Consider the following 72,089-nt stretch of genomic DNA (forward strand, 5'->3'; position numbering starts at 1 on the left):
TTGACATTTTAAGCTAATTATTTTTATTTTTTGAGAGTGATAAAATTTAGACTTTAACAAATATTTTTAAAAACAGTGTCACTTAATTCTAGGATAAAATAGCATTTAGATCATTTTATTTTATGATAAATTCAAAGGTGGAAAATTAGTTGCATTAGTTAGAAAGAAAGTAGAACATTTGGAATTTTAGGTGTATGAAAAGGAAAGCGGAATATGAAAGAATAATACCTTCTTCAAATTATTGAATTTTATCAAAGTTAACAAAAAATTCAATTTTAGTTTTATTAATTTAATCCAATATATTTTGATATCATTATATTAAATGGATTTATTGAATGGGTAGCTAATGCATTAAATAATTCGATTTTTGAAAACTAAATATTCCTTTTGTGAAAAAATATTCATAAATTAATATTTATAAATATAAAATGAAATTGGGTTGGGGTGAATAAAATCAAATTTTTATGCTAGTCTACTTTATAAACGAAATCGAGATTGAATACCTCTTAACGGGTGAATATCCTAATTTTTGCTATTCCTGTCAAAAACCCTTAAAATCTTTTTATTAATAATTATTTTGGCATTCGGATCTAAAATAATAAATAAATAGAAAAAGATTTTGGAATGTTGTGGAAAGGAAGGGAAAAGGACAGTGGCAGTCACGTCCTCTTGATAGTCAAAACAATAACATCTAACTATATGCCCTTTCACAACATCTCTACGTTTTTCTTTATTTCCCTTTCCATACAATTCTTTTCTTCTCCATTTAGACGTGCTTTCATGTTATTGTTCTTGGTTCCCTTTATTTCCTTTTTCAAATTTTAAATTGTTTATAACTATGCTAAATTATTTTTTATTTAGTATTTAAAATTAATTTAATTAATTTAAAATATATGAGACAAAATTTTATAATTAGTACAATATTAGTTTAAACGTTTTAATACAAAATCGGGCGGCTTACAGTACAAGTTGATATAATACTAAAAAACCTTTCTTGAAAGATTATGGACATATACATTTATACATACAATATAAATAAAAATAAAATAAGGTTTAATTTGGCCCCTGAGCTTATTGTGAAAGTCCAAATCACTCCTTTTGACCATTTTAGGCCAATTTAACACGCAACTTAGCAAGTAGCTCATTTTACCCCTTCGTTTGGCCAAGTGAAGATGAGCTTTAAATCCTAATTAATCAATAAAAATCATTAGAATAGTATAATTATATTATGTTATTTTTTTTTTCATCTCTTTCTCTCTCTTATAAATTTTTATCACTCAAAATTAAATTCAAATTAAAAAAATAAATTCAAATCAACAACAAACCATAACTTTGTCTCTATCTCACTCCGACCCAACTGTTGCCACTCTTATGCCATTCAAGCACAATGAGAGGATCGAAGAGGAGCAACATTGAACAAGCCCAATTACTTTTGCCTCAAATTGATTCGCAAAAAATCAACAACAAATATATATTAATCTAACCATGACATTGTTGTTAGCAAAAGAAACTAAAATTGCTCATTAAGTCATAAAATCTCTCAATGAGTATAGTTTGGTACTTGGTTTTCTATAAATCATTAATTCTTTTTGTCTAAAAGTACAAAGTATTTTTGTTCTATTTTTTCATTTTTGGTGGTGTTGATTTGAGTTTGTCATCTTGCGGCATTAATAAAATATAAGAAGTAACTAGACCTTGTAAATGGCTATTTGTTTGAAAGTTTAATAATATAAGTAAGGTGTTTGACAAAAGGCCCAAGTAAAATTTATTTATTTATTTTTTTTTATAGTGGTAGTGTTGTTGGGTTTTGTTATTACTTTTGCTAGATTTTGTTATTATTTTTGTTATTGATGATATTGTTGTGGTTGATGTTGTTATTGTTTATTGGGTTATATCAATGTTAATGAGAAGATCTTATTCAATATAGAGATGTTAACGGCCAAAATGGGTGACAATAATGATAGTGCTAATAAGGTGGGATGTTGGATGTGGTGTAATAATATTAAAGACTTGGTATTTATTATTTATTAATTTATTATAGAAATAATTATAAATTTATTAAACTTAATCTAAAGATTAATTAATACTTGGTGTTTTTTATTTTTGACAAAAAAGGGATTAAATGATCCAAACTATTAAATTGTGTGTTAAATTGATATAAAAAAGTCAAAAGGGTGATATGAACTTCAGCAATAGGTTTGAGGGCCAAAATAGAACTCATTCCAATAAAAATTAACATATCACATTGCTTTATTGAATTAACAATTTTTTTTTTATTTTGTGAAAGAAATTATAATTAATAAAATAAAAGTTATAATAAAATTATAAAAAATCTAAATTAACATGTCATATTAGAATAAATAATGAGTTTCAATTTCTATATTAATATACGACAATAACATTTTCTATGTAATAAAATAAAACATGTTTTCTATATAATGTTAGGTTAAATTAGATTTTCGTTGTAGTTTTTTTATATCGTAAAACTATAACCAACCAAAAATTTAAGTTTTATTAAATTTGAAAAGCAAAACCAATTCAAAAAAATTTAAAACCATAAACATAGAAGAAAATGATTATATTAAGAAAGTTGGAATAAAGACACTTTCAAAGTAAAACTATATAATTAATTAACATGGACAACTACCTTATGACAACCTTACCATATTGGTCACAGGCAATCAATAAAAAAGAAAATATGCAAAACCTTGGAGAAAGGAAAGAAAACAACAAAAAGAGTGAGTGAAATAGTAAAAAAAAGTGAAAAGCACATCAACCCCAAGGCTTAAAAAAATTATTCAGTCTTTATAAAAACAAAGAGTGGAGAGATGGGTATGGACATAAAGGATCTCTCATACGGCACAATCTCTTTCCTTCATGTGACTCCCTGCTGCCGCCAGCACCACCACCGTCACCACCATCACCGTCACCAACCAATCAAATGTCTTATTCTTCCTCTTCTCCTCCTCCCTTTTTCTTCTTCATTCTTCTTTTGCTTCCTTTCCTTCTTCAGATCTCTTGTGCAACCCACGAAGATGAGTTGCTAGACATTCAAGTAGATCCAAGTTTCAAGTTTGAAAACCCAAGACTTGGCCAAGCCTACATTGCTTTACAAGCATTGAAACAATCCATTTTCTCTGACCCTTTTAACTTCACAACCAATTGGAAAGGCCCAAATGTTTGTTCTTACATGGGTGTTTTTTGTGCACCTTCTCCTAGTAATCCCAAGATAAGAGTTGTTGCTGGCATTGACCTTAATCATGCTGATATTGCTGGCTATCTCCCACCTGAGCTTGGTCTGTTGACAGATCTAGCACTTTTCCATCTCAACTCCAACAGATTTTGTGGTGTGGTTCCTGCCACTTTCCGGAAACTCAAGCTCCTTCATGAGCTTGACCTCAGCAACAATCGTTTTGTCGGTAAATTTCCCAAGGTCCTTCTTTCCTTGCCTTCTCTCAAGTACCTGGATCTACGTTTCAATGAGTTTGAAGGGTCCGTTCCTTCTAATCTCTTTGATCGTCCTCTGGATGCTATTTTCCTGAACGACAATAGATTCCAGTTTGGCATTCCTGAAAATCTTGGCAACTCTCCAGTTTCTGTTCTTGTTCTTGCAAACAACAATCTTGGTGGGTGCATTCCAGGGAGCATTGGCAACATGGGTAAGACTCTTAATGAGATCATTCTGATGAATGATAATCTCACTGGTTGCTTGCCTCCTGAAATTGGGTTGCTCAAAGAGCTGACAGTTTTTGATGTTAGCTTTAACAATCTCCAGGGCTCATTGCCTTCTTCTATTGGTAACATGAAGAAGGTGGAACAGCTTGATATTGCACACAACAGCTTTACAGGTGTTGTACCTGCAAGCATATGCCAGTTGCCAAGTTTGCAAAACTTTACCTATTCTTTCAATTATTTCACTGGCGAAGCCCCAAGCTGCGCTGCTATTGGAGGCAGCAGGGTCCTTACAAAAGGTACCAAGAACTGCATTCCTGGAAAGATGGATCAAAGATCTGCTAAAGAGTGTTCTTCAGAAAAAGCTCGTCCTGTCAACTGCAGTAAGTTCAAATGTGGTGGAAGTTCTGGCGGCGGGGGCGGCGGTGGAGGTAGTGGTAGTGGCTCATCTCCTTCGCCAAGGAGAAAACCTCGACCAGTTGGGAATCCACCATCACCCAAACTAGCACCTCCTAGAAGGCCATTTGTTAAGCCTTCACCTCCACCACCACCCACTTCAAAATCTTCGCCTTCTACAAGATCACATCCCCCCCCACCACCACCACAGACACCAGCAAAGTCTTACCATCCACCACCTTCTCCACCGCCACCGCCGACTAAAAGGGTATCGCCCAAAACACATCTTCCTCCACCCCCACCACCACCTCCAGTAGTCGAGCAGTCACCACCTCCACCCGCTCATTACCATTCTTATGCTCCACCTCCACCTACTAAAAAAGTTTCACCAAGTACGCATCATGCTCCACCTCCACCACCACCTGTTGACTACACTCCTACACCTAAACATTCACCTCCACCACCGGTTGAGTACACTCCCTCTCCTCCTAAACATTCATCTCCACCGCCTGTTGAGTACTATCCACCTCCGTATCAACACCAAACATCACCACCACCACCACCACCAGTTCAGTACCAATCACCTCCTTATCATCATAAACCACCACCACCACCACCACCTATTGAGTACCAGTCACCTCCTTATCAACACAAAACATCACCACCACCACCACCTGGTTATGACACTTACTCCTCGCCACCACCTCCACCAAAGAATGAATACGCACACTCTCCTCCTCCAACTCATGGGCATTACCCACCAAAAAGAGAAAGTCCACCTCCACCGAAGAATGAATACACACACTCTCCTCCTCCAACTCATGGGCATTACCCACCAAAAAGAGAAAGTCCACCTCCACCTCCACCTCCACCTCCACAAGAGCCATTCCATCCCCTCCCATCTCCGCCACCAACTGGGTGCATAACAACTCCACCATCTCCACCATCATCCACACCAAGCTATCACCACTCGCCGTCACCTCCACCTCCACCTCCACAACAACATTGGCATTATCCAACACCACCCTCTTATTCTCATCACCAAAGTCCCCCACCCCCACCCCCACTATCCCCATTTCCGTCACCACCACCACCAGCCGATAACACTCCACTTCCACCAATTGTAGGAGTATCATACGCGTCTCCTCCTCCTCCAACAATTCCATACTACTAGAACCAAGCCATTACTATTATGTAATGATGTCATTCATCGGCTTCTTATTTAAGAAATTGAGAATTCTTTTGCCGCTGCAACAATGAGGACTGATTCCAATATTGTGTGTTTTCTTTTTTCTTTTTTTCAAAGCATTATTTATTTTTCCATTTTCTGATGAGAAGTTTAATCTATAGCAATAATTTAATTATATAGTTCCATTTCTGTTTATTACATCAAAATTTGTATTCTTATATATCATCTCATATGTATGTATGAATGTATCACTTCTGTGGTGCTCTTGACTTGAGGCCTAAAACTTAGCTTTTTTAATACAAGAATTGTGTATAATTTGATTTCTTTCATCTAGTCTTTGCAATTAATTGATTAAATCTCTTGATAGTTTTCATATTTACTTAGTGATCCTCACAAAATCTTTACCAATTCCGGGCGTATCATTTCCAATTCGTAATTACTTGGAAACATTCATTACATGATTACCAATGAACTTCAAATATGTACTTACCATCAACAATTTTGATTAAGTTGAGACTATCTGCAATCTTAATTAAATTGAAATATACATTTATTATCAGAAATTAGATATTCTTGACGAATAATAGCCAATTTTGACTGGCTATTACAGGAAGGAGTTTTGACTAGTTATTACAGGAAGGTGAGGTATGCACAAAATCTTTTGAGGCAAACATACATTAATATCTTTGATAAGAAGATGGCCTAGTGGAAGAACAGATTTGTCATAAACGCTTCCAGTAAATTATTTCTCAGGACTTTGGGACCCTCCTGAAGTTTCTAGTTATTAATGCCTTACTTGGAATCCAATCTAAATATCCTGCCCATCTCTTTAATGCATGCATACAATGATAGCAGTTATGGACCCTTGTTCATTCCAATATACTAGAGTAAGGAGACTGTCTGTACCAATAATTTAGTCTACAGTATCTATAAAGGCCTGTCCTTTATCAGAAATTATATGCATATATAAAAATATTAGCTGGAAATTATAAGAATAAATTAATCTAACACCCTCTAAAAAGATGGTAGTAACTTTTTCATTATTTAATTAAATTGGAGAAGAGAAAATCGAAAATTAACCGCTTGGTTTCGAAAACAAAAAAAAAATGAAAGAAATATAAAAAAATAAAAATAGTATATCATTACGATACTTTTACCATTATAAAAGAATCAATTCATATTATTTTAACTAATTTATTAATCCAGCAAGTTCTACTTATTTAAATTATCGGTAAATTTATATTAATTTTTAATTATTTATATAAATTAAAATTATATAGATGAATCTTATAGTTATTAAGTACTACTGATTAAATTTAAAAAATAGTTAAATTTTTAATAAAAAATAATATATTTAATTTATCAATAACTAAGTATTATATATAAATGGCTAATTTAGAGCATCCGTAATGATACTCTTTATTTCAAAAAAACATCTTTTGTTTAATAAAGAATATCTTTATTTATAAATAATTTTTTTGAATCCAATATTTCTTCATTTTTATTTTTATTTTGATTTATCTAACAAATATTAATGTTTTAATTTTTTTTTTTTTATAGAGAAAGAAGAAAAATTATTTTTAAGGAAAAGGCCAAAACATAGTAATGTATTAATAACAATAAAGACAGAGTGAACTTGGCTCTCCAAATGTAGAGAGCCAAATCCATTCTCTAATTTATATTTTAACAAATAAAAAATGTTAGAGTTTTATTTTGTTGAATAATTATTTATAATAAAAAATTTAGCTTATATAAAGAGTCATTTAGAAATGCTCGTAGTATTTAATTATATTAATAAATTATTATAATTAAAATTATATTAATTCTTATAGATATATATAGTGCTTACACCTATGGCACAACATAATGATTCAATAAATAAAAGAAAAAAATAAGAATAAACATAAAAGAAATAAATTAATACTTAAGTAAAAGTGAAGGGCAAATGTGAAAATTTAAATTTAAAGAACATCAACTTTCTTTCTTTTATTTTTCATCCTTATTTAACTCTCCTTATTTTTAGTTTTCCTTTCCACCACTTAGCCAAACATAGGGTAAAATGTTTGACTTGGCTTATATACACTATTCAGAATGTGCTAATCATGAGGGTATCATTGTAAGGTGAAAAAGGGGAACTCCTTTTTGTGCTTATACTAATCTAAGAAACTGTTTGGCCAGCTAAAGTTTAAAGACTGTCAAAAAGCAAAGTAATTATGTGACAGTAGTATATTATAATAATAGGTAAAAAAAAAAAAAACAAGAAGACTGCATTAACAAAGTAGCAGTCACTGTGTGATATATAAATCTATAACCACAACCACCACTGCACTATATTACACCAGAAAAGTAGCACAATTAGCTTATTTATGTTCACAACCTATACACAGAATTAGAATCTAAACTCACTTTTTGTTTAACTCCTACCATCTGTCCAATGAAAGAATTAGCCCCCATTAATTGCACCCCAATCCCCAGCAAATAAATAGATCATTGGCATCATCAACCATGAAGGGTATCTCTTTCCTTGATCAAATAAAAAATGCTTCACCACTTCCTCTAACACTCAGCTTTCTAAACAATAAGAAAAATTACAACTACATAAACAAAGCCTTCACACCCAGATAAGCCCCCTGTTTCCAGCTTCAAATATATACTCAACTAGCTCATAATGTGAAGGGCCAACATATATCAATGCTCGGTGACTTTGGTAATGGCAGTGTGCTACCAACCACAATCATCCAAAACGGATCACAATGCATGATATATCATCCTTGCTCTTTCTTGCTAATGCCTCAGTTGTCAAGCGCTTGGCAGCCGCTTGCGGATCCTTAATGGGTTTCACCAAATCAACTGCCTCTTGATTTTGCATTACCTGCCAAGTATTAGATAACTGATTAGCATACTCTGTTGGGATTATAGTACAAAGCAAGTGTGTTTGAACTCGTACACCTTGGATTAAAGTTTGAGTTGGATGTGGTGTCGAGCTCATACATACACACATATATATATATATATATATAATGTTTCATTCACGAGGTCCTTGGACAAAATTCAAGAATATAAACCACAGAATCCGCTCACCTATCAGATATCATAACAAATGCAGGACTATAAATCCCATAGACCCCTAATCGCTTAGATATGAAAAAGAAATGGTTGGATGGTTGTACATGTAAATATATGCATTACAAACAAGAACAGCCTTTTGAAACTCCTACCAGAAAATAGAAACCAAAACCTGAAAAAAGTAGACTAATGCCTTGTATAAGCAAGAAAATACTTTCTAATATATATTTACATCTCTAGTCTAGATTACTGTGGTCTATAATTCTTAAATGCACAAGTGAATTAACGCGCTAAGAGATCCTAGAGCCTAGACACAAGGCACAAGGCATAGGCATGCACTTGAGATAAGTGAGGCACAAATAAGAGATTTTTTTAAAAAATTTAAAAGCAAATAAATTTAAAAACATATACATAGATAATTCATACTTCAATATTAATAGAATGATATTTTGAAAAAACCAAGTCCATAAAACTTAATCCTAAGAGACGTGACATGGCATAATTAACAAATGACTTGGCACAAAGATTGTGCTATTAGTGACGAAGCTGCCATCAAAGCAGGTGAGGTAATTGCCCCCCCAATTGTTTCTCGGAAATTTTGTATATTAACACTAAATTTGACGGAAATACTATGATTGCACCCCTTAAAAATATCACTGCCCCTCTTATTTCTTGCTCTGTTCGTTTAAGAAAAAAAAATCGCTCCTCCAAGGTACAATAATAAATTAATATTACAAGAGAAATATTTTCGTGGTTGTCAGTGTAAGAAGTGAGAGGCACCTAGAAAAGGAAAGCAAAAAAAGGGGAAAGGAAAGAATAGTACAAGAGCCAGAGAGGGTGGAGGACTGACACAAAGAGTTAGAATGAATCAACAAATGGAGTGACATATAGAAGAAACCTAGTTGTGTACAACAATATTTTCTTTCCCTCATATAGACTGTGTCTGATCTAAAGCCACAAGGCTTCTTTCTTGCATATAGTTGTTTTAACTTGATTCAGCATGTATGGGTTCATACCAAGTTTACTTCCATAGTCAAATCAATCTTGGATATTTATGGATGAAAATTAAAGAAAAAAGGGAAAAGAAAGGCCGCAAATTAAAATATTACAAAGGAGCGGATCTATGTGTGCATTGACAATTCACTCACCTTTTAGAGTTTAAGGCACTTTAAATAGTGCCTGTGCCATTAATAACTATGCTAAATTTATTTGGTGTAAATATGCAAATACCAGAAACATTTCCATATATAAGTGAAAATCATGTTCTTTATAGTAACATAAATGAATATAGCATAAATGAAAGATTTTATTTAGTAGTGGAAGAACTAGGTTATTACTAATGTGCAACTTATAAGGACATTTGCAGAATTTTAGTCATTGTGATCTTATCTCACTGGATCACGATATGTACTGAATGCAGAAACACTATAATGAAGGATATAACAATCTCAATAAAAAGACTTTTCCATTTATAAGGACTTAAACACACCATTCGTGTGTCCTGAATATTGTCCTCATGAGATTAATAATTTAGCTCTTATGACTTGTATCATACTCGTATAATTACCGATAATAAGTGCATCAGGAGGAACAACTATGAAAACTCATGCAGTTGTCCAATGCACAATAAAATGTCACTCATTTTTGTAGCACAGATCATTTTCCTAATAACCTAGTTAATCTCGCCGTCAATGGAATATAAGAAGTAGACTTCCCCAGCAAAACATCCACTAACGGATGGGCAGTCCAAGTGTGTGGGACCAAAAAAAGTGGCAACAACATCCCACAAACAGTGACCTCCATAAGCTGATTACGGAGAATGACAAGGACTTATGTCGTCCAGCTTGTAAAAGTGGAATACAGGATTAGAGTTACATCCTCCAGCTTGTAATAATGGTGTAACAAAATCCTATATCTGTACATCTAACTGTTCATTTGTAATACTTACTAGTTGATTAATGTTTACAAATAACTGCCAATGACAAGTTTTCTAAACGGAACACTTTAGAACACTCATGCAAAGTTTGCACAATACACAGGAAAACATAGTTCAACCTTGTTACAATTGTCATTATCCTAAGAGTCGTGAATTTTCCAGGAAACACACATTTGTGCTCGAGTTACATGCATGAGTGTGGTCCAAGAATGCAAGAGAAAATATTAGAAGAGCTTAAACTGACTATAGAGAGCATGATTGCATCATTTTTCTACCTCTGAATTATAATGCCGAGCCACTTTAAATAATATAATTCTAGGAGATCAACCAAAATCCTAAAAGTTTTAGGAATTTTGTACACTTCACTTGTTTGATTTATCCTTATTAAATTATTTGTCCCTTTGGCTGACGATACTTGAAAACTCTTGCTACCCATTCCCAAAATTTGATATGTTATGCCAATAAAATGTTTGCTTATAAAAGTTGAGACTTTTCAAACTTTCAGCAAGTAAAATTCTTTGGCACTAATGGCATACTGGTGCATATTTGCTAGAAAAAAATGTTAGTAATACAATTAGCAATTTTCTTGTTTGAATGTATGAAAGAAGAATACAAGGATCCTTTTGTTTGAGGCACAAAGCTAAACTCCCGCAATAACATTAATAATTCTTCTATTGAGAACAAGAAAAAGGGTAAGGTTTAATAAAACCCATTGATTTAATCAACAAATGAATAAAAATAGATGCAACAATGTGAAATCATTAAATCATGTTTACTATCCAAAACACCTGTAGATGCCCTAAAAGTTAACATGCCATAAGAATTAGGAATATAGCACCATATAGCTGCAACATGAAGTACTGTAAAACATAAGCAATGTTCTCAAACAGACACCAACTAACTGCAAGCAGAGTAAATTCTCCAAAGCTTGCAAGCACTCCTACTACTCATCAGAGCAAGCATTGTCAAATAATAACTCCTTAAGATTAGTCTCTTAATATAATTATCTATAATTTTGGGTTAGAGTACCAACTAAATAAAAGCCTAATATTAGAAACAATCTTAGCTTCCCAAATGAAATTGGCAAAAGGAAAGAGTATGTCACACTCATACATATAGTTGTTAGTGCTTATATACATGTACGCCAAGCAAATAGTATGAGAAAGGAGATTGATCTGCATTAATAGAAATAACTCTAACCTTTAAATCCTAAGTGTATAAATAAGTTCACAAAAGCTAAAATATAAGAGGGTGGAACAAACAAGTTATAAGAATATATCATAAAAATGAGAGAAAAAAATACCATTTATAAGGTACTGTGAGAACTAACCTTCCACAACCCATCACTTGCTAATATAACAAACTCCATGGTTGAGTCTATAGGCACATGTCTTACATCAGGTTCTGAACTTAAATGTGCTTTAAGACTTTGATCTCCAAAAGCACGTGCAACAGCAAGTTGACCATTAACTCTAGGAACATCTCCTGAGATAATTTATGAGCTTATGAGTAAAAAGAAAAAGAGAAACAGAAAGAAGCTGAACTGAATTCAACCCAAACTTAATTTTAGTATGTACATATATCATTACCAGGAAGGGTAGTGACAAAGCCACCTTGCTTCTCAATCCTCTTACGCTCAGTGTGCGGCTCATGGTCAACAGTAAGCTGATTGGCAGAGCCTCTCTCACAAACAACAGCTCTAGAATCACCGATATTGGCAACCCATAAGTCCTTGCCATCGATAACAATAGCAGTAACGGCGGTGGAGCCCCCAGGTCCCAATTGCATAGAATTCTCTAATATAAACTTATCAGTGTTTTTGTAAGCATTTTTAATGGCAGTTTTAGGGTCATCCCAGAACTGGGGCTGTAAAAGAAAACCAGGACTCATACATATAGCAACATATATAGAACAGTAATGAACCAAAAAAAAAAAAGAGAGAAAGAAATAAGCAAAGTAAAATAGAAAAAGAACCTCTTGAAGTATATTAAGGAAAAGATTGTCTTTCAAATAACTAGGAACACGATCCCCAAGATGACCATCAAAGATAGCAAATAAGCCAAGCTCATGATTCTTGATTTTTCGATATTCAGCAACATGGTAGTCTTCCATATCATGTCCTGATTTGCCTTCTACAAGCTGAAATCCATGTGACATCTTTTTACTTGATGATTTACTTCTTCCTTTTCCTGTGTCTGGGGATGATGAGTTCAGGCATGAACTCTGCTCAATCAAGAATAACAAAAAAACCCAATCACGATCAGCATATTCAAGAATTTTTTAAAAAAAATGGGTTCAAGAGTTAAAGACAGAAAGCAATCAACAAAGTAAAAAAAATTCAAAAAATAATTAAGGAAAACCTTGATCTTTTGGAAGAAGGTCGGGGGTTTAGAGGTGCGAGAAGCACCTGCAACTGAGTGCTTACTCATTATTAGTATTATTATTTATTCTTCTTCTTCTTATTATTATTATCAAATCATATAAATTAAGAAAAAAAATCAATTAGAATCAATGGTTTCTCTGCTTTCTCTCTGTATTGTTAGTATTCAAGGACATAGCATTAGACAAGAAGAAGAGGGGAGAAAGAAGGAAGAAGAAGAAGAAGAAGAGGAAGAGAGCGTTTACCAAATTTTTATTTTATTTTATTTATTATTCTTATTATGCTGCGGGCAGTCAAAGCTCAGATTTTTCTTTTATTTCATTTTCTTCTTTTTTTCGTTTTCCAATAAAATGTTTATATTATTAATTTTATTTAAGTTTTGAATTCGTCTCCTCCAATATGATTTCGTAGCCAACCAAAAATCAAATCAATGGCTAACACGCGGATTCCCATTTAGGCATTCTTGGGGCTGAGCATGGTGTGCTAAAACAAAATACCATTGTTTTTAAAAAATTTAATTGCCAAAAATTTGTACACTTTGTATTTATTATCAAATATGTACTGTTTAAATTTTAACACTGATTCAATTTTAATCTTTGATGAAACTACCAATAAAATTTATTGACGTGGTATAAATTTCAACAATAATAATAAAAAAGAAAAATTGAGTCAGCACCCTCATTATTAAATATCATCGTTTAAGCATATAAGATTAATAAAATTTCAAAAGTAAGAAAAGAACTAATTTATGAACTTAAATGATAATATTTTAGTAATTGAACGAATCAATAACTCTAATATTAACTCGGTTCCTTTTATTGTTGCCGGATTTCATGCCAAGTGTCAGCATCCATTTTTCGGATTCAAATATCGAGGAAATTATAAAAAATCCTATGATGAAAGTTACTGTATTTCTCAAGTCACGAGAGATTGAGGATGAGTGAATCCAAGTCAGGATTGAGGATAATCGAATCGAAATTACTTCTCTAAAATCAATTTTCACTCAATTATCAAGAAAAATAAAATTTGAGGGTCAAAATGATGAATTTCGTAAAATTAGGAACTAAAATGCAAACATTTCATAAACTTCCCATATTTAGGTGCAGAGCCGATTGGCTGATTTTCAAAATTCAACACCGTTTTACACGTATTTTTGACTTAAAATGCTCAAATTAGTAAAAATAAGTTTTTAGAAGATATTTATAATAATTGTTAGAATTCTCAATATTTATTTAGTGATAATTATTTAAATCATAAGGATTTTAATTTGATTTATTAGATATTAATCTTAAAATGATTGAGTATCTGATAAAAGAAGAAGATAATTGTTTCTTTTTAATTAGATAATTAAGTAGTTATTTAAGATTTTCTAACCCTACTGTTATAAATAGAACATGATGCTTTAGATCTAGGAAGAGCTACATCGATTATAGGCTACTATTACTAAAAAATACTAAAAACCTACGTTCGATTAAGCAGAGAGCCTTTTTAGTAACTGGAGAGCAAAGTCACTAAGAAAAAACCCTAGATTAGGAAACCTTTTTGTGGAATGACAAAAGATTTTCCAAACTTAAGCAGCATTGGATTCTCAACCGATCCTTGATTTAACAACCTCATCATCTTCAGAGATTTGCGGATCAGCAAACTGCGGTGACAACTTGAGAGTTCCCCCACATCCAACATCATCAACATCAATTCTCCCTTTAACTGGTTTTTGTGTTTTTATGATTCTAGGAACATGATTAGGATAACTTTCACTGTTTCCTATATTTTACATGATTAGATTAGGGTTTCTTATGAATTAATATGTTGTTGATTTTATTAGATTTTGAATATAATAATAATAAGAATATATAGGATTTTGAATCTTATAATATGTTTGCTTTTATATTTTGAATCTGATTAGTCAAATTATTAGGATTACATGTTGGATTTATTTGTTCTTTATAGTTTTGCAATTGAATTAGATTTCTAAGGTTGTATGATTGAAATTTAGGATCTGTCATGTGAAGTTTTATTTGCCTTCTATTAGTTTTTTTTTCGTTTTCTAAGGTGTTTATTGTATTTATGATATCTGGCTTAATTTGATTTGTTTTGTTATGATTCTTACTTCATTTTCTGAGTTTTAATCATGTTTTTATCTTTAGTGCATGTTAAATCGGCTTTTGGGCGAGGGAGGATCGAGAAAAGATGCAAAACGGGCTGTTACCAAGCCCTAGAGGCAATCAGTTTTGCACCAGTTTTAGCCTTATTTTTGGATCTTTTATGCAATTATTGGTAATTTTTATATATTATAACTTAGTTTATACATTTTTCTTTTAATTTTTAGTTTTAAGAAGATTGTAATAGCTAGATTTAATTTTTCTGCACTTTATTTTTGCTTTATTTTGGATATATATCTGCTATTTGATTGTCTAATTAAAACTGGACATATAGATATTAGACATTAGAATTGGACTTGGCATGAAAATTGTAGTCCATTAGGATAAGCAGATGCTATATTAGGCCTAAATTTAAAATCCATATAGACTTAATGGGTTTTGCTATGTTTTAATTGAATTGATTGGACCATATTAGATTTAAGATCACTGAATTGAGCCTATTCATATAAGGTAGTCCATTAAACTTAAAGGTTGAAAATTAAAGCATAACTTATAATTAGAGTAGACTAAGTGGGCTTTGCACAAAATTAATTAGTAAGTTAATAACTTGGAATATGGGTTGTGCTTTAATAAAATGGGCTAGATTCAGGGGACCTTACATATTTTCGTGCTTGATGTGTAATATATAAATGTTGCATTTACAGGAAATAGCCCGTTAAATAATAAAATTAAAGACGACTATACACAAATGAGGAAGTTCACTTCCGGATCCATCTCTGGATTTATGATGTAAGCTTCCTTATGGAATCGAGAAACATCACTCATTAGTAAAAGTGTCCAGGTGAATTACCCGAATGGCGACTCCCATCTTCGCGCTAGTCTCAGTGACTAGTTAGCGTGTTTCCGATTAGGTTGAAAAGCCTTGCAGTGCCGTAGTCACTAAAGATACCTGGGTGCGTGTCCAAAACTGCCTCCCACAGTGGCGACTCCGCTAGGGATAAGAGAAGTTGATTCTAATGTATGTCTGTCTTTAATTTTATTATTTAATGGGTGGTGTTTGCATCATTAAACTTTCACAAATTGTGCACATTGGTCCCTATAGCCCCGATAATATCGGTTAGTGGTTCTTTGATTCCACTCGAACCCTATAACTGCGACACTAGTTAACCATCACTCACAAGTAATGAGTGAATTTCCTTCATCGCATGGACCCTTGAGTGGAGAGACGAGCCAATGAAGAACACTTTTTACTTGTGGGAGCCTTTTATCCTTACTCAAGACTCAGGTCACGGTAATAACAGTAGCAATCTCCCTTAGGATCCCTTGTTGCTTACTATATGAAATGTTTATCCTTATAAGTAATTAAGCCCAAGTATTGGAAAGCCTTGGCCTAAGAACATATGGAATCAGGCCCCGGGCCCAAAATATGCATGCTTTATACTTATACTGAAAAACATTGGCCTTGTTTGTTTTAAATCTGCTTTAAGAGATTATGGCATGCGCGTTGGGCTTACTATCCCTTGTTGGTAGGAAACCTAGGCCCAAAATCCTAAAGAAGAAGCACTCATCATGAATCGTGTGTGGGAGAAATAAGGTCGGAAGGATGCTTTGTATAATGACTTTGTGTATGCTAAACCTTTCTCTTTTTCCTTTTGCATAGCACGTGCATCATGCATCCCCTGCAATGCATACATCATACTAACACCTTGTCTTTTAGCCATATAGATTTATCACCTTTGATTTGAAAGAGACAAGAGGGTGTCAAGCTAGAATGGATATCAAAAGGGTCATTCTTACCAACAATTAAGACAAGAGCCCAAGAAGTCCATTACTTTTACAGATGGTCCTCGAGCAAGATATTGATATTATCAAGACTACAATCATAGCTGAACTAAGGATTATGATTCGAGAGGAACTCCAACAAGTTTTGGTTGAGATTTTTGGGAAATAGGCTATCCAAAAGACTACTACTACTACAACAACAACTACTACTCATGATGTGGAAGCACATGGTGAGCACCTCTGGAATCTAGATGACTACATGCTAGAACAAGCTAAGAAAGAGTCAGCTCTTACTGCAAAATCCATTATGGAATCCAAGATTTTGCAAAGTCTGACTAAAAGGATTGACAAGATGCAAGATATACTGAAAGATCAAGGGTTAATTCAACCTTTGATTTCGATGAATTGATGCTGATTGGAGAAGACAAGGTTCCTTCTAAATTTCAAATGAATGAAATGCAGAAGTTCAATAGAATTGGAGATCCAAAGGCGCACCTGAAGCAATATTCTACTCTCGTGAGTACTACTTATTTTGCTATTGTAACTTAAAAAAAATCATAAATATAAATAAATAAATAAAGATTAAAAAAATTTCCTCCCCTTTTTCTTCTCTCTTCCTTTCCCCCTTCCTTCTTTTTCCTTCCTTCTTTCTCCCCTTTCCCCCCGTCACCGACATCCTTCCCTTCTTCCCGCCTACGCTGATCAAGCTACCGACTAGTCACCTAGCTTCTCCTCCTTCCCCTCCTCGCCACTGCGCCACCTTCCTCTTCCTCCCTCCCTCGCTGCTGACCTCCGCATGGGGAAAAGGAGCTACCGCCGTTGATTTGACTGTCTGCCGCCATCCGTTCACTCTTTCGACGCTAGAACCGAGCTCCCCCCTACTAGGAACCTCCGAGCCAAGCTTCCCAGCCGTGATTTCCCCACCAACAGCTGTGTGAGAGCTTGTCGGAGCCGAGACTTTCCGACCTCGATCCAGTGTCTTCTGGCGATTTTTCAGCCAAAACTTTTGTGTTTTCAGACTCCTCGCAACTCAAGCTTCACGTAGGAGCTTCCAGATTCGAATTCCGACATCATTGGCAGTACCGGCTTGTGGACCCTGGTGTTTTTCGGACATGCAAAATTTTGAATTTTCGGCTCAATATAATTTTATTTAGACCCTATTTATTATTTTATAATGGTAGAAAATATTGTTGCTTAATTATCAATTTTGGATAAATTAACTTAATTAAATTTAATTAATTATGACTTAATATAAATGCTACAATTAATGGGTATGATTAATTATTATGTTGATTTGTGGTAGATGTGACTGTGTTGAATTAGTTTAAATACCAGAAAACTAGTTTAAATACCAGAAAATTATGTGTTGGTTGGTTGTCGAAATAAATATTATGTTGGACCTTCTGTAAAATAATTGTGATATGTGGTGTGTTGCAGAGTCTAGAAAAATAATGTAGATTTGGTGGTCCCACTCCCGTTAATTAATTGCATAATATTTGAAGTGTTTCTAGTAGGTTCTGGACCCGTTATATGGGGAGTAAACGTCCATATTTTAGAGGAGATTCTGCTGAATTTTCGGTAAAATTTCCGAGTCTGAATTTTTCTAGGCAGTCTGATCTAGGAGTCTAGACCTAGAAAAAATTAAGATTATCTTATTAATAAGTATTTTCGTGAATAGATAATCCGTCCATCCGGCCAGCTCCACCCGAGTTGTAGGAGCAGACTTCAGAGCGAGGCTGAACTGTGAGTTAAAGTCATATAATCAATTGTGCCTTTGTCATGTCTAAATTAAATATGATGCTAATCAATTAGTAATTAGAATAATTATTATTATCCTTATTATGAGTAATCCCATTTGATTTATAATTACCACAAATATTATTAGCATTATAATTAGTAGATTTATTTTCATAAACATTAATATCATATTTAATGTTATCTTAATATTATTATTATTACTTCACATAATCTGCATGTTTGCTTCACTCGAGACTACTAAATTTTAATTTCCAATATGTTATTAAATAAGTTGTGTTTGCCTATATTTATACTGTTTATATTTACTATATATGTTATGATTGTGACATTAGGATGAGGCGATAGTAGAACATGCCACCTGATGGGTTGCATCAGGACCGCGTGCACACCGGTGATAGTTAGAGACAAGTAGTAACGATTATTTTTGGGTTTTGTCCTGGTCGAGTATAACTCTCTAGGCTGTGGAAGTTTGACTGCCAGAGGAAGGTCCCTATTCGAGCGTTGCTCTCTAGGCGCCGAATTATTTGGGAATCAAGTGTTCAAGCCGGATTAAGGACTCTGGTTGAGCTTCGCTCTTTGGGCGCCAGACCTATTGGAATAAGGGAGCCGACAGGCTACTAGTATTGTGGGTTAAGGTTCTGTAGAGGCACTCGTCCCATAAGTATTTCAATAGTAATTTCTTTCTGAATTATGGCATGGCACGTATTTTAGTATAATATAACATGACATCCTGATCAAATAAATGTTATATTGAGAAAACTGTAATTATTTTAAGATTATATGATTTTAAATCATTCTCGGGGCTGATAGTCTCAAATTTAATTTTCAGGTGACAGTTAGGGTTCTCCGTCAGCTTGCGTTTGATAGCCCAACTTTCTTCTCCATCGAGCCTATTGTATACTTTCATATTTTTAATTAATTTAAATTTTAGACTCTCCACAGTAATATACTTGATATGTTATGTTTGATATGGTCTCTAACAAATTGTGAAGTGTTATTAATGTCTAGTTAGAGACTTGTGTATGGCATGTCAGACTGGTATAATATTATGTTTATATGCATCTTTGAAATGTCAATTAGTAAGGCTTACTACGAGTCTTATTGGCCTTAAGCCTACACATTCCCTAGTGCCGGTCACAGGCCCATAGATCGGGTCGTGACAAAGTTGGTATCAGAGCCTAGGTTTAGATTTCCTTCGACCTAGGTTAGCTTCTTTAACTACTACGGAGTTACAAATCGAGTAATTAATTATAGAATATTTGAAGTGTTTCTAGCAGGTTCTGGACCCATTATATGGGGGGTAAATGTTCATATTTTAGAGGAGGTTCTGCCAAATGTTTGGTAGAATTTCCGAGTCTGAATTTTCTTAAGCAGTCTGATCTAGGAGTCTAGGCCTAGGAAAAATTAAGATTATCTTATTAACTGAGTATTTTCATAAATAGATAATCCGTCCATCCAGCCAGCTCCACCCGAGGCGTAGGAGCAAACTTCAGAGCGCAACTGAACTGTGAGTTAAAGTCATATAATCAACTGTGCCTTTGTCATGTCTAAATTAAATACGATGCTAGTCTATTAGTAATTAGTATAATTATTATTATCGTTATTATGAGTAATTCCATTTGATTGATAATTACTACGAATATTATTAGCATTATAATTAGTAAATTTATTTTCATTATCATTAATATCATATTTAATGTTATCTTAATATTTATTATTATTATTTCACATAATCTACATGTTTGCCTCACTGGAGACTACTAAATTTTAATTTCCAATATATTATTAAATAAGTTGTGTTTGCCTATATTTATACTATTTATAATTACATATATGACATGGCATCCTGATTTAATAAATGTTATATTGAGGAAATTGTAATTGTTTTAAGATTATATGATTTTAACTCACTCTCGAGGCTAACAGTCTCAAATTTAATTTTTCAAGTGACAGTTAGGACTCTCCGCCTTCTTACGTTTGACAGTCCCAATTTCTTCTCCATCGGGTCTATTGTAAATAATTTATACTTTCATATTTTTAATTAATTTAAATTCTCGACTCTTCGCAGTAGTATACTTGATATGTTATGTTTGATCTGGTCTGTAACAAATTATGGAGTCTTATTAGTGTCCAGTTATAGACTTGTGTATGGCATGTCGGACTGGTATAATATTATGTTTATATGCATATTTGAAATGCTGATTAGTAAGGCTTACTATAGGTCTTGGTGGCCTTAAGCCTACCCTTCCCTAGTGATGGTCACGGGCCCACAAATCGGGTCGTGACAGCTAAGACCCAAATCATCAAGCTTTTTGTACTCTCATTACAAGGGCTACCTATGAATTGGTACCATGGGTTGGAAAGGCCATCAAGTCTGATTGAAAAAGGCTTTGTGATGCTTTTGTGTAGTAATACGACTATAATGCTCACCTAGAAGTCTTTATAAGATATTTAGAATTGAAAAAGTAAAATTTCAAAGCAGTTCTAATGAAGAACAATCCTTCTGAAAAGGATCAAGTTCGGATGATAGTCCGAAATATTCCCCCATCTTAGGTGGAAAAGCTGTGGATGGTGAATCCCAAGACCTTTGCAGACTTGTACAATGAGGGCTTACAAGTAGAAGAAATTGAAAATGTTAAAGCTGGTTGGAGCATGGAAAACTTTGAAGCTATAGAGATTGAAAAGCTACCATCTGAAGATGATCAAGCTTCAAAACATTCAACTCTCGATTTGTTTTAAGATAAAAATATGATTACGCTTTTAGGATCAATGATATAACTTTAATTTTTGCTTGTTTTGTGATATTTATCTTAATGATATTTTACATGACAGTGATTACTACATGAGTATGTTTGACATTAATTCCATTCGAATTGATTTATTTAATTTGGGCATAATGATAATCCTATGTATATTTCTACTACATATAATTTAATTATTGAAGAGAGGAAAAAGTGAGAGAAAAAAGAAAAAAGAAAAAAAGATGGTATTTGACACAATATGATTGAATTCAAGGTAGCAAAATTATTCAAAATACTGGAAGCAAAGCAAGAAGGCCAAGTTCATCCTCCATTACATTAGTTACAATCTTGAGAATAATAAGGGCCTCCAAAGATAGAAGTGATTAAAGATTGGTGCTCTCAACATGCAAGACCGTTTTCATCTAACTCCAAAAAGAAATTTAGATCGAGCTAGAAATTTCCATATCAAATAAGAAAAATTAAGCTCGAAGATGCTGAAAGGAGTTCAAATCTCGGGGGCAATAAGTTCACAAATCAATCTATACCAGATACTATCTTTGAGAGAAATAAAAAAAATAGGAAGACATAAATCCTACTGACTAGAATAATTGTACAGGCAAAAGTTAAGAAAATAAAATGAGGAGAAAATATTCGACTAGAAAATCCGAATGGACTAGTTGATAACAAGAATAATATTATATGAAATAGAAAATGTACACGTTTGTGCAATTATTAAATAAAAAAAATTTGATTAGAGTTCTTGTCAAACTCGCACATTGATTTCATTGCTTGCGCACTACCAAAAAGAGAGAACAAAATAAGAAGTAGAATCTATGAAATCTGAATAAAAGCAAGATCATTTTTTCTTCAACTTTTGTTCTTGTACTTCTTGCGGGAAAATTCAAGAATTTATAGCACTCAAGTCCTTATCAATCTTGATATCATGCACAATGAATTGGCAAAACTAGAGCCTTTTAGTTTTAATTCAAGAAATCTTGTCTAAGGAAAAGTCCTAAAAATTAGTGGAATTAACTACAACTTGACAAAAGAGACTGCGAGTACTCAAGCAACCAAATCTACAAAAAGAGAAAGAAAAAGAAAAGAGAGAAAATAAAAAAAGTATAAAGAATATAAAATGCTAAGTCGAAAACCCGAAATGGTTGTTTGGGCTAAAATAGAACTAAGGTGAAACCTGAAAGGGTAGCTTAGGCAAAAGTTAAGACATTAGCAAAAATAGAGTTTGCTAAGTTGAAAATCTGAAACGGTGGCTTAGACAGAAATAGAGTTTGTTAAGTTTAAAATCTGAAAGGTAGTTTAGGCAAAAGTTAGGGCGTAAAATTAAGGAAAGAAAATAGATTTCGTTGCTATCTACATTAGATTGTCATGAAGCAAATTATCATTGCACAAGTATCAGTACAGCCCCAAGCCAAAATAATTCAGTTCTTGTATGCTTGAGTTATCTCTAGATCTCCTTTGTCTCTATTTATTTAAAGTTCATTTGCATAAATCTCGACAAAAAGGAGGTAGCTGTCAGCACCTATTTTCGGATCTAGATATCGAGAGAATTACAGAAAATCCTATAATGAAAGTTACTACCTTTCTCGAGTCTCGGGAGATTGAGGATGGGCGAAACCAAATCAGGGTTGAGGATAATTGAATTAAAATTACTTTTCCAAGAATCAATTTGGACTCAATTGTCAAGGAAAATGAAGTTTGAGGTTCAAAACGATGAATTTCGTAAAATCGGGGACTAAATTGTAAACTTTTTATAAACTTCCCATATTTAGAGCCAATCGGCTCTGTGCAGACCGATCGGCTCTACACAATGTCGATTGGTTGATTTTTAAAATTCAATACCGTTTTACACGTATTTTTGACTTAAAATTATTAAAAATAAGTTTCTAGAAGGTATTTATGATAATTTATTGATCTCTTGTTATGAATGAAGGTTTTGCCTTTTGAATAAGGTTATGATGATTTGGATTATGCATCATAGTTGTCTCTTTTGAGGATGAATTAAGCTATTTATTGTGAAACATGTACGAATGGTAGATGCTTGAGTCATTTGATTAACAATGATTGAGTTTACATTTTTAAAGAAAAAATTTAATTCAAGTTGTTCTTGGATTGCCATAATCTTTGCATTAATGAGATTCTTTAAAGTAATATCTTGAAGATGAATATGAATGTTCTTCATTATTTTTTACAAAGGTTAATTCTTAAGTTGCTATATACTTGAGGATAAGTAAAGGTTTATATGTGGGGGTATTTGATAGATTCATATTATGTGTATATATATTTAGGATATTTTAGTACTTTAATAGTATATTTTATATACATAATATGTGGAAATATATGCTTATTACCTCACTTTAGCTTTATTGTCCAATTTTAGGTATCATTAGCCAAAAAGAGAAAATATGGAGCAAGATAGTAACAAATGGGCTTAAATAGGATTACTGCTGCCAAGACCTAGAATTAAGACGTGTGGAATGCTATTTTCACATGCCTGACCGAATAATGCAATGCCAAAAGGAGGGATTAATTAGTCTTGTAATTATGGACCATTATTAGTTATTTATTATATTTAGGATAATTAAGAGTTGTTAGAAGATAACTCTTAAAAGTCTTGTATTTAGAGGACGACTCTACAAAAGGAATCTCCACAAGTATTGGAGACCAGATATACAATTATACAGTTTGCACCTGTCCATTATTCCTCTCTACAAAATTCCCTACGGCTTATCTTCTCTAAATATTTAGTTTTAGTTTTCATTATTTTTTCAAGATTAAGGTGATTTTAAGAAGTGGAGAGTGAGAACTAATCATCTTAATACCTTGAAGAATTCTGGATCTAGAAGGATTCTGGTCATTAGATATTAGGCTAGTTTTCTTAAGTGTTTAGTTTAGTCTTTTACTTATGTATGAACCTTATTATCTTTTTATTTAATGAGTGATTTTTTTACCTTCATATCTTTATCAGTTTCAGTTATTATTCTTAGTTGACCATTATATTAATTCAACAATAATAATTGCTATAAGATTCTTTAGATTGAATGTATTAGCAACATCATCTTTATTGCAATCTATGTTGGTATAAGAAACTTTAGTTGCATTATTAGCTTGAGTAATTAAAGGAAAAGGAAAATTACCATCTCATTCATTAGATGTAGGCTTAAGGTTAAAACAAGGGGATTACTAAATAATTGGCTAGGATAAATACTGTTTTTATCATATAGTTTTAATTAATCATATCATTTGCATATTTACTTTATAACTTATTTTATTTCTTTTGTGAATATTATACTTTTTCCAAATATTGGCTTAAAGTGTTTAGATTTATTTTTAGTGTTTTTGTATGATAAGTAGTTTGTATAATAGTGACCCTACAGTTTCTTGAGAAATTACTATAAAAACGATTCGTGTGCTTGCGATTACTAATTTACAAACATCATCCTCATTTTTATAAAAAAGCTTAATCTCAAAGTTGAATTAAGGAGTGGAGAGTCCATCTTAGGCCATGAATTTGAAATGGGTATGAACAAAATGAAGGACTAAAAGAAATAGGAGTATGGTCGATGTGGAGACGCGAAGTAGAGAGCATACTGAGGGGATTTTTGATTGCTAATAGGCATAAGGTGAAGAGGTAGTTTTCATGCTTGCTAAGCACATGTCTCAAATGCAATTGGCATTGTTTATGTATCATGGGTAGTAAAAACTGACTTTATCTTCCATAAACGCGAGTTTTTTGTTTTTGAGTTTATTAAAAGATGATGTTGTCGTTGCTTGATATCCATTCTTTGTTGATATTTTTGTTTGTTTGAACAAACAATGTTTAGATGAAGAACAAGTGAGCTAGAAGAATCCTAATGGAACCCTGACATTTGACTATTTGGGGAGCGGATTAAAATCCTTCCATATTCAAGCTAAACATGATAAGTCAGGTTTTATATAATCCTGACCATTGATTCAAAAATAATGGTTGAGATTTTTCATGCAATAAAAACTATCTATTTTATAAATTTTTAATTCAAAATTTTAAAAAAAATCTCAACCTTTTGATTTTAAATTAAAAGTGTAAAATGTAAACATGACCTATCATGTTCAACTTGAATATAAAAGAATATGTGTTTTGGGGTTTAGAATGATTTTCACTTAATTATCTAAAAAAATGCATTAACATCTAACTATCATATTTTTAGAATCGTGGTAGCCCTAATATAATTTTTTTAAAAATTAAAAGAATGGGGATTGATGTGAAAAATCTAATAGAATAGAATAAATTTATTAAAATGTGTATAGTTTGAAGATTTTAGGTAATTGGCCAATTCTTTATTATAAGAAGTAACCTCATAAAATTTCTATTTTAATTATAAAATAGATGAGTGCCCGTATTCTAGACAAATTTAAAATATTATTAAATAATTTTAATAATATATTATTATAGATACTAATAAAATATAATAAAATATTAGATAATTATATATCATAAATTATTAGCTACTAGGCTTCACTATAATTAGTGCTCTATGGATTATTAAGAATCTCAATATCTGATAATCTTTGTTTCAATACTATTTATTTCTAAATAAAATATCTAAAAGAGATCCAGACAAATTTAAAAATTTAAAATTTGGATGATTAAAAAGTGAATGAAAGAATTAATTTGGAAAAATCAATAAAGGTTTTAATTAAATCATTAAGACAAAAAAGGAGAGAAGAATAATGTCACAACCAAATTTATTTATTTCTTTTTATTAATAATTAATATTCATTAGCATGTCATTAAATATGTCATTTGCATCATGATTATATATGATCTATTTTATTATATTATGTGGTAGATAAATAAATTATTTAGTTACATATTGATTTAATTGAAAAGTAATGATTTTGGACTAAATTGAAAAGTTAGAAAGAAAGAGGATTAAATTGTAATTTGCCTATTTCCACACCAATATACCACCTCTTTCATTTGTTCTTATCTACGTATGCTTTCCAATTTCCTTTTCTTCTTTGTCTCTCTCATTTTTCTCCTTTCCTTCTTCAACTTTGATTTTCCAAATCAAACTCTACAAAACTTTTAGTAAGTGAAAATCAAATTCTTCTTTTAAGCTTGAAAGATTTGGGCTTTCTTAATCAAGGAAAACAAAGGTGAGTAATTTTAATTGCTTGATTTTGCTGTAAATTAGGGTTAATGATATGAAATTGTTGATGATTATGTGTTTTGGAATTGTTTAATCAAGAGTAAACATGCTTTTACTTGTGATCTTGAAGCTGAAATTTCTGGGCAGATTTTTCACTTATGATTTCGTGACCTTAGAGGCTTTATCTCGAAAATTTTCAAACATGAAAGTTGTAGGTATATGTCTCAAGAATATCTCTGTAAAATGGTTTTGCAGATTGTTGAGTGAGTAGGAACTTATGAGGTTCGATTTTGCTGCTGCTCTGTTTTTGGTTCAGCAGGTGACCTGGTTTTTGTGCTGACATTTTGAGGCATTTAGAGGCTGAACCAAGCAGAGAGTTAAACATGAAAGTTGTTCATTTATATATGTAGTATATGTCTGAAAGCTTTCATAATTTTTTGGTTGAGTATAACGTGAGATATGTTGAACTTAATATGGCCTGCCCGAAACTGTTTTAAGCAGAAATCGGGCTTAGGATTCAGAAATTTGTTGCTAATTGTATGTTTCACAACTTGAGCTAGAAAAGTCCAAATTGAGTAAAATTAGTGTCTATAGAAACTTTAGAATGTTAACTTTATATCTGGAGAGTTTCATCAGAAAATTCATTCGTTTGATTGGTCATTTAATAGGAAACGTTTTTTCTGTTCTGTTTAGATGGAAATTTGAGCAGCTGTATAGAAAATGCCATAACTATTTCTATACCAACGATTTTGAGGTGATTCTTTCTGCTATGGTTTCTATAAAAATGGAAGTGTAATTCTGGAAAATATGAGATTTTTATTAATTGTACATAAGTTTTGGTGTAATTTCTAAGTCAGTACCTAGAAGCTGCCTTCATCAACAAATATATTGATTTGTTGTCATTCATCTCATGCATCATATTAATATCTAGAATATATGTTATTTTGTTGAAATATGATATTTTATTGATAGTAAATATATATATATATATATTTATGCCTTGTGATTGAATTGTATTTGTATTGAATATGTGAATAGGTTCATCCAAAGGCAAGGAAGTGGTAAGAGAAAAAGAATAGGATTACTTTGTTATCCTATAACTTTTGGTAAGTATTTAATAGACTAAACTTTGTGTATATTGAGTAGGGACTGCTGTTTGATTACTTGATAATTTCTTGGTTGACTGAGTTGATATTAGTTATGTTTTTGGCTTGTTATAAAGTGAATTGATTGTGATGTGTTGTGAAGTGAATTGATTGTGATGTGTTGTGAAGTGAAATGATTGTGATTAAGGATTGATGACTTTTGTATGGATATTGTGTGATCGGAAAGCTGAGCCGGATAGCTACCCGAGTATGTGAGATGGCAAGACCGAGCCAAGGATAGTCTTGTCAAGTGGTTACCGAAATTTAAAAATGTGAGGAAATGTAAGGATGAGTCATCCGATCCTAATTTGATAGAAATAATGTGAAATTGAATTATTTGACTTGGTTGAGTTTGAGATTATTTGCATTACGTGAGATGAAATTATATGTTTATGAGAATAAACCGAAATGGTTGATTTTGTGATTGTTAGTTAAGTGTTGGTATAATTTTCTGTATTGATAAAGATTTGATAATTCTAGCCTAATATACTATAGTTTAGTAAATTAAATGCTTATTGAGTCGCTAGCTCATTCCTTAGCAAATTTTTTTTTTCAGGTTAGTGCAGTTGTAGATAGCCTTAGCTGTGCATTGCTCTTTTTGCATCAGTCAATATTATCAGGTGGGCCATAGGAGTTATCTAAAGCATTGGGGCATTTTGGGAACTTGTGTGAATTAAACTACTGTATAAATATTTCTTATATATATTAAGTATGTCATGCCACTTAAATTGTATGAATGTATATTGTAACTAAGTAGTAAATTATGTTTATAAAGTTATATATATATATATATTGCTATTCAATGGGAAGTTTGAGTTGGGGTGTTACAGTTTTTGGTATCAGAGCGGGGATTAGACCATTGGGACATAAGTTTGAGTACTTATATTTGTGTTTATGTTATGTTATATGAAGGTGTGTATGTGTTGTGATATGTTAAAGTGAGTTGGAATTTTTAATATGTTCCAATATGTTAAATGCTTGTGTGATTGAATTGATGGGAATAGAGGGGATTAAGAGCATAACATGCAAGCATATAGTAATTATGCACAACCATTTATTGTTGTGAAGTTTGTTAATGATATAGGCATGGATGAGCACTCCACTGGCCCAGTAGGTTCACATTCGTCAGTTCATGCACATCATATTGAAGCGAACAGATGCATGAAAATGAGCGATTACAAGGAAAAGTCAAGGGTATGCTCAGAATAGTCAAGAGTTAAGAAGATTAGCTCAACAATGACCACCACCTCCACTAAACGTACTGCATTGGATGCAAACTTTGGAAAGTTAAGAAAGCATGGCGGGAAAGAGTTTGAGGGGACAACTGATCCAATTGTAGCAGAGGAATGGCTAAAGTCCCATTAAAGGTGTGTTTACACAATTTAATACCCAACCGACAACCCAAATGAAAGTGAGGTATGCAACCTCATTATTTCTTAAGGATGCTAGAACGGTGGGAGAGCAGTCCGGTAGCCAAACACAACCATTGACAATGACATGGGAAGAATTCTTAAAGGAGTTCAAGATGAAGTATATGCCACCAATATATCAAGAGAGGAAGAAACTTGAATTCCTTGAATTGAAACAAAATGAGATGTCATTCTTTGACTATGAATTACAATTTACAAGGTTATCTAGGTATGCACCGGAGGAAGTAGCAACTGATGAACTCAAGAGAAATAGATTTGAGAGGGTTTGAGATTGGAGATTCGTGAAAAGTTGGCAGTGCAACCACCTACCTTTATTGCTTTATTGGAAGTCGCAACAAGAGCGGGAAGAATTATTCTTAGAAAGAAATATATTAGAAGCAAAGAAAAAGAAGATAATTGGGACGTTTACTCCATCTTTCTCTAGAGGTACCTCATTTACACCTAGGGGAGGATCGGGGAGGTCGTGAGGAGGTTTTAGAGGAAGGGGTAGTTATCGGTTTAGAGGGCCAAGTAGTATAACTTTGGGTAGAAGTGGTGGATCGATTGAACATGCGAGGTAATTCGGGTTTCTTGGTAGAGGATATAGACCCGTTTGTGGCACTTGTGGAAGGACCCATTCAGGAGAGTGTTGGGGACCGAGAGTGCAGTTTGTTATAGATGTGGGAAACTGGGCATTATGCCAATGAGTGTGTGGTAGGTAGAGGAGCATCGAGTACCTACCATTCGGGGAGGACAAAGTAGTGTTGGGGATAATGTAGTACCTACAACGACCGGTCGTGGTAGAGGTAGAGGAGGTAGAAGTGCAGCTACAAGATATGTCCATATTGAAGATGCGAACCAATCCTTACCGCAGGCAAGAGTGTATGCTGTTACGAGGCAGGAAGCAACTACTTCTCCAGAGATAATAACTGGTATAATTCCTATTTGTAGGCATGATGCATATGTGTTAGTTGACCCCGGATCTACATGTTCATTCATTTCATGTGATTTTGCATTGAAAATGCATTGTGCCATTGAATCTTTAGGACATGATATTTGTGTTTCGATGCCTGCTGGAGGAGTAATAATGGTGAATACCGTAGTTCGGGCTTGTTCTGTGATGATTTGTGGTACAAATATGTCAGTAGACCTAATTGTGATCAATTTGCGAGATTTTGATGTGATATTGGGAATGGATTGGTTATCTAGAAATCATGTCATAGTTGACTGTTTAACGAAGGAAGTAAAAATGGTTATAGATGGGGAAATAAAAATAGTGTTCACGGGTGATAGGAAAATTGTACCTACATGTTTGATTTCTGCTGCTACTGCTTTTCATTTAATGAAATTTGGGTGTGATGCTTATCTTGTGAATGTGGTAGACACTGGAATTGTTAGTCCAGGGGTTTCAGAGGTACCAATAGTCAAAGAATTCCCAGATTTATTTCTAGAAGAATTACCTGGATTGCCACCTCAACGAGAAGTGGATTTTGAAATTGAAACTATTCCAGGAGTTGCTCCTATTTCTATAGCACCTTATAGAATGGCACCGGCAGAATTACAGGAATTGAAAAAGCAACTTGAGGATTTATTGGAGAAAGGTTATATTCGACCTAGTATATCACCGTGGGGAGCTCCAGTGTTGTTTGTGAAGAAAAAGGATGGAAGTATGAGATTTTGCATTGATTATAGGAAGTTGAACCAAGTTACTATCAAGAACAAATATCCTTTACCTCGCATTGATGATTTGCTTGATCAACTCGGAGGGCAAATCATATTCTCCAAAATTGATTTGAGATCTGGGTATTGGCAATTAAAGGTTAGAGAGACTTCTATACCTAAAACGGCATTTCGGACACGATATGGTCATTATGAGTTTGTTGTTATGCCATTTGGTTTGACCAATGCACCTGCAGCATTCATGTCTTTGATGAATAATATTTTTCAACCGTATCTTGATCAATTTGTGATAGTCTTCATTGATGATATTCTGATATACTCCAGAAATTCTGAAGACCATGAACATCATTTAAGAACAGTATTACAAACTTTGAGAGAAAAACAGTTATATGGTAAGTTCAGTAAATGTGAGTTCTGGATGAATAACATTGCATTTTTGGGGCATATTATATCTGCACAAGGTGTTCAACCGGACCCATCTAAGGTGAAGGCTATTCAGGAGTGGGAATCACCAAGAAATATTTCAGAAGTTCGTAGTTTTCTGGGATTGGCTGGGTACTATAGAAGATTCGTGAAGAACTTCTCCATTTTAGCAAAGCCATTGACTAATCTGTTAAAGAAACAAGTGACTTTTCAGTGGAATGATAAATGTCAAGCTAGTTTTGAGGAGTTGAAAAATAGATTGATTACAGCACCTATACTTACATTACCTATACAAGGAGGGGAATATGTAGTCTATACAGATGCTTCACTTAATGGTTTGGGTTGTGTATTGATGCAGAATGGAAGGGTTATTGCTTATGCTTCTAGACAACTTAAACCTCATGAACAAAATTATCCTACACATGATTTAGAATTGGCTGCAATTATACATGCTTTGAAAACTTGGAGACATTATCTTTATGGAGAGACATTTCGGATATTCACTGACCACAAAAGCTTAAAGTACATACCTACACAGAAAGAGTTGAACCTCAGGCAACGAAGATGGATGGAATTATTGAAGGATTATGATTGTACCATTGATTATCACCCAGGAAAAGCAAATGTTGTGGCAGATGCACTTAGTAGGAAGACTTTGGAAAGGGTTGCAGGTATGATTTCATATCAGATGAGTTCCTTAATTTCGGCTAAGAGCTATGGATATGCATTTTTCTATAAAGAATGGGGTATTATTGACTACAATGAAGACTAGTCCCCAGATACTAGATGAGATCAAACATGCACAAGGTAGTGATGCATACTTAAAGAAGTTACAGAAAAAGGTGCAAGATGGTAAGACAAGTGAACTAATCGAGCGAGATGATGGAATGTGGGTTATGAAAACCAGAGTATATGTACCTAATGTAGCCGCATTGAAACAAAAGATTCTTTGGGAGGCTCACAATTCTCCTTATTCAATGCACCCAGGGAGTACAAAAATGTATAACAATTTGAAGCCACATTATTGGTGGTCAGGCATGAAGAAGGAAGTTGCAGAATATGTAGCTAAATGCCTAACTTGTCAACAAGTGAAAGCAGAACATCAATCACCTGCAGGTAAATTACAATCTTTAATTATACCTGAGTGGAAATGGGAAAGAATTACTATGGACTTTGTTGTTGGTTTGCCTCGCACTTTTAGGAGAAATGATGCTATTTGGGTAATAGTTGATAGGTTAACAAAATCAGCGCACTTTTTACCTATTCAACAGAATGATTCATTGGATAAGCTAGCCAACTTGTATGTGAAAGAAATTGTTAGGTTGCATGGTGTACCTATCTCCATTGTTTCAGACAGGGATCCTCGGTTTACATCTCATTTCTGGAATAGCTTACAAGTGGCAATGGGAACTAAATTGCATTTCAGTACTGCTTTTCATCCTCAAACAGATGGGCAATCTGAGAGAACTATTCAAACTTTTGAAGACATGTTACGGGCTTGTGCATTAGAGTATAGCGGAAATTGGGATGAACAGGTACCACTTATGGAATTTGCTTATAATAATAGTTTTCATTCTAGTATTGGTATGCCACCATATGAGGCATTATATGGGAGAAAATGTAGAAGCCCTATATGTTGGGATGTAGAAGGGTTGAGACAATTGGAAGGTCCCGAAATTATTCAAGAAACAGAGACAAGATACAAGTTGTGAAGCGGTGTATCAAGGCCGCACAAGATGAAGGAAAAGCTATGCAGGATAAACACAGGAAGGGAAATTGAGTATGAAGTTGGGGATAAGGTTTTCTTGAGAGTATCACCATGGAGGGGTATCCTTCGATTTGGTAAACAAGGTAAACTAAGTCCCTCGATATATCGTATGAGATTTTAGAGCGGGTTGGTCCTTTAGCCTATAGACTTGCATTACCCCCGAGTTAGCTCAAGTACATAATGTTTTCCATGTTTCTATGCTTCCGACGATATCGATCCGATCCTAGCCATGTCATCAAGATACCAGAAATTGAAGTTTCTGAGAAACTCACATATGTTGAAGAACCGATTCAGATATTAGACCGACAGGTTAGAAAATTAAGAAACAAGAAAATTCCTATGGTAAAGGTGAAATGGAGTCAACATTCATCTAAGGAAGCAACTTGGGAAGTAGAGAAGCATATGATGGATAAATACCTGAGCTTATTTGGCATGTCTGTTGGCGATTAGTTAATTTCGAGGACGAAATTTTTTAAGTGGGTAGGAATTGTCACAACCAAATTTATTTATTTCTTTTTATTAATAATTAATATTCATTAGCATGTCATTAAATATGTCATTTGCATCATGATTATATATGATCTATTTTATTATATTATGTGGTAGATAAATAAATTATTTAGTTACATATTGATTTAATTAAAAAGTAATGATTTTGGACTAAATTGAAAAGTTAGAAAGAAAGAGGATTAAATTGTAATTTGCCTATTTCCACACCAATATACCACCTCTTTCATTTGTTCTTATCTACGTATGCTTTCCAATTTCCTTTTCTTCTTTGTCTCTCTCATTTTTCTCCTTTCCTTCTTCAACTTTGATTTTCCAAATCAAACTCTACAAAACTTTTAGTAAGTGAAAATCAAATTCTTCTTTTAAGCTTGAAAGATTTGGGCTTTCTTAATCAAGGAAAACAAAGGTGAGTAATTTTAATTGCTTGATTTTGCTGTAAATTAGGGTTAATGATATGAAATTGTTGATGATTATGTGTTTTGGAATTGTTTAATCAAGAGTAAACATGCTTTTACTTGTGATCTTGAAGCTGAAATTTCTGGGCAGATTTTTCACTTATGATTTCCGTGACCTTAGAGGCTTTATCTCGAAAATTTTCAAACATGAAAGTTGTAGGTATATGTCTCAAGAATATCTCTGTAAAATGGTTTTGCAGATTGTTGAGTGAGTAGGAACTTATGAGGTTCGATTTTGCTGCTGCTCTGTTTTTGGTTCAGCAGGTGACCTGGTTTTGTGCTGACATTTTGAGGCATTTAGAGGCTGAACCAAGCAGAGAGTTAAACATGAAAGTTGTTCATTTATATATGTAGTATATGTCTGAAAGCTTTCATAATTTTTTGGTTGAGTATAACGTGAGATATGTTGAACTTAATATGGCCTGCCCGAAACTGTTTTAAGCAGAAATCGGGCTTAGGATTCAGAAATTTGTTGCTAATTGTATGTTTCACAACTTGAGCTAGAAAAGTCCAAATTGAGTAAAATTAGTGTCTATAGAAACTTTAGAATGTTAACTTTATATCTGGAGAGTTTCATCAGAAAATTCATTCGTTTGATTGGTCATTTAATAGGAAACTTTTTTCTGTTCTGTTTAGATGGAATTTGAGCAGCTGTATAGAAAATGCCATAACTATTTCTATACCAACGATTTTGAGGTGATTCTTTCTGCTATGGTTTCTATAAAAATGGAAGTGTAATTCTGGAAAATATGAGATTTTTATTAATTGTACATAAGTTTTGGTGTAATTTCTAAGTCAGTACCTAGAAGCTGCCTTCATCAACAAATATATTGATTTGTTGTCATTCATCCTCATGCATCATATTAATATCTAGAATATATGTTATTTTGTTGAAATGTGATATTTTATTGATAGTAAATATATATATATATATATATATATATATATATATATATATATATTTATGCCTTGTGATTGAATTGTATTTGTATTGAATATGTGAATAGGTTCATCCAAAGGCAAGGAAGTGGTAAGAGAAAAGAATAGGATTACTTTGTTATCCTATAACTTTTGGTAAGTATTTAATAGACTAAACTTTGTGTATATTGAGTAGGGACTGCTGTTTGATTACTTGATAATTTCTTGGTTGACTGAGTTGATATTAGTTATGTTTTGGCTTGTTATAAAGTGAATTGATTGTGATGTGTTGTGAAGTGAATTGATTGTGATGTGTTGTGAAGTGAAATGATTGTGATTAAGGATTGATGACTTTTGTATGGATATTGTGTGATCGGGAAAGCTGAGGCGGGATAGCTACCCGAGTATGTGAGATGGCAAGACCGAGCCGGATAGTCTTGTCAAGTGGTTACCGAAATTTAAAAATGTGAGGAAATGTAAGGATGAGTCATCCGATCCTAATTTGATAGAAATAATGTGAAATTGAATTATTTGACTTGGTTGAGTTTGAGATTATTTGCATTACGTGAGATGAAATTATATGTTTATGAGAATAAACTGAAATGGTTGATTTTGTGATTGTTAGTTAAGTGTTGGTATAATTTTCCGTATTGATAAAGATTTGATAATTCTAGCCTAATATACTATAGTTTAGTAAATTAAATGCTTATTGAGTCGCTAGCTCATTCCTTAGCAAATTTTTTTTTTCAGGTTAGTGCAGTTGTAGATAGCCTTAGCTGTGCATTGCTCTTTTTGCATCAGTCAATATTATCAGGTGGGCCATAGGAGTTATCTAAAGCATTGGGGCATTTTGGGAACTTGTGTGAATTAAACTACTGTATAAATATTTCTTATATATATTAAGTATGTCATGCCACTTAAATTGTATGAATGTATATTGTAACTAAGTAGTAAATTATGTTTATAAAGTTATATATATATATATATATTGTTATTCAATGAGAAGTTTGAGTTGGGGTGTTACAAATAATATATCAAAAGAACACATCAAATCAACAGAAATATCCTCAAAAAATAGAAAGAGTGCTATGTAAGAAAAAGAAACTTTGCTAGAATATGTGATGATAAACTTATAAAAAAATATAAAAAATGCATAAAAATGGCTTTAGAAAATGCAGAGATGCATCTAGAAAAAAGAAAATATCTCCCAAAACACTCCTTTTACACAGAGATAGACTACTGGTTTGAATTAAACTAACATGGCATAGAAGAAGCAAAAGAAGATAAAGAATGATTATGGAAAGAAAATATATGAAAAATATAAAAATAATGAAGAAATTGAGTTGAAGAAGATGATAGTTGCTTGTGAATAAAATAAAATAAATAATAAAAAAAGAAAATTAAATAACAGACATATAGGAATTAAGAGTCTTTCTTTTTCTTTAGAAACATGAGAATAAAAGTTAAAAAAAGAAGTTATATATGAAAGGAAAAAAATAATAAAAGAAATGAAGTTAGAAAGCTTAAATTGAAGATCAATAAAAAAAAGAAAGATGAAAAGTTTAGCTCAAATAATACAATCTTTTAAATACTTAATTTTAAAAGATAAAGAGCAAACCTAAGAGAAAAGATTAAATTATTAAAAGAGAAAAGAGAAAAAAAATATATATTAAAAAAATATATCAAATCAAAAGAAATATTTTCAAAGAATAGAAAGAGTGTCTTGTAAGAAAAAAAACTATGCTAGAATATCTAATAATAAACTTTAAAAAAAAATATCAAAATGCATACAAGTGGCTTTGCACGACGTGCTATTATCTTAGTGGTAAAGCGCGCCCCTGATAATTGTGTCGTTGTGCCTGAGCTGTGAGGGCTCTTTTTGAATCCCTCTCTTCTTTTCTCGATGAATAGATTTATGTCTTTATTGATTTTGATCGGCCGAGTATCATAAAAGTAAATGGTTCAGCTCTTGGGATAACCGAGCCAAAAAAGAAATAGATTAGATCTACACGAGTTGAAAAGAAAGAGAAAATGAAAATTTTTTAAGATCGATTTAACTATTGGATCTCTTGAAAATGAAAAAATGCATCTAGGAAAGAGAAAATATCTCCTAAAATAATATTTTTATATATAGAGAGACCACTAGTTTGAATTTAACTAACCTAGCATAGAACAAATAAAAGAAGTTAAAAATAAATTTACCGGTTCATGGAAAGAAAATCCATGACAAATATAAGAATAATGAAGAAGTTACATTAAAGAAAATAGTTGTCGCTTGTGAATAAAATAAATAGATGACAAGAAGAGAAAAGTAAATAACTAAATATAGGAACTAAGAGTTTTTTTTATAGAAATAGAAGCATAGAAGTTTAAAAAATAGTTATATATAAAAGGAAAAGAAGAATGAAAGAAAGAAAGTTATAAAGTTTAGATGGAAGAGTAATGAAAAAAAGTAAGATGAAATAAATAAATCTCTTTAATACCTCTTTTTAAGAGAAAAAGAAGAAATATAAAAGAAAAAGACTAAATCATTAAGAAAAAAAAGAGAAAAAAAAGAATGTATTAAAAGAACACACCAAATCAAAAGAAATGTCCTCAAAGAATAGAAAGAGTGTCTCTATTCTTTAGGTTCCTAATTTGTATTGAAATAGGAGTTTTGCAAATAAGAGTCTATATAAATCATTGTATGTAAGTTAGTCAATAAGAAAAAATAGATTGAATCAAGTTTTTTCATGGTATCAGAGCAAGTTGTGTAAAGTTTTCATTTAAAAAAGTTATCTTCCTCTCCATCCGAAACCCCCACTAAATCAACTACTATATCACCATCAGAAATTATTCATATTTCTTTTGAAAATTCTGGCTTTAAAGCTAGAAGAACACTTACCGAAACCAATTATGAGACTTGGTCTTAAATCATGGAGATGTATATTGTTGGATGTAAAAATCAGATTATATTATGGGAGATTTTTCTCAACCTGAATCAACTGATCCTTCTTACTCCAAGTGGTATGTTGAAAATCAAAAAGTTAAAAGTTGGTTACTCACGTCAATGACACCAAAAATCATGAAAAGATATCTTTGTATCTGTACCGCCGTGAAATCTGCAGTGCTGTTTCCAAAACATTCTATGATGTATCAGACGAAACTCAGATTTTTGCTTTTAATCAATTTACATTCCTAAGTCGGCAGTTTAGTAGATTCCTTCCGATTTACTATGGCAAGCTAATTGAGATATTCCAGTAACTTGATCATCGGGATAAAGTAAGAATGAAAAAATTTGAGAACTTTACTATGTATAAAGCAATTGTGGTGAAGTTGAGCAGTCACATCTTCTTAAACGGACTTGATGCCGAGTTTGAACAAGTGAGAGGAGAAATCCTTTGAATGGATCCGAGTTTAGACCTTAAACGAATATATACATATGTTCACCGAGAAGCAAATTGGAAAAAAAAATATTGATTGGCGAACAGGCTTCCTCGAAGTCAACTACATTGCTTGCCAAAAGAACTAACTCGTCAACTTGACAAAATAGAACTTAGAGCTTTGATATTGGTAATAAACATACCAATTCAACAAAGCAAAGTGTACATTATGGTGCAACAGGACATACTCAAACCAGATGTTATGACCTGATTAGAGGTCCTGAATGGTGAGATCCTTCTAAAGCCCTGAAATGAAAGTCAAAAATTGAAAAAATTGCATCAATATCAGCAGCTGTAGCTTAGCAGCCTTCCTTGCCAGATGTTGCTGCGTTACACATATCTTCAGAACCACCAGGTAACTCTTTTTCTAATTTTGCTACTGCTAGATTGTATATATAGATTATTGATTATGAATCAACTAATCATATGTCTTTTAACACACCTACTGAGCTAAAACCAATCGAACAATCCATTATGTCTACAACCAATGGTATAGAAACTAGTGTTACTAGTAAAGGATCATTCTCAATTAAAAACCTAAATTTAGAATCTGTTTTAATTATTTCATTTCTAAATTTCAATTTAATTCAACTAACTACCTCTTTGAACTATGTAGTAATTTTTTGGCCTAATTATTGTGTTTTAAGGACATCAAGACAAAAAGGACGATTGGTTGTGATACTAGAAAAGAAAACCTCTATTATCTTGACCTTGCACCATCTAGCTTAAGTGCCTTAACTAAGTCAAGATTAGGAAATATAGCTCGGTATCACCAAGTATAGAGAATATGATCTGGTTATAGCATAAACGCCTTGGACATGCATCTTTTGGATATTTAAACTATTTGTTTCCTAAATTATTTTCAAAAACATCTACTATAAACTTCAAATGTGAAACTTATGAACTGGTAAAAAGCCATCGAGTCCCTTTTCCTACTAGTTTAAATAAAAATCCAGTATCATTTATGATTATACATTTTGAGTTTTTAGGACCTACAAAGGTACTGATCTTGAATGTAGCTTGGTGGTTTGTTTCTTTTATTCATGATTATAGTCGTATTACATAGATATGCTTAATGAAAAGTAAGCATGAGGTTCTCTCATTATTTAAGAAATTCTTTTTTATGGTACAAACTCAATATAAAACTTCAGTTCAAGTACTTCAGACAGATAATGAAGGTAAAATCATTAATCATGAACTCACGTAGTTCCTTCAATGACATGGTGTAATCTATCAAACCACATGTCCTTATTCTCCTCAACAGATTGGAGTTGCAGAAAGAAAAAACTGACATCTCCTGGAAATGGTACGAGCTATACTATTTGAAGCCAATATGCTTCTCCAATATTGGAAAGAAACTTTATCCTCAGCCTCTTATTTCATAAATCGAATTTCATCTCATACTCTAGACTTTCATTCCCCACTTGATACATTAAATAAAAGCCTTACTTCACCAACATTATCGAACTTACCTCCTAAAGTCCTTGGTTGCATAATCTTTGTTCACCTTCCTCACCATACATTCCACAAGCTCCAACCTCGTATTGTTCGTTGTATCTATGGTCTTCATCAGAAAGAATATAAGTGTTATCACCCTCCAACTCAATGAATGCATGTCAGTATGGATGTCTAATTTCATGAAGATCAAATGTAATTTCCTACTGTAAGTTAGAGGAAGAGAAATATTAACTTGTAGCCCGACCTTCAAACTCAACTCGACATTAAACATTTTTCCAACCTTCAAACACAACTTGACCTTAAACATTTTCCTAATCCTGACCTTCCACAAACTCAACCCGACCTTCCAACAGAAATTATCGACCTTCTACCAACTAAAACTCTCAACCCATTAGAACAACCTGAGCATTATTCTCTTCGACCTTGGATCAAGCTCAGTTCTATTACCTTGACTCCAAATATCAAGCTCGAAATGCTCGATTGATCCAAGATCAAGAGAATAATACTCAGGTTGTTCTAATAGGTCGAGAGTTTCAGTTGGTAGAAGGTCAGTAGTTTCTATTGGAAGGTCAGGTTGAGTTTGTGGAAGGTCGAGATTAGGAAAATATTTAAGGTTAGTTTGTGTTTGAAGGTTGGGAAAATGTTTAATGTCGAGTTGAGTTTGAAGGTCAGGCTGTAAGTCAATGTTTCTCTTTCTCTAACTTGCAGTAGGAAATTACATATGATGTTTATGAAATTAGACATCCATATTGACATACATTCGTTGAGTTGGAGGGTGATAACATTTATATCCTTTCTGATGAAGACATAGATACATTGAATAACACGAGGTTGGAGCTTGTGGCGTGTTTGGTAAGGAAGGTGAACAAAGGTTGTGCGTTTTAATAGATTACACCATGTTATTGGAGGAACTGTGTGAGTTCATGATTAATGATTTCACTTTCATTATCCGTCTGAAGTACTTGAACTGAAGTTTCTTACTATAGGCTGTCAAAGACATGTGAATCATTTGTAAATTAATTATCTTCTGTATATGTATCTAACAGTGTGCAGGAAGCCATAAAAGACCCGAGGTGGAAAGAAGCAATGGACGAAGAAATGAAGTCTCTTCGAAAGAATGAAACCTGGTAAGTTGTAGATTTACCAAATGGAAAATAATCTGTTAGATGTAGGTGGGTCTATACCATTAATACAAAGTAGATGGAAATGTGGAGAGATATAAAGCTCGACTGGTTGCTAAAGGATATAGTCAAATGTATGGGATAAATTATGCAGAAAATTTTACTCCTATGGCCAAGATAAATACTATCATAATTCTTCTATCCTTAGCTGTAAACTTAAATTTTTCTCTACATCAATTCGATGTAAATAATGCTTTTCTTCATAGTGATCTCTAAGAGGAAGTGTACATGGAACTACCTCCAAGATGTAGACTTCAGGTTGAATGAAGTAAGCAAGTTTGTAAGCTGAAGAAGTCTCTGTATAGATTGGACAATCTCTGAGACTTTGGTTTGAAAGGTTTACAAACTCAATGAAGGACTTTGGCTATAAACAGAGTAATTATGATCATACTTTCTTTATAAAATATAAAGATGGAAGAACAATTATTCTTATCATATATGTTGATGATATGATTGTAACAAGAGATGATGATGATGAAAAGATAGTAATACAAAACTATCTTTGTAAAGAGTTTGAAATGAAAGGCCTTAGTGATCTCAAATATTTCTTAGGGATTGAGGTATTACAATCTATATACTTTGGACTTGCTTAGAGAAGTCGGTATGGTAGTATGTAAACCAATTGATACTCCTGCTAGTGAACTTACGAAGCTCGGCATATTTCCCGATCAAGTCCCTACAAATAAAGAAAGATATCAGAGACTTGTAGGCCGATTAATATGTCTTGCTCATACTAGGCCAGATTTGGCATATTCTCTAAGTATAGTGAGTCAATTCATGCACTCTCCAAGTGAAAATCATATGAAAGTTGTTCTTTGTATTTTGGAGTAGTTGAAACTCTCTCGAGAGAAAGGTATTATGTTCACCAAAGGGACAACTTTGTCTATTGAGGGCTATATTTATACGGATTGGGCTGGTTCTATTGATGATGGGCAATCTACAACAGCTTACTTAACCTTTGTTGGAGGAAATTTTATAACATAGAGAAGTAAGAAGCAAAGTGTCGTAGCTCGATCAAGTGTAGAAGCCAAGTATAGAGGTATGACTAAAGGTGTCTGTGAGTTACTTCGGATCAAAAATTTACTATATGAACTTCAATTCCACATGTTAGTCCTATAAGACTATATTGCGATAACAAAGCTACATGTGATATAGCTTATAATCCAGTTCAGTATGATCGAATAAAACATGTGGAGATAAACAAACACTTAATTAAAGAGCAATTAGAAGCCAAGATAATTAAAATCCCTCATGTCCGATCTGAGATCAGCTTGTCAATGTCCTTACCAAAGTAGTATTAAGTAAAACTTTTTACCGAGCATTAGACAAGTTGGGCATATAGAATTCCTATGGACCAACTTGAGGGGGAGTATAAAAGATTTGATTTGTTATTTGTCTCCTAAACAGTGTATATCTCTTGTATTTATCTCATTCCATATACGTTCATATTCTTTAGGTTCCTAATTTATATTGAGATATGAGTCTTACAAATAAGAGTCCATATAAGTCCTTGTATGTAAGTTATTCAATAAAAAAAAATTGAATCAAGTTTCTTCAGTGCCATGTAAGAAAAAGAAAGTTAGAATATGTGATAATAAATAAAGATACCAAAATGTATAAAAATGAATTTAGAAAATGGAGTAATGCATCTAAAAAAGAGAAAATATTTACTAAAACACTCTTTTTATATAGAGAGATTATTAGTTTGAATTTAACTAACCTGGCATAAAAATAAAAAAAAGGTAAAGATAAATTTACCGGCCCATAGAAAGAAAATCCATGACAAATATAAAAATAACGAAGAAGTTGAGTTAAAGAAAATTTATAGTCACTTATGAATAAAATAAAATAGATGATAAGAAGAGAAAAGTAAATAATTAAAATATGGAAATTAAAAGTTTTTTTTTTGGAAAATAGGAGAATAAAAGTTAAAAAAAGAAGAAGAAAAATACAAGAATTTAGACTTATTTTAACAAATTAATTTGTCAAAGTAAATCCCCCATTTTTCACAATACATTTCATGTGATGAATTAGATTTATCATTTGCATTGTCACAATAAGCTTTGCCCTAATAAGTATGTTGTAACAAAATACCCTTCATCATAATAATAAGAACTTATTATGAAAGTAATATTTTGTCTTTAAAAATAGCATATAGTGACAAAAATATTATGTATCAATAAAAATACTTTGTCATAATATATTTATCATTTGTCACAATAAATAAAAATAGCATGACTAAATAAGAAGCTCTATAGTGACAAATTTTAAATTGGGACAAAATAAATCTTTTCATGATACTAATAATTACAAATTTAATTTGTCATACAAGTTATGAAGATAAAATTTTATTTGTCATAGTTTAATAGTGACAAAAATAATTTCATCGAATGTTTATTAGAATGACAAAATTTTATGTTGGAAGTTATATTAGGATAAAAGTAACTTTGTCATAAATATGTTAACATGACAAAATTATTTGTCAAAATCTTAAAAATGATAAAACTATATTTGTTATTAAAATAAAATCATGACAAAATATTTTTGGCTTTAAGATATTACAATATCTTTGTCAAGAATGTTATTTTATAACAATATGTTTTACTCGTAATTTTAATATGATAAAAACATTTGCATCATTAATTTTTTAGTGTGATAAAAGTTTCTCTATCAAAATTTTAGTTCTAACAAAATGTTTTTATCATAAGAAAGTATATGATGAATTATATTTGTCAAAATCTCAACAGTAACAAAAATATATTTTTCAAAAATTAAAAAAATTCGACAAAACATAATAGCAATGATGGATTATTTTCAACTGTGACAAATTTAAATGCATCATTATTGGTATAGATTAAAAATAAATATTAGCTCAATTATTATTATATAAAAGCTTATAACTTTTTTACCAAATTGCACCAACACTAAACATTAATAAATGCTTAAGCTCAATTTAATAATGGTATATAAAATAAGTCAAAATACATAAGAGTCAACAAGATTTCCGTCTGAGCAAAAATATATTTTAGTAGAAAAGGTCTCATTAGGCGTGTTAAAAATATGTTTGCTGAGAATTTTATTGAGCGTGCCACGTTTGTAGGTATATGAACCGTTGTAATTGATGCATCTTGAATTGACTTCTGAATCAAATTCTTTGTGAATTCCTAAGCCCTCTTAAAAGTTTGTTTAGATCCTCAAGAGACACCATAAGATTTAAACGAATAGCAGTAAATATTTGTAAAGGAAAAAGCTAAATTAAATTGATAAAAATGAAAATTTGCATAAACAATTGAGTGTTTGAAAAAAATACAAAAAAAAAATGAAAGAAATAGTTTTGTAGAAACTAAATATTTAAAAAGGATTTGTGGAGAATTTGTACTGAATAATCTTAATTTTGTGCAGTTGTTGTATCTGATTGTTGATTCCCTTTCTTTGGTTGAAGTCTTCTTTTTATAGGGATCCCCAAGTTTCATTTTACTTGGGAATATGCTTCTGTGTTTTGTGCATATAGAGCCCCATTATCTCATTTGCTTGGAAAGTTGAAGTACAAAAGTGGTGACTTGGACATAACCACTGCATAACTTCTTCTACCTTTTCTGCAACGTGCTAAATCCTTTAACCGTTTGCTTTAATTATTAACTAATTAAATTAGTTAATTAATTAGATAAAATAATTATAGGCCAAGCAATTATCTCCTGCGCATGTATTAGCTAGTATTGGCAAATTACACATGTAATTTAGCTCTATTGTTTCTCCTGCATTTAACACGTGCAACTATAAACAAGCCACACTTTTTTTTCTTTTTCTTCTCTCTCTACACCGTCTTTCTTCTCTACTTTGCGTCGCCACCAACAGCCTTTTTACCGCTTGATACCGCTGCTTTTTTATGCGATGTCATCTGCTCAAGCATTTTAACCCGTCCAAGATTGCTCTCTTTCGGCTTTTAATGTGATATCAGCTTGGTTTAATTCAAATCGAACCCTCTTCCTCTATGAGTGATCTTTGAGTTAACTAGTGAGAATCTACCTGCATAAATTTCAAATCTTGATTCTGGGAAGTATATCCATATGTAAAAATAAACATCTTAAAGTATATTAGAGAAAAAAGATTCAGAAAAAGGTAGTTTTTATTTTTATTATATATATATATATATATATATATATATATATATATATATATATATATATTCATGCATTTATTTCCTAGATAACTGTATAAAATTAGATTTAAATTGCTAAAATGATTTAGAATGTAGCCTGATATGTATGGAAAACTTAGTTTTAGGATCTGACTTTTAAAAAAAAATATTACTTGGATCCTCAAGAACATTTACAACTTGGGGCTCTCGAACTAATTTTTTTTTAAAGATATTACCTAGATCACCAAGAACATTTATAACTTAGAGCTCTCAAATTAATTTTTTTATTGGATCCCAAGAACATTTTTAACTTGGAACTTCGGATCCCCAAGTACCCAATTTACTTGGGGCTGTCAATCTGAATTATTTTCTTGGATCCCCAAGAACATTTCTAATTTGGGGCTCTCAAATTGAAATATTTTAGAATATTATCTAGATCTCCAAGAACATTTCTAACTTGAGGCTCCCGAATTAAAATATTATCAGTTAACTTGGGGAACTACTTGGGGCTCCCGATTTAAAATATTTTAAAGTATTATTGGATCCCCAAGAATATTCTAAGTTGGAAAACTACTTGGGGCTCTCGACTTAAAATATTTTAAAGTATTATTAGATCCCCAAGAACATTTATAACTTGAGGAATACTCGGGGCTCTCGATTTAAAATATTTTAAAGTATTATTGGATTCCCAAGAACATTTATAACTTGAAGAATACTTGGGACTCCCGACTTAAGATATTTTAAAGTATTATTGGATCCCCAAGACCATTTCTAACTTGGAGAATTACTTAGGGCTCCACTTTAAATATTTTTAAGTATTATTGGGTTTCCAAGACTATTTCTAACTTGGCGAACTACTTGGAGTTCCACTTTAAATATTTTATTAGTCTTCCACATATTTATTCCTTGAGGAACTATATATTACTAGGACTAATAAAATATTTAAATCATAACATGCTTAGTTTTCACATACCTATAGATTCAGGTTTTTATCCTTAGAATTTCTAAAAATTCAAATAATTAAAATGTGTGCATCTCTTTAGTTTTATGATTCTTCTAAGACCACCACTGCTCTCTTGGTTATGAAGATAGAGAGCTCTTTTGGATTTACAAAGGTAGTTTTACCTCTTTTTTTACTTAACTTTGATATGTACCTACTGCTTCTTCATATTATCTTCAGTATAAGACATGCTTTCACTGGGTGCCTCTTTCTATATGCGTCCTCTGCCATGTGCTTTGTCTCATCTTGTATTATCTTTGTCATTTTTTATTCACTATCACAAATCATAAATAAGACACAAAAAAATAAAAGTTTCCATGAGGCCTTCTTTTATTTAATTTCTAAATTGTGGTTTTAGAGCTTTACAATAGAATAACAAAAAATAGAAAATAACTAAAAAAAATTGATCATTTATTTTGGTCTTACATAGATCCTAAGAATAGTAGAAAATATTATTTCAAAAAAATTTTCTTGGTCGTAGGTCGGCCTTATGCCTTATTTTTTAAGATTTGTTGTAATTTTTGTGTAGTTCTTTTTATAATCTTACCAACTAATAAGAATTTTTCTTTCCACACAAAAAGAAAAATCAAACAAACTAAGTAATGTACAATAGTTTACATAAAGGTACAAATTTTCCAATAAGACACTACAATTGGCAATAAAATTAAGAAAAATAAGTAGAAACAATTTAATGCCAATTGTGATTTCAATAGATCAAATTCATAAATTTTAGTTATCTCCTTGATACATGTTGACAAATGCTCCTTTGTAGAGATGAAATCTTCTTCTGGTTTGTCAAATACCACACTCTTTGGATCACTATGTTTCTTTTGAAGTTTTTCATCTTGTGTTCTTATGAGTGGTTGGTGCCACTGTTGACTAGCTTTTTATGATGCTTCAGATATTTGTTATGCAATCCCATAGGTGACTGAGGAGTTAGATTCCTACAGACATGAGTGTTATTTCTTTATTTTTGCTTGTCTTTTACTAAGAACTGCTTAGGAACCCATATCTTATGGAAAACTTTTCCACTATGAATTGCTAAAGATTTATCTTCTTTAACCAAGTATTTTTTAGGGATCCATAATTTGCATAATTATTTTCCATCTACAGATCTCTCCTTTGCTTTCCTCTTTTTATCAAAGGTGACAACTAGAAGTGGCTTATCATTAAGGTGGTCGTGTCTTGATAGATTTCTTAGAGAATTGGTTGGTTTCTCCTTAATCTTTTTCTGTTGATGTTGCTTGCCTTATTCTTTACAAGCACTTTTAGGAACATCTGGAGAGACTTTTGAGGAATGCTCTCCGAGTTTTTTAACAGTAAAAGCTAGATGTAGCAACGTAGACCTACCATTGAAGTGACCTTGTGGTGCCTTTATAAGATTATTGTTTTCTTCCTTCTTTTATAGGTGGAAGATAACTTTTCTCTACATGTATTTGATGGTCATTTCTCTCTGGATAACTTATAGAAGGTAGTGATAAAACATCCTAGCCCTTTGGCCTAAGACTTTTCAAAGCCAAATGTGATGTAATTTCCTCTATAATATTAGTGATTGTTGAACTAAATTGTTACCATAATTTTTCAGTTGCTTCCTTTTGGCTTTTCATCTCCTCCATATGTTTGCAAACCAATTCAGCTTGAATTCTGAAATTATCAGCCAATGAAGGAGTGTTAGTTCTAAAATATTTACTGAAGATAAAAATTCATTATGCACTTCCACAACAGGTCTTGTTAGGGTATAGAGGGCCTCATGATAATGATATTATCGTGAGATATAAGATTCCGTTCTTCATATGTATCATAATATGGATCGTAGTATGGAGTAAGACCTTATGCATAAGGAACATTTAGATTATACCCTGCTGTTATAGGCGCAAATCCAAGTCTTAAGACCTGGCAATATAATTTTCAAAAAAATATTTCCAGATATTGATGACATTCTTTAGGAAGAGTCCCACCGAGCGTGCCAAAAATATGTTTCAGCAAATATATGTTTCAGTGGAAAAGGTCCCACTTGGCGTGCCAAAAATATATTTGGTGAGAATTTTGTTGAGCGTGCTACGCATGTAGGTACACGAACAGTTGTAATTGACGCGCCTTGAATTGAATTTTAAATTAGATTCTCTGTGAATTCCTAAGCTCCCTTAAAAGTTTTCTTAGATCCTCAAGAGACACCATAATATTTAAACGAGTAGTAGTAAATGTTTGTAAAGGAAAAAAAGCTGAATTGAACAACTTGTATTTAAATTGATGAAAATAAAAATTTGCATAAAGAATTGAGTGTTTGAAAATAAATGCAAAGAAATAAATGAAAGATATAGTTTGCCGGAAACTAAATTTTCGCAAAGTGTTTGCTGAGAATTTGTATTGAATAATCTAGATTTGTGCAATTGTTGTATTTGATTGTTGATTCCCTTCTTTTGTTTGATTTCTGCTTTTTATAGGGATCTCTAAGTTTTATTTTATTTGCGGATATGCTTCCGTATTCTGTGCATATAGAGTCTCATTATCTCATTTACTTGGGGAGTTGAAGTACAAAAGTGGTGGTGACTTTGACATAACCATTGTATAATTTCTTCTACCTTTTCTTCAAGGTGCTAAATTCTTTAACCATTTGTATTAATTATTAATTAATTAATTAATTAAATAAAATAATTATAAGCCAAAATTTTTTATTAAGAAATTAATAATAATGCTTGAATGATAATAAAGGAAAAAATTTATTTAAATGTCCATGATATCTTAAAAAAAACTATTTATTATTTAAATGTCCGTGATGTCTAGATTCATATCTTTCAAACTACGTCTTGATTCGTAGTCTTCTTTCTATAAAAGAAATAAAAGAAATCATCATGTTCTTTTTGTAAATCATTAATTGTCTTTTACTGACTTTCTATTTGCACATTCTGGTTTTATATTTGCTCTGTTAGTTCAGCAACTTGTTTTTCAGAATTAACTTTTCAACATATAGAAGCGCTTCTAGTTCTGATTCTCTAGATTTAATTGGTTTCACTCCCTCACCAAGTCCACGAACATAATCAGATCTCGGCTTTAAAACTTCCTTAAGAATCTGGCGCCCATTCATCACGATGCCTTCATCTATTACTTATTTATATATAGCTTTCATTTGCTCGTATAAACACAAAAATTAACTTAAATATAACAAAAATAAAACTAAGATAAGATCGAATTTTGACATACATACACAATTACTTATCTAATTTCCTTACTTGTGGGTGGTTCCATGTGCCATCCTTTTTATGGTGCATATCATAATAAAGCTTAATTTCAATTGGCTCCTCATCAACATTCTTTGTATTTTGCTCTAAATTCCCCTCCATATTTTCCTAACAATATCCCATTAATAGAAAAATTATTATCACTATATATAATTTAATTTAATCAAAGAAAAATATCATTTACAACACATAATTGATAAAAATAATGATAGAGTAAAAAAAATTTCAATAACTAAGAAAATAGAAAAAAAATTATGATAGTATTTATTATAATTCATATGTTAATCACTAGTATATAAAAAGAACAAAAAAATATAATGGTATTTGCACTATATGTTGCTCAACTTACAATGTTATCAAAGCAAGTTGCTTTGGAGGAAAAAAAAAGTATCACTATCCTAAGATTTCATTGGATATAATAACTTAAATATAATTTAAAGTCAAATAATCATTACCATATCATAAAGAGTTTAATAATAAGACTTTGAACCTGACATAATTAAAACCTTCAAACTTGTCCTGATTGCCTATATTTGCTGTACTTTGAGCCTAAAAAGAAATTTAAATTTGAATTAATCTTATCATTATATGAAAAATCTATTAATTAATATTTGTTAATAATTAAAATTAAATATCACCTTCAAAATGGCCACATAAGGCCTTCCAATCTTCTAATTCTAGATGTTGAGGAGGATTTGCACGTGCTTCTTCTGGAATCTGAAACTTCTGTATAGTGTTGATGCAATCTATATTTATAAGTGATAAAATGCTTTCTCATTATTGCGTCAATTACCTTCTTTGTATGTGGATCATCCAAGCATACGTCAAACTCACCTCGATTTTAATATAACAATTGAGTTTGTTAAAATGAAAAAAGATACATAACTAGTAATGACTCACCTCGATTTTTGTAAAAAGTGGTTTCTTAAGTGCATTAAAATGCATTCCTTTTTATCGTAACTCCAATTCTTTTACCTTCTTTCATCCATTTTCTCACCTCAAAACTTTTAGTCATACCACGACCTCTCTTTTTCGATAAACGAACATGTAATTTTTATCATTTAAACAAATAAAAATTTTATAAAATTAAATGATATTCAAATAATGTTTTGAGAAACTATAAAAAGTATATATATTAATACAAGATGCGCAGCTCACTGTCATTATTCATTGGTTCAGTTCCCGGTAAGTCAGTAGGTATAGTTGACAATTTGTTAGCCTCAACTGAAGTAGGAGCTACTGTTCTACTAATAACTCCTCTCGATAATGTTGAGTCCTTTGCTCAACATGTGGGAAAGAAGATGGAATGTTTACTTGGCCTGTTATAGTTCAAGGTATAACTATTAAAGATAATTTCATTCATAGAAATAATATTGAATATTTAAATTAGGTTAGTTAAAACTTTAAAATAGTAAAAGAATTAGCTTTCTCATGTTTGGGAAAAATCTTAAAGATTTGACCTTTATTGTTGTTTGCAAAATTACTAACATCATCTAAAGTGAGCGGACGCCTGCTACTTATAGTTTGAGTCGGTAATGTAAAATTTTTGGCCAAACTCATAATTTGGCTCCTGAATTATTAGATTTTGTTTCAATAAGCCCTTATACATCTATTTTACATCTCTTTCAGGACTTTTGTAACAGCAAGAACGAGCGTGACAGCTTGGAGCGTGAATGTATAAGGACACATTAGTAGGACAAAGATTCCCTAGATTCGCTGATTAGGAGAGAGAGAAAGAAAATTTATAATAAAACAGTGTGTGGCAACAAAACGATACCGTTTATATTTCAATCGCCAAACCAATTTAGGGTTTTCTCCTTTTATGCTTATTTCCAGTTATTTAGAATATGATAGAGAGATACAAAAAAGGTGTGTATACTTATGCATTTTTAAAGTCTCATTGTTATTTTCCACTATGCGTTTCAGCTCTCATTGTCTCTGCGCTGCAGGAAAGAGAAAGAAGGAATAGATTTATTGAGTTTGTGGTGGACCAACTGTTTGAAAAAGTGTGTATACTTGTTCCTACTAGAATTTTTTATTCTTGGTTCATATTACACTCTTTTTATGCTCTGTTACATGGTCCCTTAGGGTTTGGATTCTTCCATTTTATAGTGACATAGTAATATGGTGGTCCCTAGGATTCAATTAAAATAATATTGCTAGGGTCTGAATTTGAGTTTTAGTTGATGTTGAATTAAAATTTGTGTGTTTTCTTAGTTAGTAACATTAAGTGCATGATTTACAGTAGTAACTTCCATGCATTTGTGTTTAGTAGTTTAACTTAGTGATTTCAATTTTTTTTCTTTAATACAGAGTAATGTTGACTTGCTATTATGTGAAGTTACTGATACATTATAAAGGGAGGCTTGTTAGGGGTGGTAGTAAGTATGTAGGAGGAAAAGTGAAACTGGCAGAGGAATACTTAGACATTGATTTGCTTTCTTACCCAAACTTGATGTCATATGTTAAAGAATTAGGTTACACAAAGATTAATGGACTATATTATAAAGGTGGGAGTGTTAGTCAGTTTCAGATATTAACAAATGATGCTAGTGTCATGTTAATTTATGGGCATCTTAAAAATGGTGATGAACTAAATATTTACATTGATCACATAGATGGAAATAGAACTGTCTCATTCAGTGAGACCCCTAATTAACCATTTGTTCAAGTTGGATTTGGAAGTTAGAACTCTGTTGTCACTGAGGATGAGTATACTACTTTTTTAAAGGAGGTTAGTATGAAAGATAATGTTAGGAAAGATGCAGAGTTAGATGATGATCAACCTCATCTTACTTTTGATGAGTTTGTTGTGCCTATCAACTTATTGACTGATGATGAGGATGATGAACTCTAAGAGGCTAGGCAAAGAGTGAGGAACTGCTGGTCTAGGAATTCATCCAAGGTTGTCAGTGATGAGATAAAGGAGCAGGTGCCAAATGGAAAACATGAAGAAGTAGATGATGAGGATGAAATATGAGAGAACTCTAATGGAAGCTCTACTAATAGCAGTAAGTACATTCACAACGATGACTTAGGTAGTTACTATAGTTCAACAGATGGCAGTTATAGAGATGATGCTAAGAGGAGATTGTTAGATGTATGTCTTAAAAGCCAATTGAATTTTTGACTTTTGGTTCATACATTATGATATTATTATGTAATGAATATCATTTTATTAATGGTAGTTTTCTATCATTCATTTTTGTAGTAATATAATTGTTGAATGAGTCTAATAATATTTATTAAAGACTCCATTCTCAAGAGTTGAGAATATGAGTGACGAATGATCGTTAGAATAAATATTATAAAATAGTTCTTGGTTATAGGATTAAATATTGTACATCTTTAATCCAGAAGACCAACATAATGTGTTTAATCCTATGATTAGTATGAGATACTAATATAGATAGGATGGTGAGTCTCATGCCATTTAGTATAAGTTACTAAGTTAATCATTATGGGTCATTTGTGAGACGAGTGGACTGAACATGACTTAAAAAAATAATGAATCACATGGATGATTTACTTAAATCACTGATTCATTATTAAGTTATAATGGTGTAACTAATCATCAGACCTGAGGTAACAGAGTTGTATCATAAATATGTAATTGGAATTTGCTTGTACTTTAGGTATCCGTTCATACCTAGAATGGGTACTTGCAGATAGTGGTTCCAGTTGCATATACATTGAGGCAGGTGTTTATCAATAAGGAATCTATTACCTTAAGTAAACAAGGAGAAAATCCTATGCAATTTGATAACATCTTGACTAAGATATCCTTGGCTGAGGTAATTATGAATAATGGAAAAAGGGTTTTCGCATTAATCATATTTAGTCAAGATGTATCCTGGATTTGGTCATAGAATCAAGTTAGTGGATTTGACTATTCTATGATCCTCACTTGATTGGGGTATTGTTCAATGGAAGGATTTAATTACACGATAATCATAAATAAAGGGTTCATGGATAATCAATGCCTTTATTATTAATTGGTAATTATAATATGTTGCTAGACGTCACTTATAATTTATGGGAATGATTGAGGGACAATTATTTAATTATTCCCTTCGTTGATTAAAGTGTTTTATTAATATTAAAGAGTTTAATATTAAATTCCCATTGCCAATTAATAATGAACCTAGAAAGTCACACATGTTAAGATCAACTCAAGCACCGTGATGGACTTGACTTGTACCTCGAGTAGGAATACTAGCATCTTCCAAAGTTAAAATCTATAAATATCTAACTAATGATAATGTATAATATATAAGTGTTATATATTGAAGGAGCTTGACACATGCCATCACAAAAGAGTTTGTAATGACATATATTTGTACAACAGCTTGACACATGTAATCACAAAAGGATTTTATGATGACACGTGTCATGAAAGTAGCTTCAAACGTGTCATCATAAAAGGGTTTATGATGGCATGTGCTACGAAAGCAGCTTGACACGTGCCATCACTAAAAGGGTTTTATGATGACATGTGTTAAGAAAGCAGCTTGACACATGGTGTCAATATAGCTTGACACGTGTCATCATAAAAGAGTTTTATGATGACATGTGTTAATATTGCTTGACACATGTCATCACAAAAGAGTTTTGTAACGACATGTGTTTGTACAACTGTGTTAAGGATTATGAATTCTTAATACTTTATAAGAGAGTTTCTTATTCCTATTATCATAAAAAGACGAGAGATAATCGACATACTTACTATCATAATAAGGTTATCATAGTAGAAAACTTAAGAGAGGAGAATGAGTTCTTCATCTTCAAGAATTGAATAGCTTTGTTTGAGGTTGGTTGTGTGAGATAAACTAGAGGATTTGCAATTGTGAATCTCTATTTGATTCTCTAACAAAAATATCATCAACAATCAAGAATTGAATTATGCTCTTCAAAAGTTGGAGTCTTTTTCTTTATGTTCTTCACGTTCATAAAAGAAAAGTTATTTTCTTTTCCAACTTAAATCCTCAATTACAACTTGTAACCTTAATTTCCATGAGAAGTGAAATGTTTAAAGCTTCCACTGCACCACTATATATGTTTTTCCAACAAAGACCTAGTACTAGAGTGAAATATGATGAGGCTGCTACTATACCTATGTTTTGTTTAGGAATGGTATTTGAAAATGTTACTCAATTCAGATATGATGTTGCAAGGTATGCTATATTAAAAGGTTTGGATGTATGTTCTGTCAAGAATGAAGCAAGAAGGGTGAGGGCACATTACAAGAAGGATTTTCCTTGGGTATTGTTTGGAGCTATGATAACAAAGATGACACTTTTATAGTGAAGACTTATCATCCTAGGCATAAGTGTACAAAGGTAGATAAAAATAGGATGGCTAACTCAAGCTTTCTTGCTACATTATTTAAGAACAGAATAATGATTAAACCTGGCATTAAAATTAAAGATATTAAGTCACTTTGTAGGACAAATTTTAAGCTTAGAGCTTGCATGACTGTACACAGAAACAAAAAAAAGAAAGTGATGTCACAGCTTATAGGACTTTAAGGAACAATATGCAGACTTGCCTGATTATGTTAAAGAGGTAAAACAGTCAAACCCTGGCACTACATGTTTGGTGAAGGCTAGCAAAGAAAGTGAGGGCACTTTAAATCTGTTTAAAAAATTTTATGTATGCTTTCAAGGGTGCAAGCAAGGGTGGATTGAAGGATGCAGACGTGTTCCCATTAGTCTAGGCTATTGTAGATGTAGAGAACAAGAACACATGGGCATGGTTCTTAAGGTGCTTAAAGTATGATTTGCCATTAGGTGATGGACAAGGTTACACTATAATATCAGGTATGCAGAAGGTATGATTTCTTAACACAGTTTATTGGAATTTTTATATTTAACCTTGTCTAGTTGCTGAATACTTACTTTTATTTAATAATATGGTTTTGGTAAGGTTTAGAGAGTGTTATAGAATAAGAGTTGCCAAATGTATATCACAGAATTGCGCGAGATATATTTATGCTGCTTGGCAAAGAAATGGCATGGAGAAGAGCGAAAGATTGCATTTTGGGCATGTGCAAAATCGACTTGGCAGAAGCAGCTGAAAGCTAACTTAGAAGAGTTAGAGAAGCTAGGTGTGGGCATTGTTGATGATCTTTTGGACACCCAATGCACCAATGGGTAAAAGCCTTTTTCCCAGTTAAGTATCCTTATTGTGATGTCATGGATAATAACTTAACATAAACATACAATAGTTGGATACTAAAAGCCAGATGCAAGCCCATCATCACCATGCTGGATGAAGTAAGGAAATAAGTGATGAACAGGATTTGGAAGAAAAGAGCATTTGCTCAGACTCGAATACTTGACATTTCACCAAGGGCTATGGAAAAACTAGAAAAAAAATAAGGAACTTTCTTACATGTAGTATAATGACTTCAATGGTGATGAGGGTTTTGAAATAACCCATATTGCTAATGCTACAAATAGACACACGTGCACTTAGAGAATATAACTTGCACTTGTAGGGAATGGCAGTTGATTGGGATACCATGTCAATATTCTGTTTGTGCCATATATTGTGTAAACAAGAACCTTGAAGATTTTGTTGCCCATTGGTACCGTAAAGACACGTATTGGAAAGCATATGCTTATTCTCTATAGCCACTAAGGGAAAAACATGTTTGGACTCAAACAGGAGATGAACCAATTCTGCTACCTTTAGTAAGAAAGATGCCAGGAAGGCCAAAGAACGCAAAAACAAAGGACAAGGATGAGGTGAAGAAGGTTGGCAAGCTTGGGAGACATGGGAGAATAATGACTTTCAAATTGTGTAAAGGACGCATAATATGAGAGGATGCCCGAGTAGGAGTAAAGAAGCTGAGGTAAATCACTACTTTAATATTATATTTATTTTTTTGTTGACCTATATTGTATTTTCTAACTCTATTATATGTAGGTTACTGACAAGAGAAAGAGAAGTACTAAAGAAGGAAGAAAGAAGTCTAATAACACTCAACTTAGTCAAACTGAAATAAAAAGTTCTTTTGTGAATGAGTATTACAGTAGTACCAAACACAAAGAAAAGTCAATAGGATATTTTAATATCCAATTGCATCTGTTGTTATTTTTAACATTATTATTGTAATGCTCGAATTATATTTTCTGTTTATGTAGAAAAAATAAAGAGTAAGGAATAGGACAATGCTGCCAATAGGACTTCTTTTAGCAACTATAGTGGAGCTAATATTGTTAATGCAAGCTTAGGGGTGAATATTGATTCAAAAATTAATGATAATATATTTGGCGTCCATATACCTCAAGGACAAAATTACTAACTTGAAAGTCATGCTTGAAGGAGAAAAAATATCAGATTTCAAACACATGATTGGTTTGTGACTGAGGGATACAACATTCCTTCATGTGGAACAAGTTAGAGGTTAGAAAGTGCACCAAATAGGACATAGTGATCAAGTGGAGGGTTTCTTTTTGTTTAACAACACCTGAAAAAATTTGTTTAAATTTATTATTGTATAAATAGGATATTTTTGTTAGATTATGTAGTGCATTGCCAACTTGCCTTAAGAAACATTGAAAGCTGTAACTGTTTTGAATTCTTTTGTCAATGTAGTTTGGGATGTTGTTAATGAAATCTAATATTTGTTCTACAACTAATTTGCTATTACCAAGTTGCCTTAAGAAATGTTGAGAGTTGTAACTGTTTTGGATTCTTTTATTAATGTAGTTTGGATGTTGTTAATGAAATCTAATATTTGTTATGCAATTAATTTGCTATTAAGCTTTAGCAAATACAGATAGTCATAAAGCTTCCATTCAATTTCAACTGCAAGATTTAACAAATATTGATAGTCATAAAGCTTCCATTTAATTTCAACTACAAAAAAGACCAGAACATAGACTCAACAAACTGCCCACATATACAACACCCAAAAACCAAAAGCTGCTACTACAAAACATATCAACAATAGACATTGAACAAAAATAACCCCACAACAATAACAAACACAACCCTGTAAACATTCCTACTAAACCTACAACACTTGGCTTCTTGGTCTGCTTTTGTCACAGCTGCACTTAAAGAACCAATTTGTTTCCTCAATGCTTCGATCTCCTCCATTGCCTGATGAATAGCAGTGTTATGATGCAGGTTCAGTGTCCTCACTTCATTTAGTAAAGCAAGAGATCTTTCACTCTTCCATTCATCATATGCCACTTAAAGTAATTTCAAAGTGGTAGCTGCAAAAATTATAAAAAAAATCCGTTCAATCTTCCCTAAGAAATATAGAAGATAAAGTGTAGAAGAGATTTCAAAGTCGTTGAAATACCCCAAAGGAGCACCTCTAGAATTTTCTATATGGGTTGTTTTCACCCCTTAAAACAAAGAGTTTTACATGACCTGCACACAGGCAATAAACAATGTGGGAATCTTCAAACGCTCCCAAATGGCCATCATTAACAAAAAGCTTGCGTCCACTATACCCATATGCACTACCACCTTCCTTTCTTTTTTCTTAGGGTTCGGTGGTGGTAGAGGAAAAGAAAAGATGCCACATTTGAAGGAAACCCTAGTTTTAGAGTCCTAAAAATAACTTTTCATCATGCATCCATCTGGCAAATACATGTGTACTTTATTTCCAACTTGGCATTTTTAATTTTATTTTTTGTTACGTTTTTAATACCGTTAAATGCATGCCTTTGATGCTCATCGATGATGTTCAAAAAGGGCCTAATGTGAACTTAAATAAACGTAACTGGCTTACTAAAATACAATAATAGTCAAAAGGCTTATTGAAATAAAACTTAATAGTTTAGGGGCCAAATTATGGGTTTTGCCAAAAAAATTTGATAATGATTTGGATATGGATTTCTTTCGACTAGGTCCCATGCTTATTAGACCTATTTAAAGAAAAAAATCCAGTTACACAAGTGTAAATTATAATAATAATATTTGGCACCACTATAAAATGATGCATCAGGGGGCTTGTTTTAGAACTTCTGATGTTGTCACTAAAACTTTGTACATATGGGCTTAATATTTAATCAAGAAAATAAAATACAAGAATAGTTCAATAATCAATAAACTTAATGGAGATACGAGTTTAAATAAGATCTCAAAGGAAAAAATTCAAACACTCTAAAACTTAATAAAAAATATTAATCGGACAATTATATATATATATATATAAATATATATATATATTGAAAGTGGTGATGTAGGCGGATTGGTAGGGCTTAACATTCTTCGTGTTTGGATATATATATATATATATATATATATATTTGTAGATAAAATCATAATAAATCATTTTATTTTACTTTTTACTAACATCAATAGCCTAATAAGATTTTTAATTAGAGAATTTATATGGAATCTAACTTTATAAATAATTAGACAAAAAATCAACAAAATTAGAAAAGAACTTACAAATATTTCAGCAACCTTGAGTACTATTGCAAAGATAGATCTAGAAAGAATTTTATGATAAGAAAAATGAATAAAGAGATGAGAGAAATAAGGTTCTTACAATTGTGCTACGGTATAAGAGAAAAAAGTGCCGCAATATTTCAATTTATTTTTCCTCTAAAAAATGCTCTTATAAGAAAGAATATAAGAATTAGGTTTAAGGCTTTTAGGAGGGAATAGAGAAAATGACGCTCTTAATTATTACTAAAATACTTTTTCACTCTAAAGAGATTTACTCATTGTAAAATAATATTGATGTTTTCTAAAAGGACTACTAATTTGTGGTTAGCATCAACCTTATCAATTAAATAGATTTTACCTTTAAAAATTACCAAAGCAGTTAACAAATAATTTACGTCAAATAGGAAAATATCACATGTTAAAGAATAAATTAAAATATTATATTATATAAAGCTCCATATTTCAACATGTTTCATTAGTACAACATTAGTTATTTCATATCTTAGTGATATCTCAAACTTAGTACTCGCAAGTGTACGAATTGAATGATAGTATGAGCAAATTCACCACGAGGTCGATCTCACAAGTAACTCTAGAGCATATACTATAAAGACAACTACCACACAAAAATACTAAAAAATAAATCTAAACACTCTAAGCCAATGTTTTAAGAGTAGTTTAAGATTTATAAAGAAATTAAATAAACTAGAAAGTAAATATGCAAATAGAATGATTAATGTAAACTATATGATAAAATAGCATTTAGTCTAGCTTATATTTAGTAATTCCCTTATTTTCTTTTAAGCCTAAATCTAATGAATGAGATGATGATGTGCCTTTTCCCTAAGTCACTCAAGCTAATGATGCAACCTATGTTTCTTATACTAATATAGATTAAAATAAAGATGGTGTTTCTAATACTTTTAACTTAAAGACTTTCATAACAAATATTATTATTGAATTGATATGATAGTCAATTAACAATAATAGATGAAACTAATAAAGTTATGAAAGTAAAGAAATCATTTATTAAACTCATAGTAAATAATATTCATACATAAGTAAAAAGCTAAACTAAATACTTATAGAAATTAGGATATTTATATGGGAGGGTTTAGGGTTTATTAGTAGTGTGTTTGAATTATAACAAACAAATTTTAATTTGTTATTTTTATGTAAAAATTAAAAATATTTATTACTAATATAAGTCTTATGAATTTATCTTTTGTATTTATCTAGAAATAATTAAAAAATTAAAAGAAATGTCTAATTTTTGGAAGTGGCAGCAACTCATGCGCCTGGCAGCTCCTTCGTGAGCTCGCGGGGTGTGTGATGGTGCAACCACTGTGTAACGCCTGCATTTTCTCATCATCCATGTTATGTGCATTTACATTTAATCATTGGGCATATGATGGTATATCAATGATATTTTTATTTTATGAGAACAGATATATATTAATTATAAGTAGAGAATAAGAAGCATGATATTAGATTATTAATTTAGATAAGTTGATTAAGTACTTGGGTTATGTGTATTAAGCCTTAAGACTTAATTGAACCAATAGTTGAAGGTTGGGTAAATAGATTGGACTTAAAAGATACAATTAAAAGTTAGTACCTATATATGGTTAGTAAGAATTAATTTAGGGTGATAAAAATAGTTTAGTAGGTGGTGGCATTAAGAGAGGAATATTGGAAATTGGAACCATGAGCAAGCTCATTTTACCTCTTCATTTCTCTAAAATTCGTACATGGCAAAAAATACAAAATTTGGAATAAGAGAGAGGAGTGGAATACCTAGAAAAACTTAAGATTAAGATAGGATTTTGCCAACTATTGAAGGAGCCAAGCTAAAGTTAAAGGATTTAAGCATATTAGCAACCCAAAAGTTGAAATTGGTAAGTTGTTACTTGAGTGTTATTAATTTGTCATTAGGGTTCTTGATTATAAATTGGAAAAACTTCATTTGATGCTCTCATTGATTAATTAAAGGTCTGATTATCATGAATTAGTAGAGTATTGAATGATTGCATAAAGATTAAGCTTGATTTAAGTTTAAGTATGTTAAGATAGAAAACTGTCAAAATTCCAGCAACCTTGATGTTCTGTATTTTAGGCATAACATGGGTTATATAAGTCCAAATTAAGCTTAATTGGTGTCTATAGAAATTTTAAAGAGTCCTCTATAACTTGTAGTTTTGTGATTTTGCTATTTTTGCCGTTTTGGTTGCTTAAATTGAGCAAACAGATTGCTGCTCGGGTACAACTAGCTGTATGACCCTTACTCAGTAATTTGAAAATAATTAAATCTATAGAAGTCGGAATTGAGTAATTCTTCTTGGAGATGAAACTAGACGCATAGAAGGATATGTCTATTTAATATGAGATTTTTGTATTAAGCCAATTTTACCCAGCAATAAATATACCTTGGTACTAAATTCTGTTTCAACTGAAGAAATTCAAGCTTCTTTCTGTCTCTATAAATTTCTGGAGTATACTTCTCAGCAAATTCTCTCAAGAAATCATTCCAAGTCAAAGTGATTGGTCGATCTTTGCTTCTTAAAACTGTTTCCCACCAATCAAGTGCATCTTTTTCTATTAAAGATACTGTATATAGAAGCCTTTGTTCGAATGTGCAATTAAATCTATCCAACACCCTTTCTATATTTCGTAACCATTTCTCAGCCTCAGCAGGATCAATAGTACCTTGAAAAACATTAGCACCTTGTTTCCTAACTCTTTCATAATTCTTATCTATCACAGCCTTTTGTTGTTGAGTCTGAGGCGCCGGTGCTTGTTGTTGAGCTGCCCGTTGCATTAGAAAATCCATAAACTGTTCCATAACATTTTGTACATTCGATTGTGCAGCATTTTCAGAATGTAACTCATGCTCATCATGTTGATCATGTTCAGATGCATTTTCATGACCATGCACAGACTCTAATGACTTATCTGGGCCAGTTGCGTGTTCTCCTTGTCTCTCCATCTATATATATGAAATGCAAATATTCAGTCAAGTTCAAAGAACATATATCATATGCTTAATGATGTGCAACATGAATCTACTCCCAATGAATCTAATCCCTGCTCTGATACCACTAAAATGTAACACCCCCATTACATGCTAACCAATAGACATTAGCCAGAAAACATACAAGCGTCGTAGACTATATACTACATGTAGATAGGTCAATATGCAGATTGTTAAGAATCAAGACACAAGGTTATTAACATATAAACATATGATTATACTTAAACATCATTTAACAAGTATTCAAAACATCTTCTTAAAAATTTTGGAGAGGGGTGAGCCTCCAGCTTAGTAAATAAATAATCAACATAATCTATATCACATACACTTAATATAATTTCCACCCAATCACATAACTTACCATGATTCATAGTTTAGGTATAAATTCATACCATTCTACTCAATTCAGTACAACCATCATAGAAGAAATACAATTCAATAATTATGGTTAGTTCTCACGGCTTGTGGATCCCCTTTAATGTGCTGCTCCGCCTCATCCTCACCTATCGCACACGTAAGCTGCTCCACCTCATCCTCACATAATACACTTTTATAGCCTCTCTAGGCTTTAGCCTCCTAAGGCTTTATATATATAGATATATATATATTTTTTTACAGGGGAATCCACCATTCACATACACATATGCACTTAACATCACAATTCAATCATTTCACTTATATCATATTCAAGCAATAACAATTGTTCCACTCAACACCAATCATTTCCATCTCATTCATTCAAACACAACACAATATTAAGCAAACACAACCATTCGTAGAACATTTGATTAAATATATGGATATAGCAAATATTAACTATTTACTTACTCAAAATACACTTATTCCTTTAGCATATAAGAACCTCCTTTCTCCACAACTTCCTTTCCAGGCCTTTGAGTACCTGTCAACACATTCATCAATTCACATTTCATGCATATTCCAAATATTCATGTAAATGCTAGTTCTAATGCATTACAAGATCATCCCCTCTCTAATTCATATTAACTCTTCCTCTAAGACTCTCAATTATTATTTTAATATCATAGAAACATTTTTCATCTAGTTAAATACCAATTTAACTTAAATTAACATCAAATAAATTACATAAAACTAATCTCCAACATCTCTGTTTTCTAGACAGAATTTAGTACCAAGGTATATTTATTGCTGGGCAAAATTGGCTTAATACAAAAATTTCATATTAAATAAACATATCCATCTATGCGTCTAGTTTCATCTCCAAGAAGAATTACTCAATTCCGACTTCTATAGATTTAATTATTTTCAAATTACTGAGCAAGGGTCATACAGCTAGTTGTACCCGAGCAGCAATCTGTTTGCTCAATTTAAGTAACCAAAACGGCAAAAATAGCAAAATCACAAAACTACAAAGTTATAGAGGACTCTTTAAAATTTCCATAGACACCAATTAAGCTTAATTTGGACTTATATAACCCATGTTATACCTAGAATACAGAACATCAAGGTTGCTGGAATTTTGACAGTTTTCTATCTTAACATACTTAAACTTAAATCAAGCTTAATCTTTATGCAATCATTCAATACTCTACTAATTCATGATAATCAGACCTTTAATTAATCAATGAGAGCATCAAATGAAGTTTTTCCAATTTGTAATCAAGAACCCTAATGACAAATTAATAACACTCAAGTAACAACTTACCAATTTCAGCTTTTGGGTTGCTAATATGCTTAAATCCTTTAGCTTTAGCTTGGCTCCTTCAATAGTTGGCAAAATCCTATCTTAATCTTAAGTTTTTCTAGGTATTCCACTCCTCTTTCTTATTCTAAATTTTGTGTTTTTGGCCATGTACGAATTTTAGAGAAATGAAGAGGTAAAATGAGCTTGCTCATGGTTCCAATTTCCAATATTCCTCTCTTAATGCCACCACCTACTAAACTATTTTTATCACCCTAAATTAATTCTTACTAACCATATATAGGTACTAACTTTTAATTGTATCTTTTAAGTCCAATTTATTTACCCAACCTTCAACTATTAGTTCAATTAAGTCTTAAGGCTTAATACACATAACCCAAGTACTTAATCAACTTATCTAAATTAATAATCTAATATCATGCTTCTTATTCTCTACTTATAATTAATATATATCTGTTCTCATAAAATAAAAATATCATTGATATACCATCATATGCCCAATGATTAAATGTAAATGCACATAACATGGATGATGAGAAAATGCAGGCGTTACACGCTGTGTACCTCGTGGCCTCGCCCGCGCCTTGCTGGTTCTTCTGCTTGTGTTCCACGACCTCACGACTGGTGTCGTTCGTCTCGTCGGTGGCTTGCGTCTGCCTTCCTCGCGGGAGTTGCTGCACCTCACGAAGGATGTTGTCTTCCTTTGCCTGCTGTGTCTACCACGCTCGCAGAGAGTCCCGCAACTCGCAGATGTTGCTGTTGCTTGGCTGCTATAGGCCCGTGATGTTCCTGCCATGCCTCTACTGCGGGCCCGTGGGATTCTTGCGCTGCCGTAATGTGGCTTGCTCCAATTTATTTTTAAGTAATTCTAAATCAATTTTTAACCTAGTTATATATTTTCAAGGGTCCTAAATTAATATTAATTATATAATTAAGTGCCATAAGTTAAGAATATAAATGAATTAACTTTAACTGAAGGAATTATGCAAATTGAACTAAAAATTAAACTTCATTAATAACGTTAACAAAATAAATAAAAAGAAAACCTTAGAAACCTAAATCCTAACTAAGATGAATAAAATTAAAGCTAATGCCTAACTAAAGACAAGCAAATTAAATGAAATTACCTAGTCCTAGACTAGTTATATTTCCTTGGGCATCCTCTCTCCCTTCTTTTTGTTGGTGGTTGGGTGTCCTCGACCTCTTTTGGGCATGATTGATTTCGGTATGACATACTCATACTTCCTTGGATGCCCATGACCCCTTTTTGATTAGATAGTTATGTCACACTCATTTCCATACTCATTCTCACTATGCTCTTCCAAATCTTCTCCTCCCGAAGAGATTTCATCAATTAAGTATTTCTCTTGATACTTTCTTTCAGAATTTTCAATTTTCATTACTTTTTCAAGAGTGGGTGGCCTTTCCATTGATCTTGGGCAAGCTCTACGATAGGCATAAAAGGCAGTGATCTCTTCGGGCCTAAGATCGTACTCTATTCTAAGTCTTTTCCTTGGGTGCTAATTTTTGGAAAATCCAAGTGGAGGGAATGGTGTAGGTGTGGTCCTTCTAGCTCTTTCCTCATGCCTTGAAGTTTTTCTTGAACTAGATGGGATTGATGGTGAATGGAATGGTATAGGTGCCCTCCTTCTAATTTTTTAAGATTTTAGAGACTACTCTTGAACTTAGTGGCTTGGACTTTGGTATAGAATGATTTGCTGGTGGTGAAGGTGGTGGAGAATTTACCTCATCCTTGACGCTTCCTTGCCTAGACGTCATGATTATTAAGAGCTATGAGAAGAAAAGAAATTGTTTAAAGTAGCTCTTAATGAAGAGGGGAGGATCTATATATAGTGTTTTCTTTAATCCTAGTTTGCTTAGGATTTGGTTATTTCTAGTTTCTAGGAATTAAATTCCTTATTCCTCCTTAATTGCTTGTCCTAATCCTACAAGGAAATATAAATCCTAGTTCTAAATAATCCTCCATATTTTTTTGCTCTATAATTAAAAATAAATGACACTCATGTAATACATAAAATTTCATGAACATTTGAATCATAATATTGACTAGTAAATTTAGTATTACCACATGAAGGTCCTCTTTTGCACTTGATGATCATGTAGGTGCTAGGATGCTTGAATCTCTTATAGGTTCCTAAAAACAATAATAAAAATATTTTGAATTAAAACTTAAAACATAGAATAATAAAGATATAAAAGATGTAATATACAAGTGCTAAATTTATTATCTATAGCTAGACATTGTCGAGTTAAGCTCAAATTGGCGGTGCATCAATGCACTCCACTTCATGTCCATAAGCCATTCCTTCATAGTCTAGCTTTAAATGATGGCCATTTACTTTGAATTGTTCTTGCGTCTTATTGTTGTGTAATTCCACCGCACCATGTGGGAATACTGTTACTACTTCGAAGGGGCCATTCCATCTTGATCTAACCTTTCCTGGAAAAAGTTTAAAACGCGAGTTAAATAATAAAACTTTCATTCAAGGACAAAAGACTTACGAAGTAAATTCTTGTTGTGTTTCCTCTTGGTCTTTTCTTTGTATAGTTTGGTATTCTCATATGCCTCGCTACGCATTTCTTCTAGCTTGTTTAAGTGCAATAGATTGATTAAGTTCATATTAAGCTCCTTAATAGTCGAGTAGGATTCATGTTCTAATTTGACCGAAAAATGGCAAGCCTGGCCATAAACTAGTCTATAAGGATTCATTCCAATTGGAGTTTTATAAGCCATGCGATACCCCAAAAGGGCATTGTTTAAGTGTTCAGCCTAATCTTTTCTAGATGGGTGCACTAATTTCTCAAGTACTGACTTAATTTGCCTATTACTAACCTCCACCTGTCCTAATGTTTGTAGGTGATAAGGGGTCGCAACTCTATAAGTTACTCCATATTTCTTAAGTAAGGCGCCAAATGCCTTGTTGCAAAAATGGATTCCCCCATCACTAATGATTGCTCTAGGTGTTTAAAACCTGCTAAAATTATTGTTCTTTACAAATCTACATACAATATTAGCATCATTAGTTCGGATAGCAATTGCTTCTACCCATTTAGACACATAGCCAACAACAACAAGTATATATTCATAACCATGAGAAGGTGGGAAAGGCCCCATAAAATCAATGCCCCACACACCAAACAATTCAACCAGAAGATTAAAGTTTGAGGCATTTCATTTTTTTTATTAATATTTCCACTTCTTTTGGCATCTATCACATTTAGCACAAAAAACATGAGCATTTTTAAATAAAGAAGGCCAAAAGAAACATGATTGAGGAACCTTATAGGCTGTTTTCTTACCACCAAAATGACCCCCACAATGCATCTCATGGAAAAAAGCAAGAGTGCTTTGTTGCTCATCCTTAGGAACACATCTTCTAATCATTTAATCTGAATAATATTTAAACAAATAAGAATCATCCCAATAATAATGCCTGCACACAAATAAAAATCTCTTTCTCTTCTTTTCTTACCATATTAAATCAGGTCTCATAATAACACAAGCTAAGTAATTTACAATGTCAGCACACCATGGCTCATGATTTACCACAAACAATTGTTCATTAGGAAAGGTCTCATTAATACCTTTTTAGAACCAAAGTTATCAAAATAAAAAATCAACCTAGAAAAGTGATCAGCAACCATATTTTCTCTACCATTTTTAGCTTTTATTTCTATATTAAATTCTTGCAATAAGACCATCCATTTAATGAGTCGTGGTTTAGTATTAGGCTTAGTTAAAAGATATCTCAAAACTGCATGATATAAATGCACAATGACTTTAGATCCCACCAAGTAAGATCTCAACTTTTCTAGTGAAAATCCAATAGCTAGAAATTCTTTTTTCAGTTGTTGAATAGTTCATTTGGGAATCATCAAGAGTTTTATAGCATAATATATGACATGTAAACCATTATCAACTCTTTGGTCTAGAACTGCTCATATTGCATAATCAGATATATCACACATTAGTTCAAAGGAAAGAGACCAATCAGGTGCCATAATAACATGTGCACTAGTCAATTTTTCTTTCGAAGTATTAAAAGCAAAAAGGCATGCATCATCAAAAATAAAATTAACATTCTTAGCCAGAAACTCAGTTAAAGGGCGAGCAATTTTAGAAAAACCTTTAATAGAACGCCTATAAAATCCTACATGGCCAAGAAAACTTCTAATGCCTTTTACTGAAGTAAGCGGGGGCAGTTTAGCAATTAAATCAATTTTTTCCTTGACGACTTTAATACCTTTAAGAAACTACATGTACTAGCACAATACCATTTTAACTATAAAATGACTTTTTCCCAATTCAACATCAAATTACTCCCAATGCATCTTTCAAGCACATGAGTTAAATTTCTTAGACGTGTATCAAATAAGGATCCAAAAACTGAAAAATCATCCATAAATACCTCAATACAGTCTTCTAAAATATCAAAAAAAATAGAAAGCATATATCTCTGAAATATTGTAGGTGCATTGTAAAATCCAAATGGCATCCTTCTAAATGCAAAAGTTCCAAAAAGATATGTGAAAGTTGTATTTTCTTGATCTTCAGGTGCAATGGGTACCTGGTAATAGCCTGAAAGTCCATCAAGAAAATAGTAAATTTATGTCCTGCTAAATGCTTTAAAATTTAATCAATAAAAGGAAGGGGAAATGATCCTTCTTGTTGCAACGTTTAGCTTCCTATAATCAATACATATTCTCCATCTTTTAGTCATTCTTATGGGAACTAACTCCCTTTTTTTCATTCTTAACAACTATAATACCTAACTTTTTAGGCACTACATGAATAAGGCTTACCCAATTACTATCAACTATAGGGCATATAATATCCTAATCTAATAGTTTTTGGACTTATTCTTTCATCACCTCTTTCATGTTAGGATTAAGCCTTCTTTGGGTATCTCTAACAGCCTTGGCATTGTCCTTTAAAATAATCTTATGCGTACACATTATTGGATTAATACCCTTAATGTCAGAAATTTTTCACCCAATGGCTTTCTTAATTCTCTTTTAGTTGCCTCTTCTTCTGAATGGGAAAGATCAACAGCTACAATTACTGAGTATGTATTTTCTTCTCCTAAGAAAACACATTTAAGTGTGTTACGAAACTCCTTAAGCTCAAGTTTAGGTGGTTCATTAAAAGTTTCCAATTAATTTCCAATGGGAGAATCTAAAGGTTAAATGGTGCTTTCATTAAGTGACATCGGAATAGGTTCATCTAACTTATCATGAAAGTCTAAGACTTCTACATTTAAGTTTTCTTCTATTTGTTCTAATGTTAATGCAACCTCTAACTTATCATCCCTATCTTTAAGTATGTTTCATAGATCAAATACAAACAATCAATATATGAACATTCATCAATTGACGTGCTAGAAGATAGAGTTAGAGAATCAAACACTTTAAATTTTACAGTCTCTCCCAAGACTGTCATAGTCAACTTTCCATTGTACACATCAATAACTGTTTTAGTAATTGCCATAAAGGGTCTACCAAAGAATATTGTTTGCTCCTTATCATTTGCTGGTGTATTTTCCATGTCAAGAACCACAAAATCAGTAGGGATTATCAGATTTCCTACCTGAATCAGCAAATCCTCTATTATGCCTCTTGGATACTTTATTAACCTATCAACTAATTATAGAGACATGGTAGTTAGTTTCAATTCTTCCAAGCCAAGTTGTGCATATATCGAGTATGGCATTAAGTTGATGCTTGCTCCTGAATCCAACATGGCCTTAGCAACTCCATTGTAATATTAATGGTAAAGCTTCCAAGATCTTTCATCTTAGGGGTAATTATTATTGGAGAATGGCACTTGTTGTTTTAGAGATCATAACTTTCTTATTGTTCCCATATCTCCTTTTGTTGGAATTTAGCTCCTTGAAGAACTTGGCATAAGTTGGCATACTTCTAATAACATCTAAAAAAGGCAAATTAATGTTAACTTTGAAAAGCACATCAAAGATTTTAGAAAATTACTTATCTTTTCTGCTTTCTTTCAATCTGTTAAGGATATAGAACTCAGATTTTGAAAACGCCTCCTTAACTTTCTCTTTCTGCTCAAGATTGGACTCTACTCTTTTTTCTTTTTGTACACCTCCTTCAATTATTTCTATAACAACTAGTTCATCTTCTTTTGATATACCTGCATAAGAAGAATCTTTCTCAATTAAGGTTTTAACATTATTACCAAATAATCACCATCCTTTAGAATAGTGATAACTTTAGCTTGCTCAAGTTGACTTGGCGATTTTTCTTTCTTATTTTCTTGTACAGCTTCAGCAATTTGCCCAATTTGAGTTTTCAATCACTTTATTAAAGCTTCAATAAAATTAATTTTCTTTTGATTCCTCTCTCTTTTATCATAGGCAGCTTTATAAAAGATTGGAGTGTTTCCTCTAAGCTTGGTTTTCTTTGAGGCGCTTATTCTTGATTTTAGAATGGAGGATTTTGATATCTTGGGAATTGAGGCTCTTGGTTTTAATATTGGGACTGATTTTGGTTCCTCAATAACTGTGGTGGATTGTGGTCATTATTTCTCCAGGAAAAGTTTGGATAGTTTCTCCAACCTGGACTATAAGTGTTGGAATATTAGGTTGCCTAGGCTGATAAGATTTCATCAAGTTAACCTATTCATAATCATTTCCTACATAATTCTCATAAGCTGAGCAAACATTAGTACCATGACCATAAACACCATATATACCACAAACCTCATTGATTGGTACATTCTTAATTGAAGCAAGTATTTTAACCTATTTAGTTAATTCAGCTATTTGTATAGCCATCTCATTATTAGATGCAACTTCATTCATTCCTGCTCTTTTGTTATCATACTCTTTTATTGGGAATTAGCTCCTAACATCTCAAAGATATCATAAATCTCATAAGTAGTTTTTTCTAACATAGCACCCCTTGCTACATTATCAACCATACATCGATATTGTTGGGTTAAACCATCATAGAATTATTGGTTAGTTATAGAAAGTGGGTATCCATGGAGTGGGCGTTGCAATAGAAGTGAATTGAAGCAATCCCATGCTTCATGAAAGGATTCAGTATCCTTTTTATAAAAGTTGAAAATTTCAGCCCTTAACTTTTTGGTCTTTTGATATGAGTAAAATTTACTTATAAATTTTTGATATACTTCATCCCAAGTTCTCAAAGAATTAGGAGGCAAGGTGATTAACTAAACCTCTGCTTTTTCTTTTAATGAGTAAGGAAAATATCTCATCCTTAATTGGTCCTCATTTAGTCCTGATAATGGAAATGTATGTACTATAGCATAAAATTCCCTTATAAATGTCAATGCATCTTCACTAGGTATACCATAGAATGAAGGAAGCATATTAAAATGGATGTTCTTAAATTCATAATTTCTAGATGCATCACCTAGAACTATGCATGAAGTAATGTTACCAATTATAGGCCGAGCATAATCCTTCATAGCCATTTATCTTTCAGCTGCTACTTGCCTTTAGTCATTAGTCATTATTTCAACCTCTTCTTCAAATCCCTCTTCTAGCTTTTCTTCAAATTCTTCTTCTTCTCTTGGAAGTACAAACTCACTCTCTACTTTTTGGTCTTTTTCTGCCTTTTTAACAGCTGATCTCAAGTTGTAGGAATTTTAAGTTGATGAATTACCTGATCTTGTGTTCCTGCTAGACATACAAAATCAAAGGAGAATTTTCAAATTTGAAAACTTAAAAGCGAGATTTAAAAATAAAATAAAAATACATAAACATGCAACATATAAAAACACAAGAAATAAAATTTTGGCAATTAATCATAACTTTGAACCACGTGCATCTAAAGCACCTTTTATTAAGATCAATGTGGTTATAATATTGACACAGTTCCCCAACAACGAGCCCAAAAACTTGATGTCTCAAACTTACTACTCTCAAGTGGACGAACCAAATGATAGTACGGGCAAGTTCACCACGAAGTTGATCTCATAAGAAACTATAGAGCATATACTATAAAGACCAACTATCACACAAAAATACTAAAAAATAAATTTAAACACTTTAAGTCAATATTTTAGGAGTAGTTTAAGGTTTATAAAAGAAATTAAATAAACTAGAAAGTAAATATGCAAATAGAATGACTAATATAAACTATATGATAAAATAGCATTAGTCTAGCTTATAATTAGTAATCTCCTTATTTTTTCTTAAGCCCAAATCTAATTAATAAGATGGTGATGTGTCTTTTTCCTAAGTCACTAAAGCTAATGATGCAACCTAGATTTCTTATACTAACATAGATTAAAATAAAGATGGTATTTCTAATACTTTTAACCTAAAGATTTTCATAACAAATATTATTATTGAATTGATATGATAGACAATTAACAATAATAGATGAAACTAATAAGATTATGCAAGTAAAGAAATCATTCATTAAACTCATAATAAATAAAGTTCATACATAAGTAAAAAACTAATTAAACACTTATTGAAATTAACATATTTTATCTAACAGTCATTGTAATTAAATAGAAAGACATGAGAGAATAAAACAGAAAATTAAAGCTCCTAGAGAGTATGAAGATAATTGGTCCTCACTCTCCACATCTTAAAAAGCTTCTTTGATCTTTAAAAAAATAATGCAAAACTAAGTGTTTGTAGAAGATGAACTGTAGAGAATTTGCAAAGAGAAGAATCATAGACAGGTGCATACTCTCTTTATTTAACTGCTCTCCACTACTTGTAGAGATTCCTTTTGTAGAGTCCTTCTCTAAGCATAACGCTGCTATACTTATCCTCTTAACTATTCTAAATAAAATAAACAACCTAAAAATAGTTATCCTTAATTACATAATAACTAATTGATTTCTCTTGTGGGCCTTGTATTCTTCGGCTAGGCCTGCAAAATTAGTAGTTCAAACGTCTTTATTCTGAGCCTTCACAACAGTGGTCCAATTAAAACCCGTTTATATATATTGAGCTTGTATTCTCCCTTTTTGGTTATTAATACTTGAAATTAGACAATAAAGCTAAAGTGAGGTAA

At 32.1% G+C, this 72,089-nt stretch overlaps 2 protein-coding genes and 1 long non-coding RNA gene across 4 annotated transcripts; 2 read left to right on the forward strand and 1 right to left on the reverse strand.

The window, feature by feature from the left end:
- The first annotated feature begins 2,539 nt into the window (after positions 1-2,539).
- On the forward strand, positions 2,540-5,586 carry LOC8264483 (leucine-rich repeat extensin-like protein 2). Its single transcript, XM_002514446.4, has one exon. It carries the CDS (start codon positions 2,942-2,944, stop codon positions 5,240-5,242), a length of 2,301 nt encoding a protein of 766 aa, XP_002514492.2. The 5' UTR covers positions 2,540-2,941; the 3' UTR covers positions 5,243-5,586.
- A 1,925-nt stretch (positions 5,587-7,511) lies between these two features.
- LOC8264484 (probable protein phosphatase 2C 44) lies at positions 7,512-13,096 on the reverse strand. Of its 2 annotated transcripts, none has more exons than XM_048371209.1 (5): positions 12,885-13,096; positions 12,234-12,482; positions 11,849-12,125; positions 11,590-11,744; positions 7,512-8,129 (listed from the first exon to the last, which is right to left on the reverse strand). In XM_048371209.1, exons 2-5 carry the CDS (start codon positions 12,414-12,416, stop codon positions 7,992-7,994), a joined length of 753 nt encoding a protein of 250 aa, XP_048227166.1. In that variant the 5' UTR covers positions 12,417-12,482; positions 12,885-13,096; the 3' UTR covers positions 7,512-7,991. The 2 variants fall into 2 exon arrangements, with proteins under 2 accessions (XP_048227166.1, XP_002514493.1); XM_002514447.4 differs by lacking the exon at positions 12,885-13,096 and adding an exon at positions 12,620-12,878.
- Positions 13,097-34,605: 21,509 nt separating this feature from the next.
- On the forward strand, positions 34,606-50,828 carry LOC125369125. Its single transcript, XR_007214625.1, has 3 exons — positions 34,606-34,633; positions 40,404-40,484; positions 50,545-50,828. It is a non-coding gene; the product is annotated as an uncharacterized LOC125369125 (long non-coding RNA).
- Positions 50,829-72,089: the final 21,261 nt, after the last annotated feature.

The sequence above is a fragment of the Ricinus communis genome, chromosome 2 (assembly GCF_019578655.1).
Source record: "Ricinus communis isolate WT05 ecotype wild-type chromosome 2, ASM1957865v1, whole genome shotgun sequence".
NCBI classification, from domain to species: Eukaryota; Viridiplantae; Streptophyta; class Magnoliopsida; order Malpighiales; family Euphorbiaceae; genus Ricinus; species Ricinus communis.

Coding starts and splice junctions, on each gene's coding strand:
- LOC8264483 (XM_002514446.4), top strand. CDS start 2,942: ATGTCTTATTCTTCCTCTTCTCCTCCTCCCTTTTTCTTCTTCATTCTT.
- LOC8264484 (XM_002514447.4), bottom strand. CDS start 12,688: ATGAGTAAGCACTCAGTTGCAGGTGCTTCTCGCACCTCTAAACCCCCG. Junction 12,483..12,619: donor CCTTCTTCCAAAAGATCAAG/GTTTTCCTTAAT, acceptor TTGATTGAGCAG/AGTTCATGCCTGAACTCATC. Junction 8,130..11,589: donor CAAGTGATGGGTTGTGGAAG/GTTAGTTCTCAC, acceptor AATACTTGGCAG/GTAATGCAAAATCAAGAGGC.